The sequence below is a fragment of the Hordeum vulgare genome, chromosome 6H (genome assembly GCF_904849725.1).
Source record: "Hordeum vulgare subsp. vulgare chromosome 6H, MorexV3_pseudomolecules_assembly, whole genome shotgun sequence".
Taxonomy (NCBI): Eukaryota; Viridiplantae; Streptophyta; class Magnoliopsida; order Poales; family Poaceae; genus Hordeum; species Hordeum vulgare.
The window spans coordinates 144,354,517-144,426,605 of NC_058523.1; positions in this window are offsets into that span (position 1 = coordinate 144,354,517).

Consider the following 72,089-nt stretch of genomic DNA (forward strand, 5'->3'; position numbering starts at 1 on the left):
GACCTCAAGGAATTACGTGAGCAAGGCAAGCAGCCCTTTGACCATGACTGAGCATATGTTACTTTGCATGCTTAAATAGCAAGTATTCCCGTTGCATATGATCATAAGTGCCGGTAATCATTTGATATGATTTTACCGAAGGCTCCCCCGGAGCACATGCATTGAGCTTGACTCTACCCCTCGAGGGTCATGCTAATACCATGTTGACAAGTAAAGATAGAAGTAGTATTATCATGAGCATGTTGTTGACATTAAGCAAGAGTTTACTAAAACCCCGTCGGGTGCCACTAATGCCCGAGGGTGATGATGAGTTAGGTGGTCACTTTCGGTGAAGTGATGCACCTAGTATTTGCGTGAGTATAGTTTTGGAAATGGGATTAGATTTATGATGTGTCGACCGTCCCAACCTTACCAGTACGACCACGTTACCCCTTATGGGACGGGGCTATGTTAATTAATCTGGTCGGTGCTAGCAAAGAGCCACAGTACTAGTGGCGGGAGTGATGTGTGGTCACTCTCGTGATGGGGTCGTGCCGGGTAGGACGACAATGCCATTTTTATGAGTTCCAGTCACACCGTTGGTCCCCGCATGGTTGGTACAGTCCATAGTTGGTCCTCGTAAGACGTACAATATGTGGGCTGGGTACTGATGACCCACAAGTATAGGGGATCAATCGTAGTCCTTCCTATAAGTAAGAGTGTCGAACCCAACGAGGAGCAGAAGGCTCTGCTAAACGGATTTCAGCAAGGTAATAATTGCAAGCATTGTAAGTAGCGGTAACAAGTGATTGTGTAGCGAGGTGAAACGTAGCAAGGAAAGAGTAACAAGTAAAAAGTAGTAGCAACGGTGCAGCAAGTGGCCCAATCCCTTTTGTAGCAAGGGACAAGCCTGAACAAAGTCTTATAGGAGGAAAAACGCTCCCGAGGACACACGGGAATTTCTGTCATGCTAGTTTCATCATGTTTATATGATTTGCGTTCGTTACTTTGATAGTTTGATATGTGGGTGGACCAGCGCTTGGGTACTGCCCTTACTTGGACAAGCATCCCACTTATGATTAACCTCTCTCGCAAGCATCCGCCACTACAAAAGAAGAATTAAGACAAAGTCTAACCATAGTATTAAACTAGTGGATCCAAATCAGCCCCTCACGAAGCAACGCATAGACTGGGGTTTAAGCTTCTGTCACTCCAGCAACCCATCATCTACTTACTATTTCCCCATGCCTTCCTCTAGGCCCAAATATGGTGAAGTGTTATGTAATCGACGTTCACATAACACCACTAGAGGAAAAACAACATACATCATATCAAAATACCGAACGAATATCAAATTCACATGACTATTATTAACATGACTTATCCCATGTCCTCAGGAACAAAAGTAACTACTCACAAGACATAATCATAATCATGACCAGAGGTGTAATGAATAGCATCAAGGATCTAAACATAAACTCCTCCACCAAATAATCCAACTAGCATCAACTACAAAGAGTAATCAACACTACTAGGAACCTTACAAGTACCAATCGGAGTTGCGAGACGAAGATTGGTTACAAGCGATTTACTAGGGATTGGAGAGGAGATGGTGATGATGAAGATGTTGATGAAGATGCCTCCCCTCCGACGAGAGGAGTGTTGGTGATGACGATGGCGAGGATTTCCCCCTCCGGGAGGGAAGTTTCCCTGGCAGGATTTTCCTGCCGGAGCTCTAGATTGGATCTTCTCAAGTTCCGCCTCGTGGCGGCGGCGAAACCACGAAAAAGCTCCCTCTTGATTTTTTCCAGACCAGGACGCTTCATATAGCAAAAGAGGGGGGCTAGTGGGCCTTCAGGCAGCAAAAGAGGTGGGCAAGCTTGTGGGGCCCTGGTGGCCCCCTCCGATAGTTCTTTCGCCCAGTATTTTTAATATTTTCCAGAAAAAATCCACGTAAATTTTCACGGCATTTGGAGATGTGCAGAATACCATCTGCTTGAATTCTCCCTCTTCAAATAATCCTTGCAAAATAAGAGAGAAAAGGCATAAATATAGTACCACAAGTAATATAACAGCCCAAAAAGCAATAAATATCAACATGAAAGCATGATGCAAAATGGACGTATCAACTCCCCCAAGCTTAGACCTCGCTTGTCCTCAAGCGAAAACCAAGTTCCATAAACATGTCCACATGTTTGGGGACGAAGGTGTCGATAAAACATAATACGGACATGAGGGCATCATGATCACACATAGAACAACAATATATCATAAAGATTCTTATGGGAAAGTAACAATTCCTTCACAAAACAAAGCATGAAGCAAAAACCTTACCGAGAAGTAACCAACAATAGTCCATAGTCATTGAAGCAATTGCAATTTATCACAACATCAGAAAGAGTCAAATAAGAGTTTGTAAGGAAAACCCACATACTCAATCATCTCTTTTGTTTTCCACAATTGTTACAACTCACGTGGTACTCATGGTGTCAAAGTTTCAGCTGGACACAAAGCAAGATAGGGGCTTATAGTTTTTGCCTCCCAACCATTTACCTCAAGGGTAAAGTCAACAACAATAAAGGATGAACACTCAACTCCAAGTTGATATATGAATATAGATCTTTACCAAACATGTGACGGTAGCCAAGACAAAGGCAAAAAGGGAATTGGTGAAGATCACCGTGACTCTTACAAGGGTAAAAAGTAAAGGTACAAGATAGGCCCTTCGCAGAGGGAAGCAGAGGTTGTCATGCGCTTTTGAGGTTTGAATGCGTGTCCTCTTAATGCGGAGGAACGTCACTTTATATTGCCTCCTGTGATAAAGAACTTTATTATGCAGTCTGTCGCTTTTATGTCTTCCTCATCACAGGTTCGTACAAAGCTTAATTTCCACACACTAATAGATCAAACATATTAGAGAGCAATTTTTATTGCTTGCACCGATGACAACTTACTTGAAGGATCTTATTCAATCCATAGGTAGGTATGGTGGACTCTCATGGCAAAACTGGTTTGGAGGTTTATGGATGCACAAGTAGTATCTCTACTTGGTGCGGGAGTTTTGGCTAATATGAGGTGGAAGCAATCGTCACATGCTTAGGGATCTCTAATCATATAACATTGTTTGGAACCAAGCAAACACAATTCATTATGTTGTCTTCCTTGTCCAACATCTACTCTTAAGCATGTAATAGTTTGGTGAGTGCTTACAATTGTAGAAAGTGTCTAAGATGATATATTTATATGTGAACCTCTCTTTCCTTATTACTTCTTATTAATTGCAACAATGACTAATGTCTATGTTGATTTATTCTCAACAAGTTTCAATCATCATACGTGTCATAAGTGAAGTTATCACTTTCCATAAGATCGTCTCATGATCTTTCATGCTATCGTTCTTTTCATACTTTTGATCATGGCACAAAGCAAAGCCCTTGACTAAGAAACTCTTTATTATATAGCTCGTAAGCTCGAATACATCGGGGGAGAGACAAAAGCAAAAGACTCAACTAAAAACTAAAGACTTATTCCTCTAAGAGAAGAAATAAAAACTGAAAAGGCAAGAACTAAAACAAAGGTAAAAGCAAAAGATATAAAGGTGATACGATACCAGGAAAACTCCCCCAAGCTTGGCAGAAGCCAAGGGGATTGCCCATACCAATGCTTAGTTGTCTTCCTTTGGTGGTGATGGTGGTGTTGTTGGAGCAGTCTTGAGCTTGTCTAATTTCCACTTGAGCAAAAAGTTCTGCTCCCTTAGATCGTCATTTTCCTCCTCAATCTTCAAAACTCTATGGCAAAGCTCCTGCTTACTCTCCTGCAAGAAACGAGAAGGGATAAATAAGGTCTTGGGCTTCTTCCTATGGTCAGGGAGGCTTGACTTCTTGCACTCCACTCGTTTGCTCCTTCCCTTTGGGCTCATAGTCCTCTTCCTCATCAGTGGTCCAAACATATGGTTCCAAGTCCCCATAGACTTTGGGGTTAGCAACGTATTCAGCCACATAGCTCTCTCCCTCTGAATCTTGAGAAGACATCTTGACCTAGATCTACGGCAGAACAAGCTCGAAACGAAAACAGAGGAAAACTGCGCGATACGAATATCAAAACCTTCGGGCCACTATATATTGATTTTTTTCTGGGCCAGAAGGAGTCCTCCACAAGAAAACGGAGTCTGGGAGACACACGAGGTGCCACAAGCTTGCCCACCGACACCAGGGGGGTGGTGGCGGAGTGGGCCCTTGTGGCTGCCTCGTTCGCTCTCCGGACTACTTTTTATTTTTGTAATTTTCCAAAAATTCCAAAACTGAGGAAATTTCATATTGGAAAAGTATCGGAGTCCAATTTCTTGCTGAAACAGATACATCTTCATTTTCACGGTCTGAAACAGGTTGATAAACATCCCTTATGTACTCCTCTGGAGTTATGAAATTGATGATATTGGTCTCAACATTTATGGGAGTACCAGAGATGTAATGCTTGATTCTTTGCCCATTTACCACTCTAGGAAAATTTCCTTCCGTGTTATTGCTTTTGATGGCACCGGAACGATATACTTCCTTGATAACATAGGGACCTTCCCATTTAGAGAGAAGCTTGCCTGCAAAGAATCTCAAACGAGAATTGTATAGCAAGACATAATCACCTACATTGAACTCTCGTTTCTGTATTCGTTTGTCGTGCCATCTCTTAACCTTCTCCTTGAACAACCTGGCATTCTCATATGCCTGGGCTCTCCATTCATCTAACGAGCTGATATCAAACAACCGCTTCTCACCGGCAAGTTTGAAATCAATGTTGAGCTCTTTGATTGCCCAATAAGCTTTGTGTTCCAGCTCAAGAGGTAAATGACAGGCCTTACAGTAAACCATTTTATACGGTGACATGCCCATGGGATTCTTATAAGCAGTCCTATAAGCCCATAGTGCATTGTCAAGTTTGCTAGACCAGTTCTTTCGAGATCTATTGACGGTCTTTTGTAGGATCACCTTGATCTCCCTATTACTCAACTCAAATTGACCACTAGACTTAGGATGATAAGGAGATGCAACTCTATGGTTGACATCATACTTAGCTAGCATCTTGCGGAAAACACCATGAATGAAGTGTGAACCGCCATCAGTCATCAAGTATCTAGGGACTCCAAATCTTGGGAATATGACTTCTTTAAGCATATTAATAGAGGTGTGGTGATCAACATTTTTAGTGGGGATAGCTTCTACCCACTTAGTAATGTAATCCACAGCAACTAAGATGTGAGTGTACCCATTGGAACTCGGGAAGGGTCCCATATAATCAAAGCCCCAGACATCAAATGGTTCAATGACAAGTGAATAGTTCATAGGCATTTCCTGACGCTTACTGATGTTCCCTATCCTTTGGCATTAGTCACAAGACAAGACAAACTTACGGGCATCCTTGAAGAGAGTGGGCCAATAGAATCCTGATTGCAATACCTTATGGGCAGTTCTATCTCCAGCATGGTGTCCTCCGTAGGCTTCGGAATGACACTTCTGCAAGATCTGTCCCTGTTCATGTTCAGGCACACAATGTCTAATAACACCATCTACTCCTTCCTTATAAAGGTGAGGATCATCCCAAAAGTAGTGTCTCAAATCGAAGAAGAATTTCTTCTTTTGTTGATAGGTGAAACTGGGTGGTATGTATTTGGCTACGATATAGTTTGCATAATCGGCATACCACGGTGCACTGTGTGAAGTGTGGATGACATTTAATTGCTCATCAGGAAAGCTGTCATCAATAGGTATTGGGTCATCAAGGACATTCTCTAGCCTAGACAAGTTATCTGCTACAGGGTTATCAGCACCCTTTCGGTCAACGACATACAAGTCAAATTCATGTAGTAGGAGAAGCCATCTAATCAGCCTAGGCTTAGCGTCCTTCTTCTCCATGAGGTACTTAATAGCAGCATGATCAGAGTGAATAGTGACTTTGGAGTCAACTATATAAGATCTGACTTTTCACATGCAAACACGACTGCTAAAAATTCCTTCTCCGTAGTGGCATAGTTTCTTTGGGCACTGTCTAGAGTTTTACTAGCGTAGTGAATGACATTCAACTTCTTGTCAACTCTTTGTCCCAGAACAACACCACCAGCATAATCACTAGCATCACACAGGATTTCAAAGGCCAAGTTCCAGTCAGGTGGTTGAACAATAGGTGCAGTTCTCAAAGCCTTCTTAAGTATTTCAAAGGCTTCCTCACAATCCTCATCAAAAACAAAAGGAACATCCTTCTACAAGAGGTTGGTAAGAGGCCTAGAAATCTTAGAGAATTCTTTAATGAACCTTCTATAGAAACTAGCATGACCTAGGAAACTTCGTGTACCTCTGATATCTGTGGGGTAAGGAATTTTCTCGATTGCATCAACCTTAGCCTTATCAACTTCAATGCCTCTCTCAGAAATTTTGTGTCCTAAGACGATACCTTCATTAACCATAAAGTGGCACTTCTCCCAATTCAAGACGAGGTTGGTTTCTTCGCATCTGTGTAAGACTCGATCAAGGTTGCTGAGGCAATCGTCAAAGGAAGACCCGTAAACGGAGAAGTCATCCATGAAAACCTCGACAATCTTTTCACAAAAGCTAGAGAATATAGCCATCATACATCTTTGGAAGGTGGAAGGTGCATTACATAAGCCAAAAGGCATACGTCTATAGGCAAAGGTACCGAAAGGGCAGGTGAAAGTGGTTTTCTCTTGATCAGATTGTGCAACAGGTATTTGCGAGAAACCTGAATAACCGTCTAGAAAGCAGAAGTGTGTGTGTTTTGATAGCCTTTCTAGCATTTGGTTGATGAACGACAAAGTATAACGATCTTTCCTGGTTGCCTTGTTCATTTTCCGGAAGTCTATCACCATTCTATAGCCGGTAATAATCCTTTGTGGGATTAGTTCGTCCTTATCATTGGGAACGATGGTGATACCTCCCTTCTTAGGTTCGCAATGTACTGGACTTACCCAATCACTATGAGCAACATGATAAATGATTCCTACTTCCAGGAGCTTTAATATTTCTTTTCTAACGAGCTCTTTCATCTTAGGATTTAATCTCCTTTGATGATCAGCAACTGGTTAAAGTCAGGATTGGTTTTAATCTTGTGCTGACATAGAGTAGGACTAATACCCTTAAGATCATCAAGAGTATATCCAATAGCAGCGCGTTGCTTCCTCAGTGTTTTCAGTAACTTCTTCTCTTCGCGCTCTGAGAGGAGAGCACTAATAATGATAGGATATATCTCCTTCTTATCAAGATATCCATAGTTAAGAGTATCAGGCAACTGTTTAAGCTCGAACACAGGATCACCCTTTGGTGGGGGAGGATCCCCAAGCAGTTCAACAGGCAGATTATTCTTGAGAATAGGATACTTTTCTAAGACAATTCTATCTATCACATCTCTCTCCTCTATATGCATATCATTTTCATGCTCAAGCAGATATTGCTCTAAAGGATCCGTAGGAGGTACCACAATAGAGGCAAGAGCAATGATTTCATCCCTACCAGACGACTCTCCTTCATGGGATTGTCTTCCAAACTTGGAGAAGATAAATTCATGAGACACACCCTCGAAACTTACTGTGACAGTCTGCTTAATGCAATCAATGTGAGAATTGACAGTGTTGAGAAAGAGTCTACCGAATATGATGGGACAAAAGCTATCTTGTGCAGTACCAAGGACGAGGAAATCAGTAGGATACTTCGTCTTACCACACAGGACTTCTACGTCTCTCACAATTCCCAGAGGGCAGATAGTGTCTTTATTAGCTAGCATAATAGTGACATCAATGGGTTCTAACTCAGCAGGTGCAATCTAATCTTCGATTTCATTATATAGAGAACGGGGTATTGCACTAGCACTAGCTCCCATATCACATAAACCAGGGTAACAGTGATCTCCTATCTTAACGGAAACAACGGGCAGGCCAACTCCAGGTCCGTGTTTGTCTTTCGCGTGAGGTTTAGCAATTCTAGCGGAGTCCTCACAGAATTTGATAACATGCCCATCTATGTTTTCGGCTAAGAGATCTTTGATAATAGCAACACTAGGTTCAACTGTAATCTCCTCAGGGGGTGGAAGTGGTCTAATGTAACCCCTACGTATCACAGTTGGAGCTTTAGAATAATCCTTTGTCCTAGCAGGGTATGGTGGTTTCTAAGTGTAAGCACAAGGAACAACAGGATCACTAAAAGCTATGATCACTAAAAGGATGATATTTAAACCACTTCTCTTTGGGAAGATCAACATGAGCAGCAAAAGATTCACAAAGAGAAGCTACCATCTTAGAGTCAAGTCCATACTTAGCGCAAAAATCTCTAGAAGTGTTTGTCTCAACAAAAGATTTAACGCAATCAAACTAGAAATTCATACCTGAGTCCTTACCTTCCTCCAGCTCCCAATCTTCAGAGTTGAGTTGGATTCTCTCCAATAAATTCCACTTGTGATCAATATCCTTCTTCATAAAAGAACCGGCACAAGAAGTGTCAAGCATGGTACGATCTTCATGGGAAAGCCGAGCATAAAAGTTTTGAGTGATGATTTCTCTCGAGAGCTCATGATTGGGGCATGAATATAGCATTGATTTAAGCCTCCCCCAAGCTTGAGCTATGATTTCCCTGTCACGAGGCCAAATGTTATAAATAAAGTTCTGATCACAATGTACTAAATGCATAGGATAGAACTTTTGATGAAATTCCAATTTCAACCGATTGTAGCCCCATGATCCAGCATCATCACATAGCCTATACCATGTCAACGCCTTATCCTTCAAAGATAAAGGAAATACTTTCTTCTTTACCTCATCCCCGGGCAAACCTCCAAGCTTAAATAAACCACAAACTTCATCTACATAGATTAGATGAAAGTCTGGATGTGAAGATCCATCTCCTGTAAAAGGATTAGCCAACAGTTTCTCAAGCATCCCCAAAGGAATTTCATAAAATATATTTTCAGTAGGTACCTCAGGTTGAGGAGCAACTCCTCGTGCTTCTATTCGTGGTGAAGATACCCTGAAAAAACTCCTCAAAGGAAGAGTTTCCATAGTGACAAGTGACAATAAATTTCAGCACAGTATAAAAATGTTTCCTTACAAATTTCCACTTACCAAAGGCGCTTCACTCCCCGGCAACAGCGCCAGAAAAGAGTATTGATGACCCACAAGTATAGGGGATCAATTGTAGTCCTTTCTATAAGTAAGAGTGTCGTACCCAACGAGGAGGAGAAGGCTCTGATAAACGGATTTCACCAAGGTAATAACTGCAAGCACTGAAAGTAGCGGTAACAAGTGATTGTGTAGCGAGGTGAAATGTAGCAAGCAAAGAGTAACAGGTAACAAGTAGTAGCAACAGTGCAGCAAGTGGACCAATCCCTTTTGTAGCAAGGGACAAGCCTAAACAAAGTCTTATAGGAGGAAAAACGCTCCCGAGGACACACGGGAATTTCTGTCATGCTAGTTTCATCATGTTCATATGATTCGCGTTCGTTACTTTGATAATTTGATATGTGGGTGGACCGGCGCTTGGGTACTGCCCTTACTTGGACAAGCATCCCACTTATGATTAACCTCTGTCGCAAGCATCCGCAACTACAAAAGAAGAATTAAGACAAAGTCTAACCATAACATTAAACTAGTGGATCCAAATCAGCCCCTCACGAAGCAACACATAGACTGGGGTTTAAGCTTCTGTCACTCCAGCAACCCATCATTTACTTACTACTTCCCAATGCCTTCCTCTAGGCCCAAATATGGTGAAGTGTTATGTAGTCTACGTTCACATCACACCACTAGAGGAAAAACAACATACAACATATCGAAACACCGAACGAATATCAAATTCACATGACTATTATTAACATGACTTATCCCATGTCCTCAGAAACAAAAGTAACTACTCACAAGACATAATCATAATCATGACCAGAGGTGTAATGAATAGCATGAAGGATCTGAAAATAAACTCTTCCACCAAATAATCCAACTAGCATCAACTACAAAGAGTAATCAACAATACTAGCAACCTTACAAGTACCAATCGGAGTTGCGAGACAAACATTGGTTACAAGAGATGAACTAGGGATTGGAGAGGAGATGGTGCTGATGAAGATGTTGATGAAGATGCCTCCCCTCCGACGAGAGGAGTGTTGGTGATGACGATGGCGACGATTTCCCCCTCCGGGAGGGAAGTTTCCTCGGCAGGATTGTTCTACCGGAGCTCTAGGTTGGATCTGCTCTAGTTCCGCCTCGTGGCGGTGGCGAAACCACGAAAAAGCTCCCTCTTGATTTTTTTCCAGACCAGTACGCTTCATATAGAAAAAGAGGGGGGCTAGTGGGCCTTCAGGCAGCCCACAAGCCTACCCTGCGCCACCAGGGGGGTGGTGGCGGTAGGCAAGCTTTTGGGGCCCTGGTGGCCCCCCTCCGCTAGTTCTTTCACCCAGTATTTTTAATATAGTCTAGAAAAAATCCATGTAAATTTTCAGGGCATTTGGAGATGTGCAGAATAGTGGACTAGGATTTGCTCCTTTTCTAGTCCAGAATTCCAGCTGCCTGAATTCTCCCTCTTCAAATAATACTTGCAAAATAAGAGAGAAAAGGCATAAATATAGTACCACAAGTAATATAACAGCCGAAAAAGCAATAAATATCAACATGAAAGCATGATGCAAAATGGACGTATCAGGTACCAATCGAGTGGACCTCTTTGTCTAGTATCGTCAGGGGAAAGGCATTGATCGGGTACTTACCTCGGGTATGTGATATACCGCGAGTCGTGGATGACACAGAAGTTTCCCGGATCTCGTGGGTCCAGCATACTACCTCTGCAGAGTGTAAACTATTCGAATAGCCGTGTCCACGGTCAAGGACAGTTGGGTAATCCTGCTTAAACTACGGCTAGTTATTTCCGCATAAACCGAGAGTGTGTCTGTGTGTGTGATGTTGAGAAATATGTTGCTATGATAGCAATTATATGACCAAGTTCGGTGACTTGGCATATAGGGTGAATATGGATGGTTCAGCCCTCGACATATATATTGATATCTGTAACCTGTTCTTCAAAAGTAATTCTTTAACTTAATCCATATTCATGATCATTTCCACCAAGATGAGTTACACCAAAGATGCATGATATTGTTACCCTTCACTTCATTGTTCATATCATGGGTTGTTTGCAAGTACATTCAAAGTACTCATTGGCTTGCCACTGGTTATTTCATTGACCAGGTATGAAAGAACATGATGTGGTGAAGATTAACTCCGTGAGTTCTTGCGACCTAGGATGCTTCCCAGTCAGAATGCCTGTAGGTTAAGGGTGATGGCATGGGTTCACACTTTCAACCAATAATTCCGCTATTGGTCCAGTTTGGAGTGTAGGCCTTTAAGGTCCTATATATGTATGACTCGACCGAGGTGGTCATTTATTGTATCAAACGGTATGTATGGATGTAAGACCCTTTTATTCGATATCTGTGTTCGGTGAGCATTGATCTCTGGGATCACTGAGCACGGTGGTGCGGTCTCGACTCGTAAGTCGGGGTACCCACACTCAAGCTCCGTTCCGGCACCCTGCCCGAGGGGGATCAATCATGCTTGAGTAGTTTAGCACGGTGGTTCGGCCTCTTGATCAACCTTGCTACCCTCACAATGATGTGTGAGTAGTTTAGCACGGACCTATGGGTCCATAGCGAGTATCTAGATGGCAATCTCTCTCTCTTGATCTTCAATACAATGATCATCGCATCTTCGCTTTGATCCACATGGTGTAATTCCTTTTGTGCCGTGGGTTTTTTGGGATCCGATGAATTGTTGGTGGATGCTCAAATTATTCATGATAAATATCTAAGTCTCCTCTGAATACTTATATGATCCTTATGTCCATGATTATGATAGCTTCGTAATTATCTCCGATCTATTGAAATAGTTTGGCCAACTAGATCGATATTTCTTTGATGAGAGAGGTGCGTCATAGTAGGTTCAACCTGGCGACTTTCTATATCCCAGTGACATAAGGGGACAAGATGCGTATTTTTATTGCTGCTACTAAGAATAAAACGATGGGGTTTATTCATGTTGCTTGAGTTTACTTTGTCCATATCATATCATTGTTCTCCATGCATTACTCTTTTTTACTTAATACTCTAGATGCATGCTGGATTGCGGTCGATGAGTGGAGTAATAGTAATAGGTGAACGCAATAGTCATCCTATTTGTTTATGGACGTGATGCCTATATACACATGATCATTGCCTTGAATATCACATAACTATCCGCTTTTCTGTCAATTTCCCAACAATAATTTGTCTACCCGTCGTTTGTATTTTTCATGAGAGATGCCATTAGGGAAAACTATGGCCCTCGGGTCTATTCACAACGTATACAAAAAACCTTCAATACCTTGCTGCCATTTATTTGTTTTTATCTTGCTATCTACAATTATCGACACACCTCACTCACTTGCAAATAACAACAATAATAGGATTGACAACCATCTTGCCCGCATTGGGTACAAGTTGTTTGTTATTTTGTGTGCAGCCGTTGTGTAGGATCCGATGTATGTCCACACGGAGGTGATTAAACTATTTGACCAAATAAAAACTTAGCCTTTTCCCAATTTCAGTTGTGGGCTAGTTTTAGCAATCATGACTAGTCAAGGTCACCCTACACATGCATATCTAAGAGCATATCAACAGAATTTAAAGACATGCAAATGTAATGTTGAGGGTAGGGAAGGAAAATCAAACGCAAAGGTTGACATGGCAATTTTTGGCATGGTTCCGATTGGTGGCTCTATCGTACACCCACGTTATTGGAGATTTCAACCCATGGAAGGTAAGATGTGTGAGAGTCCACGGAGGGCTCCACCTACAAGGGGTCCACGAAGAAGCTTCCTTGTCTATTCCACCATGGCTTACGTCCACACAAGACTAGCCTCCCTCATAGTAGATCTTCACGAAGTAGGCGATATCCTTGGCCGTACATACTTCTTCGTTCAACTCCACAACATGAAGTAGGAGACTCCCAAGCGACACCTAACCAATCTAGGAGGCACCACCCTCCAAAAGGTAATAGATGTGGTAGAATGATGAACTCCTTGATCTTGTGCTTCAAAAGATAGTGTTCTCAACACTCAATCACTTTCTCATAGATTTTGCATGGGTAGGAGGGATTGATTTTGTGGAAAGAAACTTGGGGAGGCTAGAGATCAAGTTTCAAATGGATGGGTTGGAACCTCTCGATCTCAACACTTGAGTAGGTGGCTCTCTCTCAGGAAAATGGATCTGGCAAGTGTGTGTGTGTGTGTGTGTGTGTGTGTGTTCTGAGTGTTTCCCCTATGGATGAGATGAGGTGGAGGGTTATATATAGGCACCCCCCTAAATCCAACTGTTACAACATTATTGCCCAACTCGGTGACACCGAAACGAGTCACGGTGGTACCAAGTTGGACTAAATGTAGCAAATTTTGAAATTTTGGTGGTAGCGATATGATGACCTAGAGTAGTTTCCAAATCTTGGTGGTACCAATTTCAATCTCAGAAATTCCAATTCTTGAAATAGAGATACCAGAAAGTTGGTCACTGTCTTTCGGTGGCACCGATATGAAACTTGGTGGTACTAAGAGATTAGGGTTTGGCAAAGGATCTTTCTCTCAGAAAATCGGTAGGTCCAAGTGGGAAAACTTGATGGCACCGATTTTGCTGTTTTGGCTTGGCAACGAGCTTTTGTGAGATAAATGTTGAGTATTTTTGGTGGCTATCTCTAAGCACTTGAGTAACCAATTCATCATAATACCTCACCCCTTTTAATAGTATTGGATTTCCTATGGGCTCAAAAGTGATTTCTCACAAATGTAAAATGTAGAGTCCTCTTGCTTGAAGTTTGAGCCAATCCTATGGCTTTCCTTGCATCATGGGGTTTCTCCTCACAATCCTTTAGTCAATGCATCTTTTAACTTTTCTGAAATATACTTGGATAAGATCAATAGTTCAATGATACATATGTTGTTATTAATTACCAAAACCACCTTAGGGAGTAATTGTGCTTTCAGTCTCCCCCTTGTTGGTAATTGATGATGACATATAGATCAAAGCTTCGACAAAAGATATAATCAATGATTGGCATCATCACTTTAAGAAGTATGTGAAAAGAAAGAGCTCCCCCTAAATTTGTGCATTATTTTAATTTGCATTTGAATGCAAATGCATAATCGATTTTGATCATGGGCCACTCTTCCATGTGACATACATCTTGGTGGTGCGCATAAATGATATGAATGAATAGTAATCACATAACACCAAACAAATAAGTGAATGATCATCATGTGAGTAGCTCAAAGGTATGACATAATAGCATCAACAATCAAAGTGTATTATCAAACACGGAAGTTTACGTAATCCAAAAGACCAAAAGTATCGTAAAACCAAACCAGAGCAAATAAAAGGAAAAGCTCTCTCTCTCTCTCTCTCTCTCAGCCCTAATTGATCTATACACTTTCCCCCTTTGGCAAAAAGTTACCAAAGTTCAAAGGTGTAGAACTAAGCGTCGCTCTAGGGTTGATCTCCTTCGGTAGCAGTTGATGGAGTGGACACAAGAGCGTTGGCGAAGGCTTCTACGATGTCCCTCGAGCTGGAGGTGTAGACACTCGAGGTGCAGGAGCTGGAGCTCGAGCTGAAGGCACTGATGCTTGAGCTGATGAAGTTAGTCTTCCTTCTATAAGTGGCACAACTGCAGACCTAGACTGGGTCCTCAACTGAGTAGTCGTAGGAAGAGGAGACTCTTCATCATCACTTCTGGAATGGGATATATGCACTACATCAACCTCATGCTAGAGCTGCTCAACAGTGGCAGTCAACTACATTACTTTGACATCCGGGTCATGGAATTTAGTCTCCATGATCCTCTCAAGGCTCTTCTGGTTTAGTAATATCGCTAAAATACTATTGTCCATCCCTTGGATGGTGCTAACAAGAAAAGACATCTGCTCCTCTGTCGTTCTAAGCTATGGAGCTGGAGCATCTCTGGCTGCCTCTGCCTGTGCTGCCTCTGCTACCTGACGTGCTGTAGCTGAGCTGGGATGGCTGGGGTCCATCACAACTTCATTGCCCTCAAACTTTGGCTGTAGTGAAAGGTGTGGACGATCGAGTTGATATGCATGCTTTCCAATCTTGGCATTGATGATCGTCTAAATGTATGGTGCATACCCACAAGATATCTTTTGATCTGCAGCAGTCCTTCTGACACTCTCAACTATCAAGTCCATCACTCTAATCCGGGTGTGGGTGTCTAAGTGGTGCAGCATGTTAATGGAATAACCTCTGGTCATCTTATCATCTCCTTCACTTGGGCATCAGGGTGTATCTCATAATGTTGTTTGTCATTGGTATTCCTGCTTGCAGAAAATAGACAGAGCCAAGCTTGTGTGTCTTCCGATATTGATGGGGCAGTGGATTGTAAATATTTGCAATTGTGTTGTGGTTCATCTTGGTTTTTGAGTACACATACAAATGTCCCTCTTGTGCCACACGGGCACCAGTGATAGTGGCCCACTCATCTGTTGGAAATATGCCCTAGAGGCAATAATAAAATGGTTATTATCATATTTCCTTGTTCATGATAATCATCTATTGATCATGCTATAATTGTATTAAAAACGAAACAGTAATACATGTGTGAATAAATAGATCACAATATGTCCCTAGCAAGCCTCTAGTTGTCTAGATCGTCGCTCAATAGATGATCATGGTTTCCTAATCATGCACATTGGATGTCGTTGATAACGGGATCACATCATTAGGAGAATGATGTGATGGACAAGACCCAATCCTAAGCATAGCACTAGATCGTGTTGTTCGTATGCTAAATCTTTTCTAATGTCAAGTATCTTTTTCTTCGACCGTGAGATTGTGCAACTCCCGGATACCATAGGATTGCTTTGGGTGTACCAAACGTCACAACGTAACTGGGTGATTATAAAGTGTACGGCGGGTATCTCCGAAAGTGTGTGTTGAGTTGGTACGAATCGAGACCGGGATTTGTCACTCCGTATGATGGAGAGGTATCTTAGGGCCCACTCGGTAGAACATCATCATAATGAGCTCAGTGTGACTAAGGAGTTAGCCACGAGATGATGTGCTACGGAACGAGTAAAGAGACTTGCCGGTAACGAGATTGAACAAGGTATAGGGATACCGACGATCGAATCGCAGGCAAGTATCATACCGATAGACAAAGGGAATTGCATACGGGATTGATTGAATCCTTGACATCGTGGTTCATCCGTTGAGATCATCGTGGAACATGTGGGAACCAACATGGAAATCCAGACTCCACTGTTGGTTATTGGCCGGAGATATGTCTCAGTCATGTCTGCACGTCTCCCGAACCCGTAGGGTCTACATACTTAAGGTTCAATGACGCTAGGGTTATAGGGAAATAGTGTACAAGGCTACTGAAGGTTGTTTGGAGTCCCGGATGAGATCCCGTACGTCACGAGGAGCTCTGGAATGGTCTAGAGGTAAAGAATTATATATAGGAAGTGAGGATTCGGTCGCCGGAATTGTTTTGGGCGACACCGGTAATGTACCGGGACAACCGGAAGGGTTTCGAGGGTCCACCGGGAGTGGCCACCAGCCCCAAAGGCTAGCATGGGCCAAAAGGTGGAAGGTAACCAGCCCAAAGTGGGATGGTGCGCCTCCCACCTAGGAAACCCTAGTGCAGATGGGCCTAATGGCCCATCTGGGGTGCGCCACCCTCCTCTCCTTTACCCTGGCTGCCACCTCCCATGCCAGATTGGGCTACCGCGCCCCTTGGGGGTGGGAACCATAAGGGGTGCGCCCCCTCCCTCTCCCCCTATATATAGTGGAGCTTTTGGCTGATTTGAGACACACGAAATCTCTCTCTCGGCTTAGCCCTGCTTGTCCTCTTTCTCCTCTCCCACGGTGCTTGGCGAAGCCCTGCCGGGAGACTTCGTAGCTCCACCGCCACCACGCCATCATGATGCCGGAGCTCTCCCTCAACCTATCCCTCCTCCTTGCTGGATCAAGGCGCGGGAGACGTCACCGGGCTGTACGTGTGTTGAACGCGGAGGTGTCGTGATTCGGCACATAGATCGAAACCGACCGCGATCTGAATCACTGCGATTACGACTCCATGGACCGTGTTCATAGTAACGCTTCCGCCTAGAGATCTTCAAAGGTATGAAGATGCTCTACAACCTCTCTCGTTGCTGTCCTTTCCATTGATAGATCCTTGTATGGCGTAGGAAAATTTTGAATTGACTACTTTTACCCAACAATGGCATCCGAGCCAAGGTTCTATACGTAGATTCTATGCATGAGTAGAACACAAAAGTTGTGGGCACTGATTTTGTCAATTGCTTGCCGTTACTAGTCTTATCTTGATTTGGCGGCATCATGGGATGAAGCGGCCCGGACCGACTTTACACGTACTCTTATGTGAGAATGGTTCCACCAACAGACATGCACCAGTTGCATAAGGTGGCTAGCAGGTGTTTGTCTCTCCCACTTTAATCGGATCGGATTCGATGAAGAGGGTCCTTATGAAGGGTAAATAACATTGGCATATCAACGTTGTGGCTGTCACGTAGGTAAGAAACGTTCTTGTTAGAAACCCAAACCGGCCACGTAAAACTTGCAACAACAATTAGAGGACGTCTAACTTGTTTTTGCAGGGTATGCTATGTGATGTGATATGGCCAAAAGAATGTGATGTTGCATATGTGATGTATGAGATTGATCATGTTCTTGTAATAGGATTCACGACATGCATGTCAATGCGTATCACAACCGGCAGGAGCCATAGGAGTTGTCTTAATTTATTGTATGAGATGCAATGCCATGTTGGTTACTTTACTTTATTGCTAAACGTTAGCTATAGTAGTAGAAGTAATAGATTGCCGTGACAACTTCACGAAGACACAATGATGGAGATCATGGTGTCATGCCGGTGACAATGATGATCATGGTGCCTCGAAGATGGTGATCAAAGGAGCAAGATGATAATGGCCATGTCATGTCACTATATGATTGCATGTGATGTTTATCATGTTATTTTACATCTTATTGCTTAGAACGATGGTAGCAAAGATAAGATGATCCCTCATGAAAATTTCAAGAAAGTATTCCCCAAATGTGCACCGTTGCGAAGGATCGTTGTCTCGAAGCACCACGTGATGATCGGGTCTGATAGATTCTAACATTCGCATACAACGGGTGTAAGCCAGTTTACACACGCAGAACACTTAGGTTGACTCGACGAGCCTAGCATGTACAGACATGGCCTCGAATACAGGAGACCGAAAGGTCGAATATGAGTCGTATGATTGATATGATCAGCATGGAGATGCTCACCATTGATGACTAGTTCATCTCACGTGATGATTGGACATGGGCTAGTCGAGTGGATCGTGTAATACTTGGATGACTAGAGGGATGTCGATCGAAGTGGGAGTTCATCAGATGAACTTAATTATCATGAACATAGTCAAATAGGTCTTTGCAAATTATGTTGTAACTTATGCTATAGCTCTACGGTATTTGATACATTCCTAGAGAAAATATGGTTGAAAGATAGAAGTAGCAATTATGCGGACTCGGTCCATCAACTGAGGATTGTCCTCATTGCTAAATAGAAGGCTTATGTACTTAACGCACCGCTCAGTGTGCTGAACCCCAAGCGTGATCTATGGTTGTTGCGAACATCTGACATACACGTTTTTGATAACTACATGATAGTTCAGTGCATATTGCTTGAACGACATAGAATTAAGGCATTAAAGACATTTCGAACGTCGCAGGACATATGTGATGATCCAAGAGATGAAATTGGGATTTCATGCTCGTGCCCTTGTTGAGAGGTATGAGACGTCCGACAAGATTCTTTGTCTGAAAAGTAAAGGAGAAGAGCTCAATCATTGAGCATGTGCTAAGATTGTTTGAGTACTACAATCGCTTGAATCGAGTGGGAGTTGATCTTCCAGATGAGATAGTGATAGCTCTCCAAAGTCATTGACACCAAGCTACTAGAGCTTCATGATGAACTATAACATATCAAGGATGGAGATGATGATCCTTGAGCTATTCGCAATGTTTGACACCGCGAAAGTAGAAATCAAAAAGGAGCATCAATTGTTGATGGTTTGTGAAACCGCTAGTTTCAAGAAGGGAAATGGCATGAAGTGATACTTCATTAAACGCAAACCAGTTGCTGCTCTAGTGAAGAGACCCAAGGTTGAACCCAAACCCGAGACTAAGTGCTTCTGTAATAAGGGGAACAGTCACTGAAGAGGAACTACCCTAGACACTTGGTAGATGAGAAGGCTGGCAAAGTCAACAGAAGTATATTGGATATACATGATATTGATGTGTACTTTACTAGTACTCCTAGTAGCACTAGGATATTAGATACCGGTTCGGTTGCTAAGTTTTAGTAACTCGAAATAAAAGCTATGGAATAAACAGAGACTAGCTAAAGGCGAGGTGACGATGTGTGTTGGAAGTGTTTCCAAGGTTGATATGATCACACATTGCACGCTCCCTCTACCATCGAGATTAGTGTTAAACCTAAATAATTGTTATTTGGTGTTTGTGTTGAGCATTGACATGATTGGATTATGTTAATGGCAAATACGATTATTCATCTAAAGATAATAATGGTTATTCTGTCTACTTGAATGAAACCTTAAATGGATATCATTATGTTCATACTTCACAAATGATTTGAGTAGATACTAGTGTATTTAATTGATGAAACACATGTCTGAATTATTGAAAAAGGTTCAAGTAATTTCAGAGTGAAGTTGAAGATCATCGTGACAAGAGGATAATATGTCTATGATGTGATCGTGGAGGTAATCATATATATCTGAGTTACGAGTTTGGTAAACGTTTAAGACAAGGTGAAAATTGTTTCACGTGAAAAATGTTTCACAACTCATGCCACCTGGAACACCATAGTATGATGGTGTGTCCGTATGTCATAATCGTGCACTATTAGATATAGTGCATACTATGATATTTCTTATCAAATTACCACTAACGTTTGTGGGTTAGGCATTAGATGCATCCGCATTCACTTTAAATAGGGCACCACTCAATTCCGTTGAGATGAAACCGTATGAACTATGGTTTAGAGAAACCTTAGCTATCATTTCTTAAGAGTTTGGGGCTGCAATGCTTATGTGAAAGAGTTTCAGCCGGATAAGCTCGAACCCAAAGCGGATAAATGCATCTTCATAGGACACCCAAAACAGTTGGGTATACCTCCTATCTCAGATCTGGAAGCAAAAGTGTTTGCTTCTAGAAACGGGTCCTTTCTCAAGGAAAGGTTTCTCTCGAAAGAGTTGAGTGGGAGTAGGGTGGATACTTGATGAGGTTATTGAACCATCACTTCAACTAGTGTATGGCAGGGCGCATGAAGTTGTTCCTCTGGTGCCTACACCAATTGAAGTCGAAGCTTATGATGGTGATCATGAAGTTTCGGATCAAGTCACTGCCAAAACCCTCGTAGGCGGACAAGCATGCGTACTACTACAGAGTGGTATGGTAAACCTGTCTTAGAGGTCATCTTGTTGGACAACAATGAACCTGCGAGATATGGAGAAGCGATGGTGGGCCCGGATTCCAAAAAATGGCTGGAGGCCATGAAATCCGAGAGAGGATCCATGTATGAAAAATAAAGTACAGACTTTGGAGGAACCACTTGATGGTCATAAGACTATTAACTGTGAATGGATCTTTAAAAGGAAGACAAACGATGATGGTGAAAAGTCAACATTAAGAAAGCTCGACTTGTCGCGAAGGAGTTTTCGACAAAGTTCAAAGAGTTGAGTACGATGAGACTTTCTCACTCGTAGCGATGCTGAAAATCTATTGAAATTATGTTAGCAGTTGTAGCATCATTTATGAAATATTGCAGATAGGATGTCAAAATATTGTTTCCTCGACGATTTCCTTGAGGAAAGGTTGTATGTGATACAACCAGAAGATTTGTTGATCCTAAAGGGTGCTAACAAGTATGCAAAGCTCCAGCGATCCCTCTATGGACTGGAGCAAGCATCTTGTAGTTGGAATATACACTTTGATGAGATGATCAAAGTTTTTGGTTCTATACAAAGTTTGTGAGAAACTTGTATTTCCAAAGAAATGAGTGGGAGCACTATAGAATTTATGATGAATATATGTGGTTGACATATTCTTGATCAGAAATAATGTAGAAATTCTGGAAAGCATAAAGGGTTGTTTGAAAGGATATTTTCAAAGGAAAACCTGGATTAAGCTACTTGAGAGTTGAGCATCAAGATCTATAAAGATAGATCAAAGTGCTTAATGGAACTTTGAACGAAACACATGCCTTGACAAGTTTTTGAAGGGGTTCAAAATAGATCAGCAAAGAAGGAGTTCTTGGCTATTTTGTAAGGTGTAAATTTGAGTAGGACTCAAAGCCCGACCACAGCAGAAGAAAGAGAAAGGACGAATGTCGTCCCCTATGCATCAGCCGTAGGCTCTATAAGTATGTTATGCTGTGTACCGCACCTAAAGCGTGCCTTGCCATGAGTCAGTCATGGGGTACAAGAGTGATCCAGGAATGGATCACTCGACAGCGGTCGAAGTTATCCTTGGTAACTAATGGGCTAAGTTATTTTTCTCAATTATGGAGATGATTAAAGAGTTCGTCGTAAAGGAGTTACGTCGATGCAAGCTTTGCCACTAATCCGGATGACTATGAGTAGTAAACCGGATTCATATAGTGGAGCACTCATTTGGAATGGTTCCGAATGGGGCATAGTTGCACTCATTTGCAAGTGGGAGACTATTGGAAATATTCCCTAGAGGCATTAATAAAATGGTTATTATCATATTTCCTTGTTCATGATAATCGTCTATTGTTCATGCTATAATTGTATTAACAGGAAACAGTAATACATGTGTGAATAAATAGATCACAATGTGTCCCTAGGAAGCCTCTAGTAGTCTAGCTTGTCGATCAATAGATGATCATGGTTTCCTGATCATGGACATTGGATGCCATTGATAACGGGATCACATCATTAGGGGAATGATGTGATGGACAAGAACCAATCCTAAGCATAACACTAGATCGTGTTGTTCGTATGCTAAAGCTTTTGTAATGTCAAGTATCTTTTCCTTTGACCATGAGATTGTGCAACTCCCGGATACCGTAGGAGTGCTTTGGGTCTACCAAACTTCACAATGTAACTAGGTGATTATAAAGGTGCACTGTGGGTATCTCCGAAAGTGTTTGTTGAGTTGGTACGAATCGAGACCTGTCACTCCGTATGACGGAGAGGTATCTGAGGGCCCACTCGGTAGAACATCATCATAATGAGCTCAGTGTGACTATGGAGTTAGCCACGAGATGATGTGCTAAGGAACGAGTAAAGAGACTTGCCGTTAACGATATTGAACAAGGTATAGGGATACCGACGATCGAATCTCGGGCAAGTATCATACCGATAGACAAAGGGAATTGCATACGGGATTGATTGAATCCTTGACATCGTGGTTCATCCGATGAGATCATCGTGGAACATCTGGGAACCAACATGGATATCCAGACCCCGTTGTTGGTTATTGGCCGAAGATATGTCTCGGTCATGTCTGCACGTCTCCCGAACCCGTAGGGTCTACACACTTAAGGTTCCATGATGTTAGGGTTATAGGGAAATAGTGTACGAGGCTACCTAAGGTTGTTCGGAGTCCCGGATGAGATCCCGGACGTCACGAGGAGCTCCGGAATGATCCGGAGATAAAGAATTATATATAGGAAGTGAGGATTTGGTCGCCAGATTGTTTCGGGCGACACCGATAATGTACCGGGACCACCAGAAGGGTTTCGGGGGTCCACCGGGAGGGGCCACCAGCCCCAGAGTCTAACATGGGCCAAAAGGTGGAAGGGAACCAGCCGAAAGTGGGCTGGTGCGCCTCCCACCTAGGCCCAAGGCGCCACAAGAGAGGGAAGGGGGGAAACCCTAGTGCAGATGGGCCTAATGGCCCATCTGGGTGCGCCACCCCCCTCTCCCTTACCCTGGCCGCCACCTCCCATGCCAGATTGGGCTGCCGCACTCTTTCGGGGTGGGAACCTTAAGGGCTGCGCCACCTCCCTCTCCTCCTATATATAGTGGAGCTTTTGGCTGATTTGAGACACACGAAATCTCTCTCTCGTCGCAGCCCTGCTTCTCCTCTCCCATGGTACTTGGCGAAGCCGTGCCGGGAGACCTCGTAGCTCCACCAACACCACGCCGTCGTGATGCCGAAGCTCTCCCTCAACCTCTCCCTCCTCCTTGTTGGATCAAGGCGCGGGAGACGTCACCGGGCTATACGTGTGTTGAACACGGAGGTGCCGTGATTCGTCACATAGATCGGAACCGACCGCGATCTGAATCGCAGCGAGTATGACTCCATCGACCGCGTTCATAGTAATGCTTCCGCTTAGCGATCTTCAAAGGTATGAAGATGCTCTACAACCTCTCTCGTTGCTGGTCTCTCCATAGATAGATCCTTGTATGGCGTAGGAAAATTTTGAATTTACTACGTTTACCCAACATCATCTACGGTAGACTCATACCGGTGACCTTCTGTCATCCACACTATCCTTCCATCTAAATAGAAATGAGGAGTTGAATAGAATTACATAATCATCTCATCATTCCAAGCTATCGTCTCTCTTGAAACAAAATCTTGAATGTCAATTAGCCTGAAATTCTCTCTCACATGACGAAAGTAGTCCTCATTGTCCTTGATGTAATTCCATTCAACCTATCTCATGTCACTGACTGCAGGACTCTTGGCTAGCAACATTGTCGCATTAAAATCTTGTTCCTACTTAGTGTGAAATGAGGATCAACAACAGTTCTTCTCCTGATAGCATATGTATCTACAGTCCTCCACTGCCTCAATCCTTTATCCCTTCTCTTCTTCATGTCCTCGGCAACAGGATGGCATCGTTGTGCAATGGAAATTGAGCTCTCAGCTTTCTCAGCACATATGCATCTTGTTTCTCCCCTGCAGCGTCCTCTCTGGATGCAGAGCCTTTGTTCTTCACTGCTGCAAATATGTCCTTACTAGTCCTCTTCGGAGCTAGTGGATTCTTAGGTGCTCACGGCTTGGGTGCAGTCTTTTTAGGCATATCATCAGACATGAGCTTCTTCTTAGGAGGAGGGTTCTCACCTGGATTTTCTTCCTCCTCTTCATCAGCAGCTTGTGCTGGATCTTCATACATAGATGCTGGCCTTCCAACAACATGCACTACTCTCTTCCTGGCTCTTTTCCACCCTGGCTTCTTAGATTGCCTGGAAGAAGGGGCTTCAAGGGTGAGCTTCATCCCTCTCGGAGTAGCCTCTGGAACTCTCACTGAATCTGTTGTGGTATACTCTTTTCTCACAGTCTTTCTGACATTGACTCTCTCATTTTGCCTCTAGGGAATGCTCCCATCTTGGATAAAATCAGCATCCTCCTCATCAAAATTATGCTTCTTCCTTGACCTGGTAGCTGCCTTTCGCAAATCACGAGAGCTGGGTGTACCAAGGTCAGAAGCTGTCCTCTCAAGACTAGTGCCTCAATCCATCTCAGCACTCGGCTCTGTGAAATCATTTTGACTATCTTCTAAACCTGACATACTGACAATCACCAAGCAGGCAAGCTGACCCTATGAAAATAATTAGTAGATCGAGTGGATGAGCATCACAAAATTTTAGATGTTTTTGCAAGTTTGAACTCTGAAAAATTGAAGTCTAACTTTCAACAAAAAGGGATATCGGTTCCACCAAGACAAAAATTCGGAGCCACCTTTTCAGTTTCACCAAAACTTGGCAACCTTTTCAGTTTCACCAAAAACTTGGCAACCTCTTTAACAGAAACTTGGCAACCTTTTCAGTTTCACCAAAAAGGAAACTCGGTTTCACCGAGATTGTTCTTAGTAGCCCAAAACCAAAATCGATAGTACCGATTTTTTTGACTCAGTGACATCGAGATTCGGTTTTGTGGACAGTTAACCCAAAATGTTCCTTCATTCTCTAATCTATTCCAAGTTTCTTCTGGATAGTGAGGTTTCAATCATGGACTGAAGATAGTCAAACCTATTTGTGCAAGATTTGGAATTTAAAGTGCAAAGAGGGGTCAAAACCTTACCCTAATGCGGTGAAGATTGCGCTCGGCGATGACGGAGGCGTTATTTCCCGTCAATGGCGAGGAATCCAATGGCGAGGGTGCATGGGAGAAACACGTCGATGGCGTGACGACTAGGGCACATCAGCGAGCACATGCGGGGAGGCAAGGTTTGAAGAAGTGATTTCAAATATCGGGTCCGTGGAATATATAACCCCTGGGTGTCGGTGACACCGAGTTCCATATGTGCTAGTGGATAGTGAAACTCAGTGAGGCTGAAAAGATCCTATCGGTGGTACCGAGAATGAAAAACCAAATCAACCCTAGGGTTCGGTGGGATCGAGTTTTTGAGGTTGGTCACACCGTGATGCTTTTGGGAGGTTCTAGGTGTCAGCCCTTGTCCAGATGGATCTTCGAGTGATCCTCACAAAGAGTGTCCCTAAAGTGCTTCTTCAATTTTTTTGATGTAGCATGAACATAATTTGAGTCGAGAAAACATAGATAGCTAGAGAAAGGTACTTAGGCATTCTTGTACATCTAATTAGCTAAATAAAATAGAAAGCCAATTAATAACAAGTGAATATCCTCGAATGAGCAAAATATGCATACCAACATGCTCATACAATAAGGTATCAAATAAAACATGGTGAATATGCAAGAACACTTAAGTATCTACCAAGCACTTTGGTGATGATGAAGTCATCTATATACGAGTATATGGACTTAGGATCCAAGTAAGAGTACTTGATCATAAGTCGTACTCATCGTTTAAGCACAAGTGTGGTTTCCACTTTCACATAAATCTTTCAATGTGTTCACATCTTAAGAGATGCTTATACTCAAGTCTTAGAGTAAAGCTTTCCCTTTATGTGGCATACCCCATAAGATGGATAAACTAACCATGGGTTTTGTGATAGAAGACTTCATATAGTTGTAGTAGTGGTGGATGCTCATTGTTGACGAGGATCATCTTAGGTTGGGAGCAATCCTTGTTGTTTCTTACTCTTTTTGTTGGAATTATGCCCTAGAGGCAATAATAAATATAGTTATTATTATAATTCCTGTATCAAGATAATCGTTTATTATCCGTGCTATAATTGTATTGAATGAAGACTCATTTACATGTGTGGATACATAGACAAAACACTGTCCCTAGCAAGCCTCTAGTTGGCTAGCCAGTTGATCAAAGATAGTCAGTGTCTTCTGATTATGAACAAGGTGTCGTTGCTTGATAACTGGATCACGTCATTAGGAGAATCACGTGATGGACTTGACCCAAACTAATAGACGTAGCATGTTGATCGTGTCATTTTGTTGCTATTGTTTTCTGCGTGTCAAGTATTTGTTCCTATGACCATGAGATCATATAACTCACTAACACCGGAGGAATACTTTGTGTGTATCAAACGTCGCAACGTAACTGGGTGACTATAAAGATGCTCTACATGTATCTCCGAAGGTGTTCGTTGAGTTAGTATGGATCAAGACTGGGATTTGTCACTCCGTGTGACGGAGAGGTATCTCGGGGCCCACTCGGTAATACAACATCACACACAAGCCTTGCAAGCAATGTAACTTAGTGTAAGTTGCGGGATCTTGTATTACGGAACGAGTAAAGAGACTTGCCGGTGAACGAGATTGAAATAGGTATGCGGATACTGACGATCGAATCTCGGGCAAGTAACATACCGAAGGACAAAGGGAATGACATATGGGATTATATGAATCCTTGGCACTGAGGTTCAAACGATAAGATCTTCGGAGAATATGTAGGATCGAATATGGGCATCCAGGTCCCGCTATTGGATATTGACCGAGGAATCTCTCGGGTCATGTCTACATAGTTCTCGAACCCGCAGGGTCTGCACACTTATGGTTCGACGTTGTTTTATGCGTATTTGAGTTATATGGTTGGTTACCGAATGTTGTTCGGAGTCCTGGATGAGATCATGGACGTCACGAGGGTTTCCGGAATGGTCCGGAAACGAAGATTGATATATAGGATGACCTCATTTGATTACCGGAAGGTTTTCGGAGTTACCGGGAATGTACCGGGAATGACGAATGGGTTCTGGAGTTCACCGGGGGGGGCAACCCATCCCGGCGAAGCCCATAGGCCTTGAGGGTGGCGCACCAGCCCTTAGTGGGCTGGTGGGACAGCCTAAAAGGGCCCTATGCGCATTGGAAGAAAAATCAAAGAGAAAAGAAAAAAAAAGGAGGAGGTGGGAAAGGAAAGAAGGACTCCACCCACCAAACCAAGTAGGACTCGGTTTGGGGGGGGAGTCCTTCCCCCCTTTGGCTCGGCCGACCCCCTTGGGGCTCCTTGAGCCCCAAGGAAAGGTCCCCCCTCTCCCACCTATATATATGGAGGTTTTAGGGCTGATTTGAGACGACCTTTCCACGGCAGCCCGACCACATACCTCCACGGTTTTTCCTCTAGATCGCGTTTCTGCGGAGCTTGGGCGGAGCCCTGCTGAGACGAGATCATCACCAACCTCCGGAGCACCGTCACGCTGTCGGAGAACTCTTCTACCTCTCCGTCTCTCTTGCTGGATCAAGAAGGCCGAGATCATCGTCGAGCTGTATGTGTGCTGAACGCGGAGGTGCCGTCCGTTCGGCACTAGATCGTGGGACTGATCGCGGGATTGTTCGCGGGGCGGATCGAGGGACGTGAGGACGTTCCACTACAACAACCGCGTTCACTAACGCTTCTGCTGTACGGTCTACAAGGGTACGTAGATCACTCATCCCCTCTCGTAGATGGACATCACCATGATAGGTCTTCGTGCGCGTAGGAAAATTTTTGTTTCCCATGCGACGTTCCCCAACAGTGGCATCGTGAGCTAGGTTCATGCGTAGATGTCTTCTCGAGTAGAACACAAAAGTTTTTGTGGGCGGTGATGTGCGTTTTGCTGCCCTCCTTAGTCTTTTCTTGATTCCGCGGTATTGTTGGATTGAAGCGGGTTGGACAGACATTACTCGTACGCTTACGAGAGACTGGTTTCATCGCTACGAGTAACCCCGTTGCTCAAAGATGACTGGCAAGTGCTAGTTTCTCCAACTTTAGTTGAATCGGATTTGACCGAGGAGGTCCTTGGATGAGGTTAAATAGCAACTCATATATCTCCGTTGTGGTGTTTGCGTAAGTAAGATGCGATCCTAGTAGATACCCATGGTCACCACGTAAAACAAGCAACAACAAAATTAGAGGACGTCTAACTTGTTTTTGCAGGGTATGCTTGTGATGTGATATGGCCAAGGATGTGATGTGATATATTGGATGTATGAGATGATCATGTTGTAATAGATAATATCGACTTGCACGTCGATGGTACGGCAACCGGCAGGAGCCATAGGGTTGCCTTTATACTAATGTTTGTGCTTGCAGATGCGTTTACTATTTTGCTAGGATGTAGCTTTAGTAGTAATAGCATGAGTAGCACGACAACCCCGATGGCGACACGTTGATGGAGATCATGGTGTGGCACCAGTGACAAGAAGATCGTGCCGGTGCTTTGGTGATGGAGATCAATAAGCAAGTGATGATGGCCATATCATGTCACTTATGAATTGCATGTGATGTTGATCCTTTTATGCACCTTATTTTGCTTAGAACGACGGTAGCATTATGAGGTGATCTCTCACTAAAATTTCAAGATGAAATTGTGTTCTCCCCGACTCTGCACCGTTGCTACAGTTCGTCGTTTCGAGACACCACGTGATGATCGGGTGTGATAGACTCAACGTTCACATACAACGGGTGCGAAACAGTTGCGCACGCGGAACACTCGGGTTAAGCTTGACGAGCCTAACATGTGCAGACATGGCCTCGGAACACATGAGACCGAAAGGTCGATCATGAATCATATAGATGATATGATTAGCATAGGGATGCTTACCACTGAAACTATGCTCAACTCACGTGATGATCGGACTTGAGCTAGTGTAAGTGGATCCTGAACCACTCAAATGACTAGAGAGATGTACATTTTGAGTGGGAGTTTAGCAAATAATTTGATTAAGTTAAACTCTAATTATCTTGAACATAGTCTAAGTCCACTTTGAATATATTTGTGTTGTAGATCATGGCTCACACGATAGTCACCCTGAATTTAAATACGTTCCTAGAGAAAGCTAAGTCGAAAGATGATGGAAGCAACTTTGTAGACTGGGCTTGTAATATTAAGCTAATCTTACAAGCTGGGAAGAAGGATTATGTCCTTAAGGCTGCGCTAGGAGATGAACCACCCGCTACGGCTGATCAGGATGTTAAGAACGCTTGATTAGCACGTAAGGAGGACTACTCAGTAGTTCAATGTGCAGTCTTGTATGGCTTAGAACCGGGACTTCAACGTCGCTTTGAGCGTCATGGAGCATTTGAGATGTTCCAGGAGTTGAATTTTATCTTTCAGAAGAACGCCCGGATCGAGAGGTATGAGACCTCCGATAAATTCTATGCTTGCAAGATGGAGGAGAACTCGTCTGTCAGTGAACATGTGCTAAAAATGTCTGGGTACTCAAACCGTCTAGCTGAGCTGGGGATTGAACTCCCGCAAGAGGCTATCACTGACAGAATCCTTCAATCACTGCCGCCAAGCTATAAAGGCTTTGTGTTGAACTACAACATGCAAGGGATGAACAAGTCACCCGGCAAGTTGTTTGCGATGCCGAAAGTCGCAGAGTCTGAACTCCGTAAAGAGCATCAAGTGTTGATGGTGAATAAGACCACTAGTTTCAAGAGAAACGACAAAGGCAAGAAGGGTAATTAAAAGAAGAGCGGCAAGCCTGTTGCAAATCCGACGAAGAAACCCAAAGCTGGACCTAAGCCTGAAACAGAGTGTTACTATTGCAAGGGTATGGGTCACTGGAAGCGCAATTGCCCCAAATATCTGGCAGATAAGAAGGCGGCCAAAGCAAAATCAGGTATATTTGATATACATGTTATTGATGTGTACTTAACCGGCTCTCGGAGTAGTGCCTGGGTATTCGATACCGGTTCTGTTGCTCATATTTGCAACTCGAAACAGGAACTGCGGAATAGACGAAGGCTGGCGAAAGATGAAGTGACGATGCGCGTAGGAAATGGTTCCAAGGTTGATGCAATCGCCGTCGGCACAGTTTCACTTCAGTTACCATCAGGATTAGTTATGAACTTGAATCATTGTTATTTAGTGCCTGCATTGAGCATGAACATTATATCTGGATCTTGTTTATTGCGAGACGGTTACTCTTTTAAGTCAGAGAATAATGGTTGTTCTATTTCTATGAGTAACATCTTTTATGGTCATGCACCCAATGTGAGAGGATTGTTCATACTGAATCTTGATAGCGATACACACATACATAACATTGAGACCAAAAGAGTTAGAGTTAACAATGATAGCGCCATATTTTTGTGGCACTGTCGCTTAGGTCATATTGGTGTAAAGCGCATGAAGAAACTCCATGCCGATGGACTTTTGGAGTCACTTGACTTTGATTCACTTGACACGTGCGAACCATGCCTCATGGGCAAGATGACTAAAACTCCGTTCTCCGGAACAATGGAGCGTGCAAGTGACTTGTTGGAAATCATACATACCGATGTGTATGGTCTGATGAGCGTAGAGGCACGCGGCGGATATCGTTATTTTCTCACCTTCACTGATGATTTGAGTAGATATGGTTATGTCTACTTAATGAAGCACAAGTCTGAAGCATTTGAAAAGTTCAAGCAATTTCAGAATGAAGTTGAAAATCATCGTAACAAGAAGATCAAGTTCCTACGGTCTGATCATGGGGGTGAATATCTGAGTTTCGAGTTTGGTGCTCACTTAAGACAATGTGGAATTGTTTCACAGTTAACACCGCCTGGAACACCACAACGTAATGGTGTGTCTGAACGTCGTAATCGTACTTTATTAGAGATGGTGCGATCTATGGTGTCTCTTACCGATTTGCTGTTATCATTTTGGGGTTATGCATTAGAAACAGTTGCATTCACTTTAAATAGCGCACCATCAAAATCCGTTGAGACGACACCATACGAACTGTGGTATGGCAAAAGGCCAAAGTTGTCATTTCTTAAAGTTTGGGGATGTGATGCTTATGTCAAAAAGCTTCAGCCTGAAAAGCTGGAACCCAAAGCGGAAAAGTGCGTCTTCATAGGTTACCCAAAAGAGACAGTTGGGTACACCTTCTATATCAAATCCGAGGGCAAAGTGTTTGTTGCTAAAAACGGAGCTTTTCTCGAGAAGGAGTTTCTCTCGAGAGAATTGAGTGGGAGGAAGATAGAACTTGACGAGGTTGTCGAACCTCTCATCCCTCTGGATGGTGGCGCAGGGCAAGGGGAAACCTTTGTCGTTGCGACGCCGGTTGAGGAGGAAGTTAATGATGATGATCATGAAACTCCGGTTCAAGTTTCTATCGAACCACGTAGGTCGACGAGACCAGGTACTGCTCCAGAGTGGTACGGTAATCCCGTCTTATCAATCATGTTGTTGGACAACAATGAACCTGCAAATTATGAAGAAGCAATGGTGGGCCCAGATTCCAACAAATGGCTAGAAGCCATGAAGTCCGAGATAGGATCCATGATGAGAACAAAGTGTGGACTTTGGAGGTACTGCCTGAGGGCCGCAAGGCTATTCAGAACAAATGGATCTTTAAGAGGAAGACGGACGCTGACGGCAATGTGACCGTTTATAAAGCTCGACTTGTGGCAAAGGGTTTTTCACAAGTTCAAGGAGTTGACTACGATGAGACATTCTCACCCGTAGCGATGCTTAAGTCCGTTAGAATCATGTTAGCAATAGCTGCATTTTTCGATTATGAAATCTGGCAGATGGATGTCAAAACGGCGTTCCTTAACGGTTTCCTTAAGGAAGAATTGTATATGATGCAACCCGAAGGTTTTGTCGATCCTAAGATTGCTAACAAGGTGTGCAAGCTCCAGCGATCCATTTATGGACTGGTGCAAGCATCTCGGAGTTGGAACAAATGCTTTGATGAGGTGATCAAAGCTTTTGGGTTTATACAAGTGGTTGGAGAATCTTGTATTTACAAGAAAGTGAGTGGGAGCTCTGTGGCGTTTCGAATATTATATGTGGATGACATATTGCTGATTGGAAACAACGTAGAGTTTTTGGAGAGCATAATGGATTACTTGAATAAAAGTTTCTCTATGAAGGACCTAGGAGAAGCTGCTTACATTCTAGGCATTAAGATCTATAGGGATAGATAAAAACGCCTGATAGGACATTCACAAAGCACATACCTTGATAAAGTTTTGAAGAGGTTCAAAATGGAACAGTCCAAGAAGGGGTTCTTGCCAGTTTTACAAGGTACGAGATTGAGTAAGACTCAGTGCCCAGCAACTGATGAGGATAGAGAGCATATGCGCTCCGTCCCCTATGCTTCAGCCATAGGCTATATCATGTATGCAATGCTGTGTACTAGACCGGACGTTACCCTGGCCATAAGTATGGCAGGTAGGTTCCAGAGTAATCCAGGAGTGGATCACTGGACGGCGGTCAAGAATATCCTGAACTACCTGAAAAGGACTAAGGAGATGTTTCTCGTGTATGGAGGTGACGAAGAGCTCGCGTAAAAGGTTACGTCGATGCAAGCTTTGACACAGATCCGGATGACTCTAAGTCGCAAACCGGATACGTATTTATTCTTAATGGGGGTGCGGTAAGCTGGTGCAGTTCCAAGCAAAGCGTCGTAGCAGATTCTACATGTGAAGCGGAGTACATGGCTGCCTCGGAGGTGGCGAAGGAGGGTGTCTGGATGAAGCAGTTCATGACGGATCTTGGAGTGGTGCCAAGCAGAATGAATCCAATAACCTTGTTCTGTGAAAACACGAGTGCCATTGCCTTAGCAAAGGAACCACGGTTTCACAAGAAGTCCAGACACATCAAACGACGCTTCAACCTCATCCGCGACTACGTCGAAGGAGAGGACGTAAATATATGCAAAGTGCACAAGGATCTGAATGTAGCAGACCCGCTGACTAAACCACTTCCACGGCCAAAGCATGATCAACACCAGAACTGTATGGGTGTTAGATTATTACAATGTAATTCACATGATGATGTGAGGGCTAGATTATTGACTCTAGTGCAAGTGGGAGACTGTTGGAATTATGCCCTAGAGGCAATAATAAATATAGTTATTATTATAATTCCTGTATCAAGATAATCGTTTATTATCCATGCTATAATTGTATTGAATGAAGACTCATTTACATGTGTGGATACATAGACAAAACACTGTCCCTAGCAAGCCTCTAGTTGGCTAGCCAGTTGATCAAAGATAGTCAGTGTCTTCTGATTATGAACAAGGTGTTGTTGCTTGATAACTGGACCACGTCATTAGGAGAATCACGTGATGGACTAGACCCAAACTAATAGACATAGCATGTTGATCGTGTCATTTTGTTGCTACTGTTTTCTGCGTGTCAAGTATTTGTTCCTATGACCATGAGATCATATAACTCACTAACACCGGAGGAATACTTTGTGTGTATCAAACGTCGCAACATAACTGGGTGACTATAAAGATGCTCTACAGGTATCTCCGAAGGTGTTCGTTGAGTTAGTATGGATCAAGAGTGGGATTTGTCATTCCGTGTGACGGAGAGGTATCTCGGGGCCCACTCGGTAATACAACATCACACACAAGCCTTGCAAGCAATGTAACTTACTGTAAGTTGCGGGATCTTGTATTACGGAACGAGTAAAGAGACTTGCTGGTGAACGAGATTGAAATAGGTATGCGGATACTGACGATCGAATCTCGGGCAAGTAACATACCGAAGGACAAAGGGAATGACATACGGGATTATATGAATCCTTGGCACTGAGGTTAAAATGATAAGATCTTTGTAGAATATGTAGGATCCAATATGGGCATCCAGGTCCCACTATTGGATATTGACTGAGGAGTCTCTCGGGTCATGTCTACATAGTTCTCGAACCCGCAGGGTCTGCACACTTAAGGTTCGACGTTGTTTTATGCGTATTTGAGTTATATGGTTGGTTACCGAATGTTGTTCGGAGTCCCGGATGACATCACGGACGTCACGAGGGTTTCCGGAATGGTACGGAAACGAAGATTGATATATAGGATGACCTCATTTGATTACCGGGAGGTTTTCGGAGTTACCGGGAATGTACCGGGAATGACGAATGGGTTCCGGGAGTTCACCGGGGGGGGGGGCGGGGGGGCAACCCATCCCGGGGAAGCACATAGGACTTGAGGGTGGCGCACCAGCCCTTAGTGGGCTGGTGGGACAGCCCAAAAGGGCCCTATGCGCATTGGAAGAAAGGAAAGAAGGACTCCACCCACCAAACCAAGTAGGACTCGGTTTGGGGGGGAGTCCTTCCCCCCTTTGGCTTAGCCGACCCCCTTTGGGGCTCCTTGAGCCCCAAGGCAAGGTCCCCCCTCTCCCACCTATATATACGGAGGTTTTAGGGCTGATTTGAGACGACCTTTCCACGACAGCCCGACCACATACCTCCACGGTTTTTCCTCTAGATCGCGTTTCTGCGAAGCTCGGGCGGAGCCCTGCTGAGACGAGATCATCACCAACCTCTGGAGCGCCGTCACGCTGCCGGAGAACTCTTCTACCTCTCCGTCTCTCTTGCTAGATCAAGAAGGCTGAGATCATCGTCGAGCTGTACGTGTGCTGAACGCGGAGGTGCTGTCCGTTCGGCACTAGATCGTGGGACCGATCGCGGGATTGTTTGCGGGGCGGATCGAGGGACGTGAGGACGTTCCACTACATCAACCGTGTTCACTAACGCTTCTGCTGTACGGTCAACAAGGGTACGTAGATCACTCATCCCCTCTCGTAGATGGACATCACCATGATAGGTCTTCGTGCGCGTAGGAAATTTTTTGTTTCCCATGCGACGTTCCCCAACACTTTTCACCTACATGGGTTAGTACCAAAGCACAAGGAACATATAAGGATATCTATGGACATGGAATGAAATGCATGTGAGATCATGTCCAAAGATATATTAATTACCTTGTACCTTGCTTACCTTTGAGGCAATGTGTGAGTCCTTGAACAAATGCATAAGTTGGAGTAGATTGCACTTAGTTGTTGCCAAATGAATAAGAGTGAATTTCATTAGCGGAGTCACCCCTCAAGAACTTCTCTAGTTCTTCTTCTTGGGGACCCACATCAATTTGATGGGGATCCTTGGAGTTGTGGTAGCACTAGATGAAGTATAGCCAGTAGTGTCTTTGGGAATCCACGACCTTGGCTTGGGGTTGTTCCTCAAATGAGTCAATCTCCTCTTGAAGCTTGCCCTTGCCCTTGTGTCTTGTGGTATAAGGTCATATTGAGAGCTTGTTCCGTTGGGGAGAGTAGGATCATACTTCTCCTTTTGGGGAACAAACTTTCGGATGGGATATCGACCTTCTTCCATTCAACTCCATTGGCATTGAAGTAGCCAACACTTTGCTTATTTTGATGTTCTCCTTGCTTGCGCACAATTTCCTCGAAATGCTTACTTCCAACAAGACTCTTGAATACACCTCTCTCTATATTTTCTTTCAATAAATCATTTTCTTGCACAAGTGTAACTTGGCTAAAAGAATCATTAGAGGAATCAAGAGAGCTACCAACAACAACATCATTTGATTTAACTTTAGCATTGGTGTTACTAGATGAATAAACTTTCTTGCCTTTGTTACTAGTGTTCTTAGGTTTAACTTGTGGAACAAAAGTAGACAAGAGTAATCGTTTGGCTATATAAGAAAAAGTATTCTTTCAAAGATCATCATTGATTGCTTTTCGAAACTCATGCTTTTGCTCGAAATTTAGCTTCTCGAAGCGTAGCTTCTCACGAGTTCTTGCAAGCTCTCTATGATCTTCTATAGTAGTTTCATGAGCTAACTTAAGAGTGTTTAATTCTTTAGTAAGTCGTTCAATCTCTTTCTTATCATCATCGTTCGACTTCTCTTGACTAGCATGATTATCAAGTGCATTTTCAATGTTATCACTAGTCTTATCAAAGAGCTACAACTTCTCCTAACAAGTCATCCTCATCACTATGAAAATCAATGTACTCGGGGTGTGATACCTTGGGGCCTTTTGCCATGAAACAGTTTCCAATCCCTTCATTTGGTGAATCAAATATGTCGTAGGAGTTGGAGGAAACAACTGCAAGACCGGCAACACCTTCACCTTGAGTATAGGAAGAGTTGGAGTGGTAGATTCTCTCAGATTGGTTCTCGGTCTCGGAGCCGCATACCCATTCACCAACAAGATATTGATGTCTTCTTCTTGAGCTGCTCTTGGTGTATTTTCCGTCTTCTCCGTTTCCTCGCTTCTCTGGGATTGTCTTCATTGATAAGATGTTCTCTATTCCTTCTCTCTCTATGAGGTGACTCATCTCTTAAGATTCATCTTCTAGGTGCCTCTTCTCTTCGTTTGTTGGGAGTCGAGCACTCATTTGAATAGTGTTCGGGATTTCCACAATTGTAGTAGTTTCGGTCACGACTAAATGAACGTTTCTCTTCATATCTTCAGCTTGAGATTATCTCTTTGCCTCTACTCTTGTATAACTTGTTGAATTTTATGACCATGAGGCATATCTCTTCATTCGTAACAAGGTTGTCATTTGAAGTAGCGGGAGTATCTGTTGAAGCTTCGTAATCACTGCTTGACTTGTTGTGCAACTCATCTTTGTCCTTGAGTGACATTTCATGAGCAACGATCCTTCCAATGAATTCCGTTGGCTTTAGATCCTTGTAGTTTGGCATCATCTGGATCAATGTACACATGGTATCATATCTTGCATCCAAGGGTCTAAGTATCTTTTTGATGATGAATTTGTCAGTCATCTCTTCTCTTCCTAAGCCGGTGATCTCATTTGTGATGAGATCTAGCCTAGTGTACATCTCAGCGACTCCTTCACCGTCATTCATCTTGAAATTATCAAGATGACTTTGTAGCACATCCAACTTGGGTTCCCTCATAGATTTAGTACCTTCGTGCATATCAACCAAATTATCCCAATTTTCCTTTGCATTCTCAAGGCGGCTAATTTTGTTGAATTCTTCGGGGCACAAGCACTTGAACATAATGCTATAGGCTTGAGACTTGTATTGCAACATCTTCAATTCTTCCGCTTCTGCATCACGATCCGATTTTCTTCCTTCTCTGAAGAAACCACCTTGCACACCAACACGAATAACATTCCAAACGACAGGGTTATGACCAAGAATATGATTTTTCATCGTATGGTTCCAACTAACAAAGTTCGTACCATCAAAATATGTACCTCTACGGTGGTAATTTCCCTCACTAGACGCCATACTCTCGTAGGTTGTGAAACCAATGCAATGGAAACCAAAGCTCTGATACCACTTGTAGGATCTGAAGTATGACTAGAGAGGGGGGTGATTAGACTATTTGACCAAATAAAAATTTAGCCTTTTCCCAATTTTAGTTGTGGGCCAGTTTTAACAATTATGACTAGTCAAGTTCACCCAACACATGCGTATATAACAGTATATCCAGGGAAAGTAAAGACATGCAAATGTAATGTAGAGGGTAGGGAAGGAACATCAAATGCAAAGGTTGACACAGTGATTTTTGGCATGGTTCCGATAGGTGGCGCTATCGTACGTCCACATTATTGGATACTTCAACCCACAAAGGGTAATGGATGTGAGAGTCCACGGAGGTCTCCACACACAAGGGGTCCACGAATAAGCAGCCATGTCTATTCCACCATGGCTCGCGTCCACACAGGGCTAGCCTCATTCACGATAGATCTTCATGAAGTAGGCAATCTCCTTGCCCATACAAACTTCTTGGTTCAACTCCACAACACGAAGTAGGAGGCTCCCAAGCGACACCTAAGTAATCTCGGAGGCACCACCCTTCAGAAGGTAATAGATGCGGTAGAACGATGAACTCCTTGTTGTTTTTCTTCAAAAGATAGTCTCCTCAACACTCAATCAATCTCTCACAAATTTGGCATGGGTAGGAGAGATTGGTTTTGTGGAAAGCAACTTGGGGAGGATAGAGATCAAGGTTCAAATGGATGGTTTGGAATATTTTGATCTCAACACATGAGTAGGTCTCTCTCTCTCAGAAAAATGGATCTAGCAACTCTGTGTGTGTGTGTTCTGAGTCCTTCCCCTGTGAATGAGAGGAGGTGGCGGGGTATATATATAGGAATCCCCAAAAATCCAAACATTACAACATTATTGCCCAACTCGGTTACACCGCAATGAATCTCGATGGTACTGAGTTGCACTAAATGTGGCAAATTTTGAATTCTAGGTGAGATCGATATAGGAATTTTGATGGTACCGATACGATGACCTAGGGTAGTTTCGAAATCTTGGTGGTACCGATTTCAATCACACAAATTCCAATTCTTGAAATAGAGATACTAGAAAGTTGGTCAATTTCTTTCATCGGCACCAATATGAAACTTGGTGGTACCGAGATATTTGGTTTTGGTAAAGGATCCGTCTTTCAAAAAATTGGTATGGCTGAGTGGGAAAACTTTGTGGCATCAATTTTGCTGTTCTTGCTTGGGACCGAGATTTTGTGAGATAAATATTGAGTATTTTTTGTGGCTATCTCTTAGCACTTGAGAAACCAATTCATCATAATACCTCACCTCCTTTTGATAGTATTGGCTTCCTATGGTCTCAAAAGTGATTTCTCACAAATGTAAAATGTAGAGTCATCTTGCTTGAAGCTTGAGCCAATCCTATTCCTGTACTTGCATCAAGGGGTTTCTTCTCACAATCCTTTAGCTAATGCATCATTGAACTTTTCGAAAATATACTTGGATAAGATCGTTAGTTCAATGATAAATATGTTGTTATTAATTATCAAAACCACCTTAGGGAGCAATTGTGCTTTCACGCTGAAGACGGTTTTGGTTGATATTCCTATTGGTTGGATAAACCTTGGTTTCATAACTGAGGGAAATACTTTCCATATTGTGATGTGATAACCCGTTCCTCTTCATTCAATTGGTATTAGAGCTACATCTCTTTGTTAAGGGTTTCACCACCCAAAGAATATGCTTCACGAAGGGGATTGGGTTGTGGACTTACCTGGGGCCGTGGGCGTGAGCACGATCTCCCCGAGAGGATCTAAATGATGATATTTCCTAACTTAGATCCTCAATGGCTACCGAGGTCAAATCCGTGCTTAAAGTTTTCCTTGAAGGGCTCAGACTTCCTCTCGATTCGTTGCGAGTGGTTAACCCCAATACTTCGAAATCGGATGCCAACTCCGATAAGGAGAAGGCTAGTAGTGATAAGAGTAAGTTGCCTCAAGGAACGAGCAGAGCAGATACCTATGCCTCCGTTCCTCCTCCCGTGGTCTATGGAGGACCAGTTCACCCACCACATATTATTAACCTTGGTCCTCCTCCTAAACTTGTTAAGATTGAGTTTGCTAATTGGCTTTTTTGCATCAAGGATCATTTGAAACACAGCTCAACATAACTTTAGAGAATCATTGAGTAAGGGTACTACCCACATGATCCAAGCAACCTCACTCCAAGAGAAGAGGTCGACAATCATCTCAATCACTCCGCCTTGTTCATCCGTCAAGCGACTGTCCCCATTGAAGATCTTGCTCACTTGCGTCCCTTTACTCGTGTCAAGGATTGTTGGGAACACATTATTTCCATGTACAAGGGAGGTTCAAGTATTCAACGGTCCAACTATGAAGTTGTTCTTGATGCGGCCGATTCATTTGTGATGCTTGATGATCAGGACCTCTCGTGAGAATGAACCTAACAATAGTACCAGGGGTACGAATGGAGGGAGGATCCTACCTACAACATAGTGTTAACACTCGGATGTATGTGTTGAGGCCCCACTCGGGAGTGGTAAAGACCCTACGTCTCGAGCCGGGAGGCTTAGTGTTTGCTTATGGGGGATGTGACTATACAAAATGCTCAACCCTTGTCCGGGATCTCGGGTGTGGCTTATATAGAGTGCGCCACGACCGACCAAGCGCCATTAGAAGGGCGAGTTAATGCTAATAACTACGAAAGTTCCTAGTAATATCAGCACTAACTCTCGCATTACTGGTAACACCAGTCTTCAATGTACTTTATGTGGTAGATTAAATCTCTTGCCGTTGTAGTCCCTTCCTCATCCCTGTCTTGTTTTAGTGCGAGTGTCGGATCACGTCCGACTGACCGAAGACAGTCCGAATGGCCCTGTGTTTTTGAGTGATAATACGTTCGCTTGAGTGAGACCAAGATTGCACTCGTAGCCTTGAGGACATTTATGACTCTCTCGGGCCCTAGGTGAGCTGTGGAATCCAGGTCCATGGCCCCACCTCTAATGGACAACCCCATCAGTAGCCCCCGAATCGGTTGAGGTTTTACTCGCCGAATGAAGGTTACTTATTAGTGTCCTTGGCATCTCGGCGACGCTGGAGATGCAGCTCGGGGCTGACTCACTTAGACTCTTAGTAAGCCACAAAATATTTAGGAATGAAATATTCCGAGTGTTCGGGCATGTATGCACTCCTAAAGTGGGTAGCAATTGCTTATCTCTCGAGAGATGAATTGATGGTTCGGATGAACGCGAGCCCGGAGCTCCGCGTGACCAGAGGAAGTTAGGACAGATCCTACTCGCGCAATGGAAAGGGTAACCTGTTCATCTTTATGCGAATCCGAGTGATCGAAGTCCCATGAAAGAACGAGTTGTGGGCTGTTAGACCCACTTCGTTCTGAGCAATAGGATGCAGAATCAATTCAGCATGCCTGCGAGGTGGAGTTTTTGTGATTTTTGAATCACGGGAGCAATCTTGAGGGAGTGGAAACAACGGCGTCGTGGGGAGTAGGGAAAGTGGCGAGGCGCCTTGATTCCCGTGCCTGAGATTTCACCACATGCTGCCGATGCGCTGTTCCAGGGATCCTTCAGGTTCTCTCTTTGAAGGCGGATTGCTCGACGAAGATCCCCTATGCGGCGCATAAAAGGGGAGGAACGAGGGAGGAGAGAAGCACACTCTTAGATCTGGAGATTTCCTTCCTCCCCTCATTCCCATTTACTGCATTCGAGAGATCTGCTACACCTCCAGCCACCACAAGCCTCGACCGCCCCGCTATGCAACATGACAAAGAGCGCGACGGCGAAGGCCGATTAACCCAAGAAGGGCTTGTATGGGTCCTCGTCGAGTGCCAGAGTGCTTCCGCTAGGCTGGATCCAAGCCGACTGGATGGTGTCCCGTGTCTTCAAGGGGCACATGCTGGAGCTGGAGAGCGAGGGGCTTGTGGCTCCGGGGAGCTGACGATCGTCGAAGGAGGGCGCGCGGGAGCCTGTGCCGGGAGGAGTCGAGTGAGTGCTCCTCGTTACTCACGTGGAGAGAGGTTTCTCCATGCCCCCACATCCTTTCTTCCGCGCATTTCTTGATTTCTTCTATGCGCAACTTCATCATCTTCCCCCAACGCCGTCTCGTATTTAGCTGCTTTCATGTCTTTGTGTGAGAACTTCCTTGGATGCCATCCGCTTTGGGGATTGTTCAAACACTTGTTTCCATGCTGAGTGATGACGGTGAAAAAATATTCTTAATCGAGGGGGGAGACGAATGTAGTGCAACTTTGTGGGGCTTAGGCATATAGCTTAGATGGAAGAGTAGCTTTCCCCAAATGTCCTTTCCCGATTCTATGAAGGGTTGGCAGGACTCCTGGTTTTAATGCCAGGATGTCCCAGTCGGTGAGGGTCAGCTGGGTCTTCCACCTTACTCGACTGAGCGAGTCCGGTCGGCTCCTTCTTTGGCCGTGTCAAAGGAGGAGAAGGTGGACGTAGACATCTTGGTGATCGCTCTAGTTGCGCTCTTGAGGAAGGGTGTCAATGGGATGGACCTTTTGGAAGTGTTCTTTAAGCAGAGGATCAACACCCTTCACGCCAGAGCCTAGCCCATGTGGAGGTATGAAGGGCCGAGTGACCCGACCCGTGTTCACCCGGAGGAGATTGGGGCACAGGAGGTGGAAAACAAGCTTAAAGCCATCACTACTATGCACGACAACCCTAGGGGCACTAGGCTGGTGCCCCCTTTCTTGGGGACAAACTAGCCGAATGAGCTTATATTTTGTATATTTTGTGTGAGTGATCTTTGTTGTTGTTTCTTTGGACGTCCATGTTCAAATACTTTTTTTTCACTCGGCAGGCCTTTACAGCGTTCGTCAGTTCTGTGTTGGCGGACAATTGTATGATGATCAACATGGCAAGTGACACCGAGAATCCAGAAAGCTGGGGAGGTGACAAAGATGACAACGACAAAGAGGATACTGAGGAGAGTGACAACAATGACGAACACGGGACGAGGCAGAGTCCTCCTCGTCTGATGAAGTCCTAGCTAAGGCTCACACCAAGGCATGCGAGGACCCTGGAGTCCGTACTGGGGGCGCCAAGACCTAGAGTGTTGCAAAACCAGCTGTGCCAGCTATGCCAACCCGTAGCTCCAAACGGGGATGGAGTGAGTGTGAGGTGTCACGAGAGAAGGCCGCCAAGCAGCCCAAGACCATGGTCTCCAAGCCTCGGAAGGCTGTTATCCCACACATCAAGGTGGATGTGCCAGTAGCTTCGTTGTAAGTATTCTTGTCGAGTGACTGCATTTACTGAGCAGAGTTTTCCGAATGACAGTTGATTTCTTTATGGTTTTGTCGTAGGGCCGATACTTCGACCGCTTTGCTTGAAACCAAGATCTTGGATAAAGGACATGCTAATGCCAACGTTGGTTCCTCCAATGGTAATTATTAAACTCATCCATGCTTCGTTCGAGACTTGATATTTCTCTTTGAATTAACTTCTGAGCACTTTTCGACACTTGTAGAGCCGCGAAACATGATCGAGCTTGACTCAGCCAATCCTTCTGTTGTTGAGGATGTGGTGAGGCAGGACGCCACTCCCAGCCAAGTGACTAGGTCTTCACTTGCCAAGGCTAGACTCCCGCGTGGGGTGCTGCCTCGACTGAACCGGTACGACTGCCACTCAGTCGAATCCTCCCATGGCCAATATATTCTAGCTGCACCATATCCCAGAGGATCGAGAAGGTGCGTGCAAGGAGGCCTTTGCCCAGCTTGTGAAGATGGTTGGACGACTAAAAATGCATATGCTGCCAACGAGGCCATGGAGAAGAATGTTCGGGTAAGTTCTTTTGTGGATGTCGACCTTAGTCAGGAGTTTTTCCTTTACTTTTTCTTGTTTTTGATCCCGAGTGGGTTTGCACGTAGCACACCCATTGGGTGTTCACTTCCAGTGGGGGCGCGCTGAGCGCACCCACTCGGTGTAGTCCCCGAGACAACTATCGACCGAAGCAGTGAGCAGTAGTATCAGTTCTTATATTGACTTGAGAGAAACCGATGCAGTACAAGCCCTCTTGTCTCCCTTCTCATCCTTCCAGTGGGGGGCTCTGAGCGCACCCACGTGGTGTAGTCCGTGAGAGTGTCATCGACTGAATGAGTCGGCGATAGTCTTAGAGTTACTTTTGTTGGATTTTGCATGATTGTGTTTGTTGTTGGCAGAATGTTTGTGGGCCTGAGAGACGCTACGACACCATGGAGTAGGAGGTGTGGGACCTGCGTCTCAATCTTGATGCTGAAAGGGCTAGGAGTGAGCGCCTGGAGCAGGAGAACCATACACTCAAAGGTAAATCTTTCCCATCCGACTGTCTTGAAAATTGATCTCTCTCCCCATCCGACTAAGGTTATTTTACCAGCTCGCCTTGCTGAGAGGTTGAAGACTTTTATTTCATTAGTTACCATGAAGATGGCCCTCGAGAAAAGGGATGGAGATCTGGCGTCCACCTGGAAGGAAACCTACCAGAAGACCAAAGCGGCTGATGCCAAGCTCAAATCAGTTGAAAAGCTCGAGGAGGAGAAACAACTCTTGGAGATTGCCACGAAGAAGTCCGCTGAAGAGTTTGCTGAGCTGAAGACGTATTACGCCAAGTGGGAGAGCAAGTTCGAGCAGCTTACTGCCAAAAAGCTCAAGTTGGAGCAGTTTGTCGAGGACTTCGGCAAGGAAATGGGCAAAAAACTCAAAGGTATGATGCGGGTTGATACGTCTCGAACGTATCTATAATTTTTGATGGTTTCATGCTGTTATCTTGTCAACTTTGGATGTTTTATGTACCTTTTATATCTTTTTTGGGACTAACTTATTAATTCAGTGCCAAGTGCCAGTTCCTGTTTTTTCTGTGCTTTTGACTCTTTTCAGATCTAATTTTGGAACGGAGCCCAAACGGAATAAAATCCCCAAAATAATTTTTTCCAAAACAGAAGAAGATCGGGGGACTTGAGGGCCAAGGCAAGGGAGCCACAGGGGGCCCACAAGCCCTGTAGCCGCCACCAGGGGGCGACTAACAGGCTTGTGGCCTCCCTGTCGACCCCTGCCCTAGCTCTTTGGCCTATATATTCCCTAAAATCCAGAAAATCAACGCAAGGCTACATCACCCTTTCCTCTTAAAGGGAACACCAATGCAAGGCTCCAAGGCCGCGGGGAAATCCTTTGCATATTTGCCAAGGAAGTCCCTATAGGCGTAGCCCGTGACAGAAGGATTCCTGGCCCCGTTGCTATGGAAGTTCTGTTGTCGCTGTAGCACGGGTCAGAGTAATTTCTTGCAGTATCTTTGCGATTCCTGAGTGATATTTGATGTCCTTTGTCCTTTGCTTGTGTTCAACATTATGTCGCGACTTCAATGAAGAGACCGAGAAAATCGAGAAGGAACTGAATCCAAAGAGGGGGCTCTTCAGAGACAGCGTGACTCTAGCTTTTGTCCAACTAGAGGACCGCATTGAATATGTGTTGGTATGCTTCAAGTGGCTTCAGTCGTTCGTCTTGGAGATTGACCAAGAAGTCAGGCCTGCCTTGGAGTTCTCCAAGGATGCACGAGCCATCATTGATCGAGTGAAGGTAGTTCTCAGCCGAGTGCACTCTTCGAAGAAGTCAGCAGCTCGAGCTGGAGCCGACATCGCCCTCTCTCTCGTCTGTATCTACTTCAAGGGAGTGGACGAAGAGAATCTGAAGAACCTCAATGTCATCAACAGGAAGAACACCAAGTTTGAGGACTTCATGGAGATGTTCATGGAGGCTGCCACTTGAATCACCGATGTGATCAACCTCGACACCTTCGTGGAAGCTGTGGATCCTTCATCCTCGAAGTGATGCTCGAAAAAATACATTAAATTTTATTTGCCTCGATATGCTGAGTGGCTAGTGTAACCTTTAAAATCTGAGTGAGCATTAGGCTCCTTCTATCCGTACTTTATGCTTTGAATCAGAATGCATTTTCATTTACTATGGTTTCATTAGAATTTGAGTCTTTAAACTAATGATTGCCCTGTCCATCATGATGTCCGAGTGGGGGTTACACCCAGGTTCATGGCTAAGCCCCCGAGTGTGGAGGACGTACTCACTCGAGGCAGGTTTTACCTTAGGTGGAAGTAGGTTCACAGCTAACGAATGATTGTCTTGTTCATCTTGGCATCCGAGTGGGAGTCATGCCCACATTCGGAACCATTTTTTACTTAAGCAAAAGAAGGTTCACACCTAAGCCCCAATCATGGAGGTTGTCCTCACTTGGAGCCGGTTTTACCTTAGGCGAAGCCAGGTTCGCAACCAAGAACTGAAGGTAGTTCTTGCAAAACTAATGATGGTCATGTCCATCTTGGTGCCTGAATAAGGGTTATGCCCCCATTCAGAACCGTTTTTTTACTTAGGCGAAAGTAGGTTCGCAGCTAAGCCCCCGCGCATGGAGGTTGTCCTCACTGAGGGCAGGTTTTACTGTAGGTGGAAGCAGGTGCACAGCTAAGGAATGATTTTCCTATTCATCTTGGCATCCGAGTGTGGGTCATGCCCTCATTCGAAATCTTTTTTACTTAGGCGAAAGCAGGTTCGCAGGTAAGCCCCCGGGCATGGATGTTGTCCTCACTCGAAGCCAGTTTTACCTTAGGCGAAGGGAGGTTAGCAAGCAAGAGATGAAGGTAGTTCTTGCGAACCTAATGATGGTCATGTCCATCTTGGTGCTCGAATGAGGGTTATGCCCCCATTCGGGACCATTTTTACTTAGGCGAAAGCAGGTTCACAGCTAATCCCCCGAGCATGGCGGTCATCCTCACTCGGGGAAGGTTTTACCTTAGGCGAAGGCAGGATCACAACCAAGGAATGATTGTTCTGTTCATATTGGCTCCCGGATGAGGGTTACACGCTAATTCGGAACCGTTTTTTACTTAGGCGAAAGCAGGTTTGTAGCTAAGTTCCCAAACGTGTCGATCGTCCCCGCTCGAGGCTGGTTTTACCTTAGGAGAAGGCAGGTTCGCAATGAAGAAGTGAAGGTAGTTCTTGCAAACCTAATGATGGACATGTCCATCTTGGTGCCTGAATGAGGGTTAAGACCCCATTCAGAACCGTTTTTACTTAGGAGAAAGGAGGTTCGCATCTAAGCCCCTGAGCGTGGAGGTCTTCCTCACTCGTAGCCGGTTTTACCTTAGGCGAAGGCAGGTTCGCAACCAAGAAGTGAAGGTAGTTCTTGCAAAGTTAATGATGGTCATGTCCATCTTGGTGCCCGAATGAGGGTTATGCCCCATTCGGAACCATTTTTTACTTAGGCGAAAGCAGGTTCGCAGCTAAGCCCCCGAGCGTGGAGGTCGTCCCCACTCCGAGCCGGTTTTACCTTTGGCGAAGGCAGGTTTGCAACCAAGAAGTGAAGGTAATTCTTGCAAACTTAATGATGGACAGGTCCATCTTGGTGCCCAAATGAAGGTTATGCCGCCATTCGGAACCGTTTTTACTTAGGCGAAAGGAGGTTCACAGCTAAGCCCTCGAGCGTGGAGGTCGTCCTCTCTCGGGGAAGGTTTTACCTTAGGCAAAGGCAGGTTCGCTGTTAAGGATTTTCACCCACTGGGGGCAATAAGAAGGGACGTTTCACCGGAGTGAGAAATTTGACAAAAAGGTGAAGGAATAAAACACTTTATTCGTCAAATCATTCGAATTCATTACAAGAATGAAGATATATGTTCTAAGTATAGAACTTGCAGAGGAGATCTATGTTCCAGGTTCAAGGCTCCTCCACCTAATTCTGTAAGTTGTAAAGCTGATAGGCTCCATTGTGGAGGACTTTGGAGATTGCATAGGGACCTTGCCATGGAGGTGCCATCTTGTGGGTCTTCTACTTGTCCAGTCGGAGGACCAGGTCACGCTCGTGGAAGGCTCGTGCTCTGACTTGTTTATCATGGTAGCACCTCAGATCTTGCTGATAGCACCTGGACCGAATGAGGGCTAGTTCTCTCTCTTCTTCCAAAAAATCCAGACTCTCCTGATGCGCTGCCTCGGCTTTAGCTTCATTGTATTGCTCCACTCAGAGGAAGTTGTGAGTAAGTAACTCGGCAAAATGGCTTCAGATCCATACACCATGAAGAAAGGGGTACGCCTGATGGAACAATTCAGAGTCGTTCGCATGTCCCACAGGATGGATGACATTTCTTCTACCCAAGCTCCTATGGCGCACTTGCGATCCCTCATCAATTGGGGCTTCGGTACTTGAAGTATCATACCATTCTTTCGCTCTTCTTGTCCATTCGACTATGGGTGAGCCATGGAGGTGTAATTAACCCGAGTGTCGTGGGAGTGGTAGAACTCACGAAATTTGTCTCAGACAAAATTGGACACGTCCTCGGTGATGGTATCCTCTGGAACTCCGGATCTGAAGATAATTTGTCGAATGAAGCTGATGGCAGTTGCCGAGTCCGGGCTTTTGATGGGCTTCTGTTAGAGAACATTTCTCCATATGTGGTTTTGGTAATTGATGACAGTCCCTATGTACTAATGGTCGCCTTAAGTTATATTCGAAGGATTTGTCCATATGCACTTCTTGAAGTCCATCTGTTGGTTTCAAGGAGTTTATATGATGACCAAAGTGGTATTCAAGGATTTATCCAAAGATTGGTCATAAATACACAAGGTTGATCAATACTAAGTCAAAGAGTGAATCAAGTTGATCAACACATAAACCGTACAAGATGTACCAAGGGGGATCAAGTGATCCCATGGTATGGTAAGCATTGTCCATTACGCTTTGTGTACTAACCCATGGTCTTCATCAGAGTTTTGTGTGGGGTTAGGTGTGTTTCCTTGGGTTTGTGTAAAGAGGAAGGTCTCATTCAACCCATGGAAGATTGCAGTGTGCAAGTTCAAGTGGAGCATCATGCTTGAAGCTTGCCGTCCATTGTGGTGGCAATGGACTTGTGAAGATGTGCTGAAGAGTGGCTCACCCATAGTGGAGTATGGGGGAGCAATCTACTAGTCTTCATCGAGCCAACACAATCAAGAAAGGTGGTCCATCTTGAGGAGGACAACTTCATCATCATCTAGCTCAATTTGACTATGCACAAGGCAAAGGTTTGCCCTTGATAGGTGTTCTATTTTCTCGGTCTCATGGTGTTAGTTATGAGACTGGGTTATAGGATCGATTGACGTACTATCAAGGGGGCTCTCAAGTTAGGAGTTGGATCGTATCGTTCGTTGAGATCCCAAACCGTTGCATTCTTGACATCATCATATTTCTTGGTTCTTGGTTGGTTTTTCTCTATGTGGGTTCTTGAGCTTATGGTCATCTTCATGACAAGATCGAGTTCATCAAAAACGGAGTTTATGTGCATCTTCTATGATGTTTTCAATGTTGGAGTTTTTGTCGGTTCTTCATTCATAAAGGTTTCACATCTCTATATCATTGGCATTTTCATAACTGCGTGTTCTTAAGATAACCAACAAGCTTGAGTTTTCTCAATTCGGAGTTCGTATGCGAAAGTTATGGCAGTTTTGGTGACACGGCAGTTTTTCTCTCTTAAGTAGAAGTACCGCTCTCGTGGAAGCGGTACTACCGCTGCTACTATTGCTTATCTATGCTCTCTGGCATCTTCAGTTCCTTTGTCCATTTTGAGCGGAAGTACCGCTCTCCAGTACCGCTGCTACTACTCCTTATCTAAGCTCTCTCGCATCTTCGACGCCTTTGCCCATTTTGAGCGGAAGTACCGCTCGGGGCAAAGCGGTACTACTGCTCTGGCAGTACTACCATCCTCCCCTTCTGGCCTCTCTTCCGCTTAGTTTTTTCTCTCTCGTGCCTTGGCTGCTTTGGATCGTTTTGAGCGGAAGTACCGCTCGCACTGGAGCTGTAGTACCACTCAAGTGGAAGTACCGCTCAGCCAAGTGGTAGTACTGCTTGTGCACGATCATTGTGGTGTAAAGCTCCAGGCAAGCGTCGGGGTCTCCAATTAGGTTGTGGAGATTTCCCCGAGCAATTTGTACGGGTACCGGTAACCACCTCCAAGGGTTGCCAAAGTGTACGGGTTCGGTGACCGCCCCAAGAGTTGCCATTTGTACGAGTTCGGTGACCGCCCTCAAGGGTCCCTTAGTGGAATCACGACATCTTGCATTGTGCAAGGGCGTGAGGAGATTACGGTGGCCCGAGTGCTTTCTTTGGGAGCATTGTTCCTCCACATCGCTCGAAATAGAGATTAGCATTTGCAAGGGTGTGAACTTCGGGATACATCATCGTCTCCGCGTGCCTCGGTTATCTCTTACCCGAGCATTTTACTTATGCACTTTACTTTGTGATAGCCATATTGTTTCTTTTTATATATCTTGCTATCACTTAGTTGGTTATATTGCTTAGCATAATTTGTTGGTGCACATAGGTGAGCCTAGTTGTTTTAGGTTTTGTGCTTGACTAATTAAACGTTAGTTTTATTCCGCATTTGTTGAAGCCTAAACCATAATTATATTAAAGCGCCTATTCACCCCCTCTAGGCGACATCCTCGTCCTTTCAATTGGTATCAGAGCTAGGTCTCTCATTATTAGGTTTTAACAGCTTGAGAGTAAGGATGTTGACTAGGGGATCATGATTCTCTAACAATCTTAGTTTCAATGGCACAAATTTTGATGTTTGGGTAATTCGCATTCTTAATCTCTTTAGGGTCATGGTCCCAAATTCGCAGCGAATTGTAGATATGGGTTTTTCTCCTCCAAAGGATTCTCAAAACAAATCTTTATAGGATGAGAAAAACTCTTATCTCAATGCTCAAGCTTCTAATGTGCTTTTTGTTGCTTTGAGAAATGTAGTTATATTTCAACTCATGTCGTTCCGGCATGCTCATGAGTTGTGGACAAAGCTTCAAAATAAATATGGCGTGTCCAAGATTTGTTGGGATGATTGTTCTCCATCCACCTCTGGTTGTGTTGTCTTCTCGACTTCATCTACTTCACCTACATGTGGATTTCCATAAGGTAATGATATGGTGAGTAGTGGTGATCATTGTAATGATGACAGTTGGCTTATTGTTGATGATCCATTATCACTATGTTATTGCAATGCTTCATCTTTGGACTTTAACACTTCGAGCACTCTAAATATTTACATGCTTGTGTTGATAGTCCTTGCATATCATGTAAAAACTGCTTGACTAAATCTCATGATGATATGCTTTTTATATCTTGTTGAACCAAAATGTATCTATTTCCTTGAGTTGTTGTGCTAACAATGTAGAGGAAATCCATCACTCCATGGAACATGATGTGGCCTTGAATGATGCTTCAAGGGATCCTACATCATCATCCATTGTTTCTCACTTTGCCTTATGGCTAAGGCTTCAACGATATCTCCTACCTTAAATCCCAATACATGTCATGATGATGATGTTGATGATAATAAGGATGAGGATAATGATGAAGAGAGTGATAATATTGCTTCCTTACAAATTAAGGGGGAAATGATTTTTAAAGCTCTTCATAAGAATAAAATTGCTCGTTCCAACTTCAAGGAAATCATGTCTATTACCATTGAGGGTAAGAAATATAATGAGGAGTTGGAAGCTCATCTCGAGGATCTTGAGGCCACCATTGAGGAAATGGAAGGTCATGAGCGTGATTACACTAATGACATCGCAGAGCTATCTCACGCTCTTGAAAATGAACAGACCACCAATGAATATCTTGAGGAGACCTTTGCTCTAGAATTATATGGATTAAAGGAATCCCATGATAGAGCTATCGAGGTGGCGAATGATTTTATAACTAATAATGATAAGATTGAAGTTGCGCATGCTAAACTCCTTGAGAACTTTGAGCACCTCAACAACGGCTCAAGGGCCATTAAGAGTTTGCTCATCGAACTCACCGACTCTCATGCTCAACTTGAAATTTCATATGCAAAAGAGCTTGCCAAGTTGCCTTCTCCTCTTGTTGTTAATGATGATGCTTGTGCTACTAACTCTGTTTCTTGTGAAGCATCCATATTAAAGGAGAATGATGAGCTAAGGGCTCAACTTGAGTTGATATCTAGAAATTATGGGAAATTGGAAGGAAGTCATGTAATGCTCACAAGCTCTCATGATGATCTTCTAGTATCACATGATGTGCTACAACTAGCTCATGAGGCTAGTACTACTAAGGTAACATCTAGTGAACCTCATGTGGACATTAGCACTACTTTTAGTCAAAATGCTTTATTGACATGTGCTTGTCCTTATAATTCTTCTACTCATAATGTTGCTACATGTTGTGATGAATTACTTTTATTGCATTTTTGCTCTAACAATGATGCTTATACTTCCTCTAGTACTTGTGTCGATACTAACCATGTATAGGAAATCAAAGAGCTGAAGGCCCAAGTCACTTCTTTAAATAAAGATCTGGAAAAGAGTCATGAAGGGAAGTCCACACTTGACAATATCTTGTGTGGTAAAAATACCCAAATGACAAAGGTGGACTTGGATTCAACTCCAATACTAAGAAGAAGTGCAAGAGCAACAAGAATAAGGTCCAAGAAAAGGTCAAGAATTTTGCCAAGATTATTTTCTTCAAGTGCAAAATTGATGGGCACCATGTTAGATCTTGCCCATTAAGGAAGAATCCCCATAGTCACAAGCAACAAGGGAAGCGACCACAAGTTCAATCACATGCTCAACCACAAGTTGAAGAAAGGCCTCTTCCCAAGAAGACTAAAGTTAATGCTTCTCATGTTGAGAAATCAAGTGAGAAGAAAATGAAGAGTAGACGTTGCTACTTTTGTCGTGAGAGAGGTCACGTCACTTCTTCTTGCACGAAAGGTAACCTATCCAACCCAATCATTATTTACGATATATATTCTCTTGGGAAGGATAAGGTTGGCAATGTGTTTGCCAAGTTTGTTGGTACTCAGAGTGGTGTCAAGAAAAGTACCATTTTTGTTGCCAAGCCTATTGGGACTAACCTCTTAGGACCCAACTTGGTTGGGGACCAACAATATCAAACTTGATCAATAGGTGATGTTGGAGGGCATTGGAGACTTGGCTACATCATGAGGAATTAAGGCATCTTTATCATTCATATTATTTCAAGCCAAGTCATTTGTATTATCGAGTTTCTATCTTATATCCAATGTGCCTCCTTATGATAACTTGTACTTAAATTGTCTACATTGTTAGTTACTTACCCTTTTCATATTGTGGTTTTGTACCTTGCATGTGTTTGTATATGTTGTGCTTCAAACTTGCTTATCTTGAGTAATAAAGTATGTGTACATTGGTTTGCACATCATGTACATGTAAGTCGTGTGTTGAGCCTTTTTGCATTTCATTTCATTTCTTGAGAGATTAATGTATTATCTCATTTTGGGGGAGTGATGTGCTTGTGCACCTCACAATCCTACAAATGTGTATACATGAATATTACCACTTAGTATTGATATTACAAGTTTATCTAGTCTCTATGTGGTATGTCTTACTCATGAGTAATTCAAATTCGATATGGTCCATTAATTATCTCTTGTTGGTTTTCATTTTCCACTTGATAATTATGTTGGCTTATCACATTATGGGGGGGGGGGGTAATATGCTATGTGCGAATTACAAGCCGAAAAATGTGTACAATTGAGGTATTGCCACTTAGTGTTGATATTGTAAAGAATCTTGTTCCTGGGTGGCATGTTAGCTCTACAAGTGTCATTTGCTTGTGTTTTAGGAGTAAAGATGATGTTGGATATATTTGCAATCTACCAATGGGTATTATATCCAAATACTTCTTGTCCTTTGGCAATTGGAATTCCATTCATGTGGTAGAAATTTCTAATTATCTTTACAATGGATTTTGTGTATCGTTTGTCTTCCATACGTCTTGTGGATCTTTTTGAACATTTCTAAATGTAGCGACCAGAGCTCAAACAGTCTAGTCTCTATGCATCCGTGTCATCCCTGGATCGGTAATGCTGACATGCACAGTACTTGAGGATTTATAACAGAGTTTCAATCACACACTTATTACATCGAATGTCTCAAAAGAGAATTTATTACAATAATATGGCTTAAGGCTATCTAGAAACGATAACAACAGAAGGCTTGGAAGATAAAGTGATTCCATCAACTCCAACGACATAGCTGAGTGAAAGACAACGACCTATTGCACCTTACTCGACGTCTGAAAAGTCTGCAACATGAAATGTTGCAGCCTGAAACGGGTCAGCACATGGAATATGCTGGCAATGTAACACAAAGAGTAATGAACGGAATAAATGCTATCTCTACATGCATATATGGCTGGTGGAAAGCTCTATGGTTAACAGTTTTGCATAAAGCCAATCTTTATCCTACAACAAAGGAATAAGTTTTATTTAACTATCATGGTTGTTGTTAAACATTGAGAAGGTTCCTCCAACTCAATCCCAATTAAGCATCATCATTACCCAACAAATTAATTTAGAGTGATGAGATCAACATGATAATCCAAGAACCAGATACTCAAGATGTCCATAATCGGGGACACGGCTAACCATGATTAGTTTGTAAACTCTGCAGAGGTTTGTGCACTTTTCCCACAAGACTTGAAATACATCCATGATCGGAGATTTGAGACACAGTCTTTATGAAACATTAACACTCTACTCTGGGTAGACCGTACCACCTACAACCCACTACATCTGCTAGTCCACCGCTTCAAGAGCTTCACGCAACTTACTCAACCATGCCAGAGCCCATAATGGCTTGTGGTTGCACACGAAAGTTTCTAGAATGAATAATCTTATGATCCCTTTGAGCCTGGGTGGCGGACCGTAGGATGATCGCACGGTTACTCCGGGATATCCTAGGACAATGCTGGATTACTCTAGGTGCCCTGACAACCACTCGGTACCCCAGTGGGTCTCAAGCAATCCACCCAGATGTGTATATAAGCAGCCACCTTAAGTGAACCTTTAATTAACAATACTCACATCTGTCATGGATACACTCACCCAATCCACATCTACGAGCATAGCATAGAAATATAAGCATAATGTAGAAGTAACTCCCAAAGGTTTGATAATAAATAGGGCAATAGGTTCTACCTCATCATCTACTTCCCAAAACCCACATGTTAATCAGATCCTAACCATGCAATGTTTGAAGGTTGATCTAATGCAATAAAACTAGGTAGTAAAGGGGTATGATCAAAGTGTTACTTGCCTTGCTGATGATCCGCAAAACTTAGAGACTTGTAGTAGCACGCTTCGCACTCCGGGTACTCTATCGCAAACAAAAAATAACATACATAAGCACTCAAACTAGATGCACGGGTAAAACTCAAATAAGAGATCTAACAAGAAAGTTCAACTGAAGAACTCCGGTTTGCAGAAAGAATCAAAACAAACAAAGCAACGAAACTCAAACTATGAAAGAAACAAGATTCATTTACTAATCTGGAGTAGAGTCAAGTTTTACAGTACAAAAATCTTGTTCAAGTTGGTTAAACAGAAAGAGGGTTTCGAGACAAAGATCAGGGTGTTTGAATCAACTGATTCCGATAAACGAGCAAAAAGATAAACTAATACGAAAATCAGGGTAGGAATCACGATCGGAAATAATCGCGGAAAATCCCTAGAAAAAGAAAATCTGACGAACAGGCTAACGGACGAACGTTCGCTGTCTGTGACTAATGGACGCACATTGTTCGTTAAAATATTTTAAATAAACCGACAAAAAAACCGATCTGAGAATAAATCTAGGGTTTTTTAAAAAAACATTGTTTTTTTGGAAAAAATGGCAGGTTACCTCGGGGCGAGGTCGGTGGCGGGGCGGCGAGGCGCTGAGCGGCGAGGCGGATGGACGCGGCTAGGGTTAGGGTTTGGGGTGCCCCGGCTGGGCTTATAAAGGCCAACGGGATAGAGTCCCAGTCGGACGCGGCCAGTTTAAACGGTTTGAATTTTTTTAAAATAATTCCGACGCGTAGAAGATAAATAAAAAGAAATACCAAACGGACTATAAAAAATCATGAAATAAATTTTTCCCGTCTTCAAAAAATATGACGGACAAGGTGAACATTTATTTGGGCCTCTAATGCAATTTCAAAAACACATTTTTTCCTAATTCAAATAAAATAGCAATAAAACTTCGAATAAAATTCTTATTTGATTTGAATATCTTTCCTCCAATATTTATTTATTTTGGGGAAGTCATTTTATCCCCTCTCTTTTATTTTATATTTAGAAATATTTGAAGAGAAAATAATTAAAACCATATGATCCTCTTTTCAAATTTTGAGAAAACTCAAATATGAAAATAACAAAATCCCCAACTCTCTCCGTGGGTCCTTGTGTTGCGTAGAATTTCTAGGATCAACCAAGAATGCAATAAAATATGATATGCAAGGATGATCTAATGCATAACATTCCAAATTGAAAATTTGGGATGTTACACTAATGTTTCTGTAGATATAGAGAAAGTGATGATCCCATCTTGTGAATTTTGTAATCAAATGCAAATTCTATATAATGCACATGTCTTGGGGGAGTTATCCTATTTTCTTTACACTCTTTTTTTGTGTTTATCATAAAATCCTTTGATCCCCATCAAGTGTGTGTTGGTAGGAGGCAAGTGTTTCTCTTTATGGTGCTTTGTGCCATCATTAAACAAATCGTCGAGGGTTTGGTTTGTTTGGAACCTATATCTCTTTTGGGAACTGGATACCTCTTGTTTGTTTTCCTTCAATTGGTATCTTGTTTCCTTTTATTGGGCATGTTCCAACGGACATCTCATTCCTTGTTGTATCTTACAATTGGTATCCTTCAAGTGGTATTTTTTTGTTTGGTATTTTAGTCCCACTTGATACCATGTCTTTTCATATCTTATCACCTATGTGTTGATTTGGTTCTTGAAAGCCTTGAGCATGCAAATTTACTATATGTACTTTCCTTGGCATGCTTTCTTTCTTTTACCCAATATATATGGGAAACTCCACCATGTCATAAATTGGCTAAAGTGTGCATGAAATTCAGTTTGATATCTATATGAACATATTTATGTGGAGTTTGTCCTATGTATTGTTGGTTCTCTAACTCGTTGGTCCCAATGACTTTGGGAACCATTTTGTTTTTGTTGTTATTCTAGGAACAATTGTAGATGCATTGGATGTTTGACTCACTTATAAGGAAGGTGTTGACACCATATGCTTATTAGAGCCAAGTTAACACGACCGACGAACAATTATCTACTACATCAATCCAATGTTATCTCGATAACAAGTATCTACTTCATGCATACATTTCTTGCATTCAACCTTTCGTAGGTTGCATCATCGCATGAATTTCTTGATTCATTCTTGCGGTACTTGTTTCCTTTCTCAAAGCATCCCAACGATGATGTCTTATTTCTAGTTTTGATGTCTTTGATGTTCTTGAGTTGGAAGTTCATTTATGTACAATAAGAAAATATTAGGCCATGTGATATGCTTTCAAGGAAAGATCTTATTGGTATATTTGTTACTTCTTTTTTGATATCTTGTTTGTTCCTTCTTGTAACTATCTTGTGTGTACATCCTTCTTTGTGGATATATATCATCACGATTGTCTTCTACCTAGAAGTTTTACACATGAGAGAAGTTACATCTCTAGTTGATATCATCTTTTCTTTCACGTCCACCATTGCATTTCCTTTTTCAGTTTTTGGTGGTTTCGTGAAAGGACTTGTCTTGAGTGCGGATCTTATATCCTTTCATCTTGCTGCACTCATTCGTGATGAAGATTATTTTCCTCATGCTTGTCTTCACGAGGGTTTGACATTCGATTGGTATCCCTCCTCTTGAAAAGGCTATTATTTCCTATTTTCACCATGGGTTGTCACAAGCGTTGGTTCTTAATTTGTTTATTAGTAAGCTTGTGAACCCATTTGCTAGTAGTATGTGTGGGGGGAGGATATGTCTTGCACTTTGTGCCTCATTTCATCAAGACCATGTTGATGCTTAACGATCATCCTTATATTAGTCTTTTGAAGTGCTTTGCCACGACTCACACACATAATTTTGGTTGAGACTATTCTTAAGTTGCCTCTTTCACATGTTGCTCAACCATATTTTGTTGCTAGTGCTATGCTTAGCGTATTATCGTCTTTCTTGCACTTGTGTGGTTTTTATTGATTTTGGGGGAGTGATGATACTTGTTTTGACTTGTTAAGATGTGTTGAAGAGTGGCTCACCCATAGTGGAGTATGGGGGAGCAATCTACTAGTCTTTACCGAGCCGGCGCAATCAAGAAAGGTGGTCCATATTAAGGACGACAACATCGTCATCATCTAGCTCAAGTGGACTATGCGCAAGGCAAATGTTTTCACTTGATAGGTTTTCTATTTTACTGGTCTCATGGTGTTAGTTGGGAGACCAGGTTATAGGAACGGTTGTCATACTATCAAGGGGGGCTCTCAAGTGAGTAGCTGGATCGTATCGTTCATTGTGATCTCAAACCATTGCATTCTTGGCATCATCATATTTGTTGGTTCTTGGTTGGTTTTTCTCTGTGTGGGTTCTTGAGCTTATTGTCATCTTCATGACAAGCCCGAGTTCATAAAAAATAGAGTTTATGTGCATCTTCTATGATGTTTCTGATATTGAAGTTTTTTTCTGGTTCTTCATACATAGAGGTTTCACATTTCTATATCATTGATATTTTCAACACCGCATGTTCTTAAGATAACCAACAAACTTGAGTTTATTCAATTCGGAGTTCATATGCGAAAGTTATGGCAGTTCTAGTGACATGAATGTTTTTGTCTCTTAAGCGGAAGTACCGGTATGGTGGAAGCGGTAGTACTTCTTGGGCGATAGTATCGCTCTCCAGTACCGCTGCTACTACCTCTTATCTAAGCTCTGTGGCATCTTTGTTGCCTTTTCCCATTTAAGTAGCGCTGGGTGCTCAGCAGTACTATTGCTCTGGCGGTACTATCGCCCTCCACTTCCGGCATGTCGTCCGCTTAGTTTTTCTCGCTGGTGCCTTCACTGCTTTTGGTTGTTTTTAGTGGAAGTACCGCTCGCAGCGGAAGTACCGCTTGTGCACGACCAGTGCACATAACGGTTGGATTCGGGAAGACCTATTTAAGGGGGTCTTCTTCTCCAATGGTTTTCTATCTGTTGAGCTCGTGTTCTTCCCCCATTGTTGACCTTTTTCGAGCTTGCTAACTCTCAATCCCTCCAATTATTCTTGTGAGTTCTTGAGGGAAAAGAGAGACAAGATCAAGATTGACATTTCCACCAATCACTTTCTCCTATTTGTGAGGGGAACCCCTTGGATCTGGATCTTGGAGTTCTTCGTGTTCTTCTTCATTATTTCTCTCGTTTTCTTCCATAACATTAGTTGTTGTGGTGGGGTTTGGGTGAGAAGGACTTGGGCAGTCCGTTTTCCCTTGCCATTGCATTTGGTGCATCAGTTTGTGTTATACATGGTGATATGTGGAAGTGAAGTTTCAGCAGCTTATTATTCTTGGGTGCTTGGTACCTTAGAGCTTGTTCTTCTTAGGTGCCTTGGCATCCTAGAAGCTTGGTGGTGCCTCGGAGCTCAATCGTTGTGGTGTAAAGCTGAGGGCAAGCGTCGGGGTCTCCAATTAGGTTGTGAAGATTGCCGCTAGCAATTTGTACGGATACGAGTAACCGCCCCTAGGGTTGCTAAAGTGTACGGTTCGGTGACCGTCCCCAAGGGTTGCCATTTGTACGGGTTCAGTGACCGCCCTCAAGGGTCACTTAGTGGAATCACGACATCTTGCATTGTGTGACGACGTGAGGAGATTACTGTGGCCCTAGTGACTTCTTGGGGAGCATTGTGCCTCCACACAACTCCAAATGGAGATTAGCATCCGCAAGGGTGTGAACTTCGGGATACATTGTAGTCTCAGCGTACCTCGATCATCTCTTACCCGAGCGTTTTACTTATGCACTCTAATTTGTGATAGCCATATTGTTTTTGTTATATATCTTGCTATCACTTAGTTGGTTATCTTGCTTAGCATAATTTGTTGTTGCACATAGGCGGGCCTAGTTGTTTTAGGATTTGTGCTTGAATAAAACGTTAGTTTTATTCTGCATTTCTTCAAGCCTAAACCGTAATTATTTTAAAGCACCTATTCACCCCCCTCTAGGCGACGACATCATCCTTTCAGCTTTGCTTCGACACACTTGATGAACTTGTCCACCACTACTAGCAAGTGGGTAAATCCACTCGACCAGGTCCTTAGGGGTCCGACCATGTCGAGACCCCACACAACGAATAGCTAGGTGAGCGGAATTGTCTTCGATGCGGATGCAAGCATGTGTGACTAATTCTTGTAGAAATGGCACATAGCTCAACCCGGTATCTTGCTGCATCATTGGCTCGGGGACAATAAAACCCTGCTCGGAAGGTATTGGCAACCAGCATCCTAGAGGACGCGTGGTGGCCACAAGTTCCCGAGTGAATATCATGCAAGATTTGCAGTCCTTCTTCTAGGGAGATGCATTTTTGACTAGCTCCTATAGCACTTTTCTTGTATAATTTGTTTCCCAATACATTGAAAGCTTTAAACCGCCAAACGACTTGGCAGGCTTCCTTTTCGTCTGTTTGGAGTTCTTGCCGGAGCAAGTAATCTAGATAAGGTTGAGTCTATTCAGGAGTGATTACCAACATCTCGTGGACTAGGTTGATAACAGCCGGGATGTCAATCTCAGTCGGATTTGCAGGACCGAGTGTCTGCGGGGGCTCCTGTGTGAATGGATCTTCTTTAATTGAAGGGGCGCACAAATGTTAAAGGAACATGCCCTTTGGAACGGCCCGCCGAGTGAAACCGATCTTGGCCAAGACTTCCGCTGCCTGGTTTTTGGCCCGGGGCACATGGTGCAGTTCGAAACCTTCTAAATTCTTCTCCAACTTTGTGACCCCATTGCAGTAAATAGTCATGGCTGAACACCGAATGACCCACTCCTTCATCACCGGATTAACGACGAGGTTCGTGTTGTCATAGACCATCAATCATCGGATACCAAGTCAGCTGGCCAGACGGAGCCCATACAAGGGGGCTTCGTACTTGGCCTCATTGTTAGATGAATCGAAGTTGATCTGGAGCACGTAGCTCAGTCAGTATCCCCTGGGGGAAACGAGAACCACTCCAGCCCCCGAGCCATGGAGCATCTTGGATATGTTAAATAACATAGTCCGGTGCTTGCGGACACTAGGGATCAGCTGCTCTAGTACCCATTAGGCCAAGAAGTCAACTAGGGCGTCAGACTTGATTGCTTTTTTCGCTTCAAACTTGATCTTCAACGGGAGGAGCTTACTTGACCATTTGGCCACTCGGCCAGTGGCATCTCTGTTGTGCAAGATTCCTGACAAGGGAGCATCGGTGATAATGGTTACCGAGTGATCTTGGAAGTAATGAATCACCTTCTTCATGGTAAAGTAGATACCATATACCAGCTTCTGGTAATGCGGATACCTTCATTTGGAGGGTGTCAAAACTTCTGTAATATAATAGATGGGCCTCTGATCCTTGTATGATTTGCAAGCTTCTTCATGCTCTATGGTGAGAATGGTGCTGACCACTTGACTAGCTTCCCGGAGCAGCTAATAACGGTTGGGTGGAAAGCAAAGCTTTGAGCTGATCGAATGAGATTTGCGTTTCATTGGTCCACTCGAACCTATCAATTTTTTTATCAGACAGTAAAGAGGCAATGCCTTCTCACCGAGTCTTGAGATGAAATGGCTTTGGGCCGCAATGCAACCTGTAAGCCTCTGCACATCGTGGATGCGCTCTGGTTGTCTCATTTGGACTATTCTGCCGATTCTGTCTGGGTTAGCTTCGATGCCTCGTTCGGAAACAAGGAGACTGAGTAGCTTTCCGTCTTGCATGCCGAAGGTACACTTGGATGGATTGAGTTTTATCCCGTAGCATCACAGGTTCCCGAAGGTGTCGGTGACGTCAATCAGGTGGTCGGAACCTTTCCTGGACTTGACCATGATGTCATGCATATAAGCCTCCATGTTCCGACTGATTTGCTTTTGCAAGCACTTCTCGATCATACGCTGGAAATTAGCCTCGGCGTTTTTAGACCGAATTTCATAGTGATGTAGCAAAAACACCCGAATGGGGTGACGAAGTACGTTTTTATTTCATCGGGTCCATACATTCAGATCTGGTGGTACACGGGGTACGCATCCACGAACTACAGGTGTTCACATCGAGTAGTAGAATCTACAATGTGGTCTATGCGAGGTAAGGGGAAATGGTTTTTTAGGAATACCTCATTAAGATGCATGTAGTCAATAGACATTCATAGTGAATTGTTCTTCTTGGGCACCATGACCACATTCGAAAGCCACTCGGAGTGGTAAACATCGTGAATGAACTCAACAGCTAGGAGCCGAGCAATCTCGTCACCAATCGCCTTGCATTTTTCCATGAAGGAATGATACAAGTGTTCTTTGACGGACTTGACCCTGGAGTCCCCTCGAAGATGATGCTTAGACAGCTCCCTGGGAACACCTGACATGTCACACAGTTTCCTGGAAAATATGTCCCAGTTCTCACGGAGGAACTAGATGATCTTGGCTTCCTATTTGTCGCCGAGTGATGTGGAGATGTTCGTCGCTGAGGCAGTCGGGTCATTGCAGTGAACATGCACCTATTTGGTCTTGCTGGCCGACAAAAAAGCGGACTCAGTAACGGCCGCTTTGACTTGAGTAAATCTGTAGCGTCCACCATCTTCTTGTATCCCTCGAGCTTGACCGCAAGGACTTGATCGTTGGTGATTTTGGAGCCTTGCTGGAGTCACTCCTCGGCAATCTTTCGTTTGCCGGTCATTGTAATCACGCCTCTTGGTCCTGGCATCTTGAGCTTAAGATACACATAACATGGTATGGCCATGAAATGTGTGTAGGCAGGCCTATCCAGGATGGCGTGATAAGCGCTTCGGAATTCCACCACCTCGAAGGTCAGCCGCTCCTTCTTGTAAATTTTTTCGCTGCCAAATACGACGTTCACGGGGATCTGGCCAAGTGACTTGGCCTTCTTCCCGGGAATGACCCCATGGAAATTGATACATCCCTTTTGCATCATGTTTTTACTACAATTTATAGTGTTTTTATGCATTTTGCTACTTGGTGGAGTAATTCTAATGCCCTTTGTGTCATAATATGCATAGTTTACATCAAGTGGGAGAATGCCGATAGATGGAATTCTGGACCTGAAAAAGCTACATTAGAGATACCTATTGTGCACATCTCCAATTGGGCTGAAAATTTACGGAGATTTATAATATAATAAATAAAAAATACTGGAGCGAAGAAGTACCGATGGGGGCTACCAGGCGCACACTATACACCACGGCGTGCCAGCCCCCCCAAGCGCGGTTTGATGTCTAGTGGGCCCCATGGCCCACCTCTAGTGATCATCTTCCCGTAAAAAAATCTCCTTTTCCCCAAAAACTAAGGAGAGGACATTCAGGACAAGCGACGCCGTCTCGAGGCGGAACCTGGGCAGGAGCACTTTTCCCCTCCGGCGGAGCAATTCCGATAGAGGAACTTCCCTCCCGGAGGGGGAAATCGAGGCCATTGTCATCACCAAAAACCCTGTCATCTTGGCGAGACCGATCTTCATCAACATCTTCATTAGCACCATCTCCTCTCAAAACCCTAGTTCATCTCTTGTACTCAATCTTGTACCAGAATCACGGATTGGTACCTGGGGTGTGTCTAGTAGTGTGGATTACATCTTGTAGTTGATGCTTTATGGTTTATTTGGTGGAAGATCATATGTTCAGATCCATTATGCTATTTAATACCTCTCTCATCACAAACATGTTTATCACTTGTGAGTGGTTACTTTTGTTCTTGAGGCCACAGGAGAAATCATGTTGCAAGTAGTCATGTGAAGTTAATATTCGTTCGATATTTTGTGATTCCCTTAGTGGTGTTACGTGAACGTCGACTACATAACACTTCAACATATTTGTACCTAAGGGAATGCATTGTGGGCTAGTAATTCGAGGGTGGGTTGCGAGAATGACAGAAACTTAAACCCGAGTCTATGCACTACTTCGTAAGGGGTTGATTTGGATTCCTATGTTTAATGCTATGGTTAGAATTTATTCTTAATACTTTTCTCGTAGATGAGGATTAACCCTTCCGCAAGCATACGCAACATAGGGATCCAAATCAGCCCCTTACGAAGTCGTCCATAGTCTGGGGTTTAAGTTTCTGTCACTCTCGCAACCCATCCTCTAATTAGTACACCACAATGCATTCCCTTAGGCCCAAAATATGGTGAAGTGTTATGTAGTCTAGTTCACACAATACCACTGAGGGAATCACAACATTCAAATCATCAAAATATAAAACAAATATCAACTTCACATGACTACTTGCAACAAGATTTATCCCGTGGCCTCAAGAACAAAAGTAACTACTCACAAGTGATAAATATGTTCATGATCAGGGGGGGTATTATGTAGCTTAATGAATCTAAACATATGATGTTCCACTAAATAAACCATAAAGCATCAACTACTAGATGTAATTAACACTACTAGAGACACCCGAGGTACCACTCCGAGGTTCTGGTATAAGATTAAGTACAAGAGATGAACTAGGGTTTTGAGAGGATATGCTGCTGATGAAGATGTTGATGATGATTGGCCTCCCCAAGATGAGAGGGTTGTTGCTGATGACGATGGCCTCAATTTCCCCCTCCGGGAGGGAAGTTACTCCAGCAGAATCGCTCCCCGGAGGGCGAAAGTGCTTCTGCCAAGTACCGCCTCGATATGACAACTTCCTCCTGAAAGTACTCTCCTTAATTTTTGTAGGGCTAAGGAGAATTTATACGATAAGATGAGCGCGAGAGGTGGGCCAGGTGGCCCACTAGACATCAGGCCGCACGAGGGGTGCCTGCATGCCCTGGTGTCTAGTGGCCGCCTGGTGGCCCCCTTCGGTACTTCTGCGCTCCAGTATTTTTTATTTATTATAAAATAGATCTTCGTAAATTTTCAGCCCAACTAAATATGTGCGGAATAGGTATCTCTGATATACCTTTTTCAGGTCCAGAATTCCATCTGCCGGTATTCTCCCAGTTGATGTAAACCTTTCATATTATGAGAGAAAGGCATTAGAATTACTCCACAAGGTGGCAAAATGGATAAAAACACTATAAATAAAAGTAACAAAACATGATGCAAAATGGACGTATCAGACACCATCACACCACTTGGGACTGTTAGAGATGTTGAAGTCTTGTGTGGAAAAGTAAAATACCCTACTGTTTTTCTAGTAATTCGCTCACCACAAGATAATTTTTGTCCCATAATATTTGGTAGACCCTTCTTTAACACTGTTAATGCTCAAATAGATTGCAAAAAGGAAACCGTCAGTGTTAACTTTGGTGGTATGTCTCATGAGTTCCATTTCTCCAAGATTAGTAAGCAACCCCATGACAAAGAATTGCCTACTAAAGATGACGTAATTGGTACTGCTTCTATTGCCATTCCTCCTATGGATCCGTTAGAACCATATTTGCTAGACCATGAAAATGATATGCATATGTGTGAAAGAAATGAACTAGATAATATGTTCTTTGAGCAAAAGCCTATCCTTAAAAACAACTTGCCTGTTGAAACTATAGGAGGTCCTGTGTTTGAACTAAAGTAATTACGTGACACTTTGAAATATGCTTATCTCGGTGAAAAGAAGATATATCATGTTATTATCAGTGCTAGCCTTAGAGAGCATGAAGAAGAAAGATTGTTAAAAACCTTAAGGAAGCACCAAGCTGCTATTGGGTATACACTATTTTTGTTGCTGCTGATTATGTCACTAAATGGGTAGAAGCTATTCCAACCAATAGTGTTGTTCATAACACCTCTATTAAAATGCTTAAGGAAGTTATTTTCCCATGTTTTGGAGTCCCTAGATACTTAATGACTGATGGTGGTTCACATTTTATTCATGGTGCTTTTCGTAACTTCTTGCTCGATATGATGTTAACCATAGAATTGCATCTCTCTATTATCCTCACTCTAGTGGTTAAGTAGAATTAACCAATAGATCAATAAAATTAATATTGCAAAAGACTGTCAATAGGTCCCCAAATAATTTGTCTAAGAAATTAGATGATGCATTGTGAGCCTACAGAAGAGCTTATAAAAATCCTATGGGTATGTCCCCTTATAAAATAGTTTATGGGAAATCATGTCATTTACCTCTTGAGTTAGAACATAAAGCTTATTGGGTAATTAAAGAACTCAACTATGATTTCAAAATTGTTGGTGAAAAGAGCTCATTTGATATTATCTCATTAGATGAATGGAGAACCCAAGCTTACGAAAATGCAAAACTATTCAAAGAAAAAGTTACAAGATGGCATGACAAAAGAATCCAAAAGAGAGAATTCAAAGTTGATGAATAGTTCTATTGTATAATTTTTGTTTTAGATTTTTGAAGGAAAACTTATCTCCAAATGGGAAGGACCATATATCATCGAAGAAGTTTATCAGTCTGGAGCAATTAAGATCAATAATACCAAAGGCACTAACACGAAGGTTGTCAATGAACAAAGAATAAAACATTATATTTCAGGTACACCACTTAATGTTGAAACAAATATTATCCAAACCATGACACCGAACGAGCACATTAGGGAAACGTTCCAGCACACTCCAGAACCCTTAAAAGGAAGATGTATGTGAAACAGTAAGTAAACGGGTCAAAAAATCCACAAAAATATTTTTTGTCAGTTTTGGAATATTAGAAAATTTAGGAAACTAAGAAACACACGGGATAACAATCTAGGTGTCCACTAGATACGAGGGTGCACCGGGCCCCCTCGCGCGACCTGATGTCTAGTGGGCCCATCGGGCACCTTCCTGGCACCGTTTTCTTGTGGGACACGTGGTTCCTTGTATAATAATTATGTATCTATATATATCCCGACGAGTTCTCCCTAGTACCAAAAAAATACTTTGTTCTTGTTTTGAGCTGTTTTCTTGGTAGATCTGAAAATTATGTTGTCTCAAGACTTGGAGGGAGAGATCTACATCGTTGATTTCGTTACGAACCTTCAACGGAGAGGTGGATCACTATGGCTAGACTACGGAGGAGGAAGACAAGGATATGAAGGAAGCAAATGGTGATAGCTCCGAGGAAGAGGATGATCTAGTGCTTCAACCCGGAGATATGAACGTAGAATTCAAGAAGTCAAGCCTCCCCAACAAGTACAAACCTAAGGTCCAATTTATCCATTCACGTTTTCTGCAGGAGAGCAAAGCGGCGTTATTTAAAAAGATATTAAAGCTGGAGTTGGAGAAAGAGGGTCTAAGGCAAGATAATTTCATGCTCTCATGTAAGTTGGAGAATAAAAATACACCACCACCTCCATCTGCACCACCAAAGAAGGAGACTTGAGTACACAAGTATGGGCACTACCCTTGTCTTGTGCTATGCTTGGGGAGGCGCCTCGGTATCGTATCACCATCACTCTTATTTATCTTTATCCATCTTAGTTTGATCTTTAGTGATTTCGTGATTTAGTCAAATAAAATTTTAGTTCGATCCTTTTCTTTTGTGTGCTAGTTTCGTTATCTATCTATGTATACATGTAATCGAGTGAGAGTTATATAATAAAGTTTACTTTGAGTTTTGTTTATCTACTTTCTTGCTGCAATCAAAATAAAGGAAAAAATGAAAAAGATCATATGCCAATCTTATAGTAAGTAGTGACATCACATAAGGAAAACTATAAGTGGTAAAATTTGTTGAAGATTGACAAACTTAGAAGTGGTCGATGATTGAACACATGAAAGAATTAATAAGGGAAGAGAAGATTTACATGAAAATACACTATCCTTGACGTCATTCATGATTGTGAGCCCCCATTAATTATAATATGCCAAAACTGTTGACATTGGACAAGGAAGACAACGTAATGATTTATTGTTGTTCACATTCACATAGAAGTTATATTGTTATAGATCCTTTAACATGTACTGCTTGACCAATACATTTGCTATCCAAAACTTTGCACTAAGTAGTGATACTACTTGTGCATCCAAAGCCTTAAACCCAAATCCATGTTTCTAGAGTCCACCATATCTACCTATGGATTGTGTAAGATCCTTCAAGTAAGTTGTCATTAGTGCACAAGAATTTCTTCTAAACATGTTTGATTATTTAGTGTAAGGGAAATTAAGCGTTGTACAAACTTGTCATGCTGATAATAAAAGCGAGGGACTGCATAATAAAGGTTGCCATCACAAGGGGCAATATAACATAACGTTCCTTTGAACTAAAGATTTAGCATACAACCAAAAAGCGCATGACAACCTCTGCTTCCCTCTGCAAAGGGCCTATCTTTTATCTTTATGTATTTCCTTTTGTGCAAGTGTCAAAGTATTTTCCTCTATTTCCTTCATCATCTCTTTGGAAAGCATCATGTGGTGGGGAAAGATCTAAACATATATATCCAGCTGAATGTGGGTGGTCATGAGTTATTATTGTTGACATCACCCTTGAGGTGAGTACGTTGGGAGGAAACACTATAATCCCATGTCTTTCTATGTGTTTGGTTTAAACCTTTTTCTCATATATATGTAGTGAGTGTTAGTAATCATAGAAGACTAAATGATGGTTGAGTATGTAGACTTGCTTAAAAGCTCTGATATGTGACCCTTCTTGAAAGTATGATGAATTGTGTTGCAAAGTTGACTGAAAACATAGTTTGCTAGTTTTCAATAGAATTTATGCTTCATACTTCGATGTTGTGATGAATTGCTACTTGTTTATAAGTAGCCTTTATGATGAAACTTATATGATGAAAATGTTGTGATGGAGTATTTTATAAATGTTTATTTGTTGTTATAATAATGAGCATGATGTTGGTATGTCTGTGTTTTCTTTTTGTCCACACCTCTCTCTCAAAGCATGTGGTCATGATTTTTGTTATCGGCTTTCACTTGAGGACAAGCGGGGTCTAAGCTTGGGGGAGTTGATACATCCATTTTGCATCATGTTTTGTCACTGTTATTTATAGTGTTTTTATACATTGTGCCACATGGTGGAGTAATTATAATGCCTTTTCTCTCATAATATACAAGGTCTACATGAAGTGGGAGAATGGAGGCAAATGGAATTCTGGACCCGAAAAAGCTTCGTCAAAGATGCCTATTCTCCACATCTCTAATTGGGCTGAAAATTTACTGATATTTATTCAATAAAAAATAAAAAATACTGGAGCGAAGAAGTACTAGAGGGGGGCTAACATGCACCCACTAGACACCAGGGCATGCTAGGCCCCTTGGCACGACTTGATTTCTAGTGACCCCCGGCCAACCTCTGGTGATCATCTTCTCGTATAAAATCTCTTTTACCCCAAAAACTTAAGGATAAGATTTTTGGGACAAAGCTCCGCCGTCTCGTGGTAGAACCTGGGCAGGAGAACTTTTGCCCTCCGGCGAAGCAATTTCGCTCGAGGAACTTCCCTCCCAGAGGGTGAAGCCGAGGCCATCGTCATCACCAACAACCCTCTCATCTTGGGGAGGCCAATCTTCATCAACATATTCATAAGCACTATCTCCTCTCAAAACCCTAGTTCATCTCTTGTACTCAATCTTGCACTGGAACCTCAGATTGGTACGTGGGGTGTGTCTAGTAGTCTTGATTACATCTTTTAGTTGATGCTTTATGGTTTATTTGGTGGAAGATCAGATGTTCAGATCCATTATGCTATTTAATACCTATCTGATTGTCACCATGTTTATTACTTGTGAGTAGTTACTTTTGTTCATGAGGCTACGAGAGAGATCATATTGCAAGTAGTAATCTGAAGTTGATATTTGTTCGATATTTTGATGATACGAATCTTGTGATTCCCTTAGTGCTATTATGTGAACATCGACTACATAACACTTCACCATGTTTGGGCCTAAGGGAATGCATTGTGGAGTAGTAATTAGAGGGTGGGTTGCGAGAGTGACAGAAACATAAACCTCAGTCTATGCACTACTTCGTAAGGGGCTCATTTGGATCCCTAAGTTCAATACTATGGTTAGAATTTATTTTTAATACTTTTCTCATAGTTGCAAATGCTTGTGGGAGGGTTAATCAAAAGTGGGAGGTTTGTTCAAGTAAGAACAACACCCAAGCACCGGTCCACCCAAGAATTTGTTTTACCTGTCCTTTGCCACAAAAGGATTGGGCTGCCTTGTTGCATCTATTGTTACTATTGCTCCTTGTCCTTGTTGCAATTACCTTGCTATCAAAAACTTGTTGCCGCTATTTCAGTGCTTGCAAAAATTACCTTGCTGAAAACCGTGTGTCGTTTCCTTCCGCTCCGCGTTGGGTTCGATAGTCTTACTTATCAAAAGGAAAACAATTGATCCCCTATACTTGTGGGTCATTAGAAGTGCACGTTGCTCTTTCTCATTTGGGACAACGGGATGTCGTTGTTCCTAAGCATGTCAGTGTAGATGATGTTGAGGCCATTGTTTCCATCCATGAGGACCCTACGCTGTTGGGCCCAATTGACAGCTGGGTCAAGAATCAGTGCCTGCCATGGTCGGATTGGTCAAATGTGAAGGGCGTCTTCGCCCAGTCGAGATACTTTCTGACATACGAAACTTTCATGTTTACATCCTGATTGATGACCTTCAATCAGCTCTTGCTCTCGATGTCGGTGAAGATCAAGAGGACCTTCTTGACATTTAGATACCCACACGCATCATGTTCGTCATGGTCGTTGTCCTTTCCCCGGAGGGTTTCCCGCCCATCTCCTGCCAAAGCAGGAGACAATCTTGAGCAGAGTTCTTGGGATAGATGGGATTCCCATCATCGTCCGTCTTGCTGTGGATCTGGCACAACCAGTCCAAGAGATCACTCTTGGGCTCGCTTTTCTTCTTAGCCGCCCAATCCTTCTTGTTATTTTTCTTGGATTTATTTTGGCCTTCCCGTAGGACATCAGCAACTTCGGCCTTGCCCGATGCATCGGCCTTCCGCTTCTGGTTCTTTCTCGTGCTACCCCCCCTGAATGAGGGGCATCACCAGCTCAGCCCTTGGCGCTACAGAGGCGGTCTTCTTCTTCGCCGTTCGCATACCAATTGGCGATTTCCATGGCGTGACTTAGGGACAGGTTCCCCGCTCAGTCAAACTTGAGTATGAGCTCCGTGTACTGAGTGCCCGCCTTGAAGGCGCACATGGGCTCATGCTTAGTGAAGTTCTCTATGATGTTGTACAGCGTGGTCCATCAATGGATGTACTCGTGGAGAGTTCGGTTGCTCTTCTGGACGCAACGCTGCAACTCCATCAAACCACCCGAGTGCTTGCAAGTGCCCTCGAATATTTTGATGAACACTCCGGCTAGGTCTCCCCAGCTGTGGTTACAACTGGAGGGCAGCTGATTGAGCCACACACTCGCTCGCCCCTCCAACATGAGGGGTAAGTGCTTCATCGCGACGAAGTCGTTGCCGCCACCTATCTGGAAGGCCACTCGGTAATCTTCGAGCCAAGTTTCTGGCTTGGACTCACTATTGAATTTGCCGATCCCCGTGGCCAACCGATAGTTGGAGCGGATTTCTGCTTCGCGAATGTGTTTGTCGGAACACTCACGACCGGGGACACTTTGGCCCGCTCGCGATCGGTCAACAATGGTTTGCATGATAACGGACCTCGTGTTGAACTGGGGATCACGATAACTATCGTCTCCATAACCCCTATGCCGATTGGGACTTGGCCTACGGTCGTGAGGTCGATGTCTGAGTGAACCAGTACTCAGAGGAGGTGTCCTGCTATGAACCCGATTGTTATGCCTTCGATCCCTGTACGAGCCTCTCGGAAGAGGAGGAGTCTCCGGTATCTTTCGGGTGCGTGAGGGTTGTGAGCCGAGTGCATTGTGTCCGCCCGGATGGACTTGTTGTAGATGCGTTATTGCAATTGGGACACCACAGAGTTCTGATACACGGTGGTCTTCAACATAGTATGGCTCTATTAAATGCCCTCCCTAGCTGCGGAATCACTCGGTTGAATGGAATCAGTGATCCGAGTGGCCACCACATGGTTCCTCAGAGGTGTTCGCAGCACCTCGATGTTGTGCTGGTGGTAGTTCGGAAACAACTGTTGGTGGTTGCAACTGGATCTGGGTTGATCCCTCGTGGCTCGGGCATCTAATAATCATTAAAGCCGCTCGAGTCGCTCGCATTCAGCCAGAGTTGCTTGGCGCGTGTTCTCCACCGCTATCTCCTCCGGGGTGTTCCCGGTGATGGGGGTAGGCTGAGCTTGCTCATTCCTCCGCCTGAGTTCCTCTTGTTGTTGCTCATTGAGCGGTTGGGGAATGTAGAGGCCAGAGTTGGCATGATGACGTTCGCCTGTGTCATGTTCATGGAAATTTCCTGTGGAAAAACCAGGGGTTCCTCCTCTGTCCGTGTCGGCCATTGGGACCTCTGCATCATCTCCGTTGCTCTCGTAGTCGCACTCATCAAACGAGTGATCGTCTCATGAAGGGAAAAGACTGACACCGAGCTTGTCTGAATCGAGCATGGCCACTTTCCTTAATGTGGCTTGAAGAGACACCATGTGCTTGATCCAACGCTGCAGCCATGAGCGCCCGAAGAGCTTGCGATGAAACACGGTAGGACATGGGTGTGTTGAATGGTACGACATCAACGACTGTCGAATTAATGCCCCATGCGCCACTGCGCTGAA